Raw genomic sequence first — 70,225 nt, forward strand, 5'->3', positions numbered from 1 at the left:
ACTGTTTTGTGGAGGAGTTTTGAAGATGACCCAGAGATGCACCTTGAGTTATAGGCTACAAAAGGAAGTGGTGGTCCTCAATGGGATTTATTTTTATTTTTTTAAATGTTTTGAACCTTTTCAGTTAAGAACAAATTATTTTTTACAATGACGGCCTAGGAACAGCCTTGTTCAGGGGCAGGACAGATTTTTACCTTGTCAGCTCTGGGATTCGATCCAGCAACCTTTCGGTTACTGGCCCAACGCTCTAACCACTAGGTTACCTGCCTCCCCAAGATAAGATGGTACTATATTTATCTGGTTGCACAGACAGACTTTTGCTGTGCCTCTCAAGCCTGCTTGAAGCACTGGCCATGCTTGAAACCATATTGCACATCTGCCAAATAGACAAATCTACCATGAAATGACTCTAGGCATCCTCCAACCACCATCAGCACTTCACAGATCCGGGCAAGTTGCACACTGGGACTGTGTCTGAAATGGCACCCTATGGTCCCTGGTCAAAACTAGTGCACAATATAGGGAATAGGGTGCCATTTGGGATGCACCCAAGCTGTCAGTCTTGCAGGTGTAAAATGAACCTTCCAGTGAAGAACTGTGGGGTTTCTCAGTCGTCTCTAGTGTGCGAGGAGAAGCATACTAATAATACACTATGTGAAGTAGAGTGTCTGAGGTCTCTCTCCATGACACCTTATCAGAGACTACCATCTCAGCCACACTTCTGATGCTATGTGGAGATGGTGACAGCTCTCGTGGGTTAGATTTACTTTCTTCGTTGAATTTTCTGTTGGGCCTAGATTTGAAAAACTAACCCTAACCTTAACCTAATTCCAATTGCATAATTTGAATGATAAAGGAATCCGAACAGCTGCCGCCTATATTATCTTTGATTATTGCATGGTTCATGAACCTGGTCAGGACACATGGCAGTGTTCCAATGGTACCCTATTCCTTTTACGGGGCACTACTTCTACCAGGGCCCATATAGGGAATAGGGTGCCATTTGGGAAGCAGACTATGAGATGGTTATGTCTGCTGTTTAAATTAGGTTTCCTGTCAGAACTTAAGAGATGTTTTCATTTGCACTAGATCCACTCACACATCTCCTCCATGAGTCTGACTGTATCTCATATGAAGAGTACACACTGAAGTTGATACTACATCTACATTTCCTGTACTTTAAATCATATGCATGTACTGTATGTGTCCATTAGTATGCTCTAATAAATGACATGTTTTATTCATTATTTTTTCCATTACAAATGATGATTAAATGCTCCCCTCTCCCAGCCTTCCATCTCTAGCTGTTACCAGCCAGTTGTTCTGTGTTCATGTGTTTCTGTTGTGATGTGTTAACGCCAATTTCATTTGCCCTCAGAGTTGCTATATAATTGCTTATCACTCATGCATGCCCAGGCCCATAACCAAGTCTAGAATGATTACATTAATTCACTAATATGTCCGTGTAGTGGTAGTGGGTTCAAATATTATTCTAAATAACTAAAATAGTAAGGAGCGTTTGCCCTGGCCTGCCTAGAATGCCAGATGGGAGGGGTTTAGGTAAGCGTTGCAGTATTGGGGCTCCTCTATCAGTCCATTGAGCCAGGCAAGATCAATCAAGCACAGATAAAATATATTAAATTATACTAATACTATTTAAACCCAGGTCTGCCTTCTATGGAGGCATGAAGTAGGCCTACAGTAACTATATAGCCTGGCTCTAAGCCAGAGATGTGGGTTGTGTCCCAAATGGGTGTTGGTCAAATGTAGTGCACTATATAGGGAATAGGGTGCAATTTCTGATGCATCACTGTGCCACCATGTTCATTCTCACAGCACAGCAGAAATAGCACAGCCGCTCTCCTCAATTGAGGATGTCTGGCATTGGCTAAAGGTGACATCATAGTTTCATTGGTATTGTCAATCCACAGATATCATCATCATCAGTGAAGTAGGAGATAACACAGCAGAGTAGAAAGGCCCATAGAGCTGTCAGTCACTGTGATTAGGCTAGCTGTGGTGACTATCTTTTCTCTGGGTGAAATAACGAGATCCTTCGAATTGCAGATAAGAGACTAGGGTGGAGAGGCCCAGACAGGTCTGAGTCACTGTGGTTACCAGTGAAAGTCTACATAGATTTACATGGTCACCTTGAGAGGAAAATAAAGGTCCTATGGGTAAACCACAGCGATAGAAAGATATTAAAGGTCATACAGACAATATGGGTATGACATCGGGGGTAAGAGGGCTTCCCCATCCTTGGTAGTGTTTTTTAATAGATTTTTTAATAGAATTTTAAAACAAACAATCCACCTGCATTGAAGCCAGTCAACATTTACATGACATTTTAGTCATTCATCAGATGCTCTCATCAGGTCAAGTGCACCGCTCAAGGGCACATCGACAGGTCCTTCACCCAGTTGACTCGGGGGACCCGAACTAGCGATCTCTCAGGCCACTGGCCCAAAGCTCAACCATCCAAGACCCCCCCCCATACTTTCACTTTCATTCATACTTATTCTATTTTTTATTCCCCTGGCATTTTTTATCCTTAATATTGGTCAGAAAGAGCAGTATTCTAACTCCTCCCACTGCCACTTGCCTCCAAAAATATTCTAGTGTGCTGCTGTAATCAATTGGTTGTACTCTTGGATTGAGCAGACCTTCCCACACATTTCCGATAACTCCATGAAAGACATAACTCTACCGTTCCAATGTACAATAATATATATATAAAATAAAATAAAACTTTTCTTTTCCAAAAATACAGGTCTTTTATCAACCAGTAAATTTGAGTTCAACCATCATTTTTGTTGTAATATTTGCTCTATTGTAACCAGCTCTGTATTTCCTGTTTGAAAAAGAGATACTTTGAACAAGGTTTCATTTTTAATTGAGAAGCGGCTATTTTTAATCAAAGGATGAGCTTTTCTTAATTTTTATTTAACTAGGAAAATCAGTTAAGAACCTATTCTTATTTACAATGAGGGCCTACCAGGGAACAGTGGGTGAACTGCCTTGTTCAGGGGAACAGTGGGTTAACTGCCTTGTTCAGGGGAACAGTGGGTTAACTGCCTTGTTCAGGGGAACAGTGGGTGAACTGCCTTGTTCAGGGGAACAGTGGGTGAACTGCCTTGTTCAGGGGCAGAACAACAGATCTTTACTGTTTTGTCAGCTCAGGGATTTGATCCCTCAGTTACTGGCCCAACACTAACCACCTGCCGTCCCCAATAACCTACTTGAGAACCATTTTGGGTTTAAGTAAAACTTTTGTAAACTGAAGCTTTGAGTGAGAGATTGAATGCTTTAATAATCTCAGCCCTCCCAGTTCAAATGCAATATACAGATAGGCAAGCTTTATCTTGTCTGGTTCAGCGTCACAGATAGAGCAAAATATTTTCTCCTCATATGATTTGAAAAACAAGCCATCAGGAGTAAGCAGCACCATAAGTAAGAGAGTAAACTGAGATATGACTAACGAGTTTGTCAGTGTCATTGTTGACCTAAATAGACAGGTATTTACCTCTCCATGGTTGCAGGAGCTTGTAAATTTTTACACATTTTCTATTGAAATTCATGGAGGAGAGCTCATTTACATATATTGTGATGTGAACACCAAGCATATCTACATCACCATCAGCCGATGTTGTGTTAAAGGTCAACTGCAGGTTAACGTAAAAGTTGTCTTTTAAAGATCCAATACATAATATGGTACACTTATCATAATTGGGTTTTAGTCCAGACAGGCCAGGAAAGTTATCTAGATCTTCAATGAGACATTGCAGGGATCTAACTTGTGGACTCAATATAAAACTTGAGTCATACATGGACACCTTTGTTTCTAAGCCTTGGATTTCTAATCGCCTAAAGTTCTTATTTGATCTGATTGTAATAGATATGGCCATTTCAAATGGCCATAACAAATAGATATAATAACGGACACTCTCCTTTAATTATTCTTGACAGTTCAAAACTCCCTGAGAAGTAGCCATTATTTACTATTTTACACCTGGGGTTGCTATACATTACCTTGGATAAGAGACTCACCCAAATGTAAAAAAAAAAAAATATCCAAGCATTTATATATAAATTCCAGTCACACTTTATCAAATGCCTTTTCTAAATCCACTATGGTAGTGTTGTAGTTTGTTCAGGGATTGCCTCACCCCTAGAGAGAACTCTCACCCTCCCTCAAACCAAAAGGCCATTCTCTAGCTAGGGGTCATAAAAAGAAAATAGATTCATTACAATACAATTTATCTGAATACCAATATGTTGGTATGTTCACCACATGATTTCTGTGACAATGAGTGACATCATTGAATTCATTCATCATTGAATGTTTAACATCAAATTTAAGTAGCTGATTTGGATCTTCTGGGTGCTGAGATGATGTTGAGTTTAAAGCCAGATGTCTAAACGTGTCATTATTCCTATTACGTCTGATGACTTGGTGATAAAAGTTGTTGGAATTGGAAAGGTGCCAAAAGTTCCAGTCAACAAACAGTTACCTATGTCTCCACACCTACAGTGTGAGGGCAGAGAGGTACAGAATATGGGGGAGGTGGAGGAGGGGGTATTTCTGATGTCAGATAGTGTGATGATTGGAAGCCATCTTTAGTTTTCTCATGACTCAGACAGGAGAGTTGTGAGTATGTCTCATCCTGTCCATCTCGTCTCTACTACAGAACTTTTCCACCAAACATCTTTGCTTGCATACTAATGTGTGTGTGTGTGTGTGTGGGGGGGGGGGGTGTACCTGTGTGTGTGTGTGTGTGTGTGTGTGTGTGTGTGTGTGTGTGTGTGTGTGTGTGTGCGCGCATCTGTAAGAAACGTGAAATATGTCAGATCGTGTGATGATATGAGTCCTGCAACAGATTTCCGCTCACAACCCATGCATTTCTTGAACCCATCACGTAATTATGTCTATCACACAGACCTCACCATGAGATATATCCACTGATAGAGAAGATAGAGCCATGAGACGTGGATGGATAATACCACATCCCAGTGTGTGAAATTCCCAACCAATAGAAGGAGCTCAGTCAGATTATACGCAATGCAGGACACGCTAGATAATATCTAGTAATATCATCAACCATGTGTAGTTAACTAGTGATTATGATTGATTGATTGATTGTTTTTTATAAGATCATTTTAATGCTAGCTAGCAACTTATTCACCTTGTCAGCTCGGGGGATCCAATCTTGCAACCTTACAGTAAACTAGCAACGCAATAACGACCTGCCTCTTGTTGCACTCCACAAGGAGACTGTCTGTTACGCGAATGCAGTAATACAGTGCATTCAAAAAGTATTCAGGCCCCTTGACATTTTCCACATTTTCTTACATTACAGCCTTATTCTAAAATGTATTATATTGTTTGTTTTTCCCCCTCATTAATCTATCACCATACTCCATAATGACAAAGCAAAAACAGGTTTTTAGAAATTTTTGCAAATGTATTAAAAAATAAACTGAAATATCTCATTTACATAACTATTCAGACCTTTTACTCAGTACTTTGTTGAAGCACCTTTGGCAGCGATTACAGCCTCGAGGCTTCTTGGGTATGACGCTTCCAACTTGCACACCTGTATTTGGGGAGTTTCTCCCATTCTTCTCTGCAGATCCTCTCCAGCTCTGTCAGGTTGGATGGGGAGCATCGCTGCACAGCTATTTTCAGGTCTCTCCTGAAATGTTAGATTGGGTTCAAGTCCAGGCTCTGGCTGGGGCACTCAAGGACATTCAGAGACTTGTCCCGAAGCCACTCATGTGTTGTCTTGGCTGTGTGCTTAGGGTTGTTGTCCTGCTGGAAGGTGAACCATCACCCCAGTCTGAGGTTCTGAGCGCTCTGGAGCAGATTTTCATCAAGAATCTCTGTACTTTGCTCCGTTTATCTTTCCCTCGATCCTGACCAGTCTCCCAGACCCTGCTGTTGAAAAACTTATCAACAGCATGATGCTGCACCACGCTTCACCGTAGGGATGGTGCCAGATTTCCTCCAGACGTGGTGCTTGGCATTCAGGACAAAGAGTTAAATCTTGGTTTCATCAGACCAGAGAATCTTGTTTCTTATGGTCTGAGAGTCTTTAGATGCCTTTTGGCATACTCCAAGCGGGCTGTCATGTGTCTTTTACTGAAGAGTGGCTTCCGTCTGGCCACTCGACCATAAAGGCCTGATTGGTGGAGTGCTGCAGAGATGGTTGATCTTCTGGAAGGTTATCCCATTTCCACAGAGGAACTCTGGAGCTCTGTAAGAGTGACCATCGGACCCTCCTCCCCTGATTGTTCAGTTTGGCCAGGCGGTCAGCTCTAGGAAGAGTCTTGGTGGTTCCAAACTTCTTCCATTTAAGAATAACGGAGGCCACTGTGTTCTTTGGGACCTTCAATGCTGCAGACATTTTTTGGTAACCTTCCCCAGATCTGTGCCTCGACAAAATCCTGTCTCGAAAATCTGAGGACAATTCCATCGTCCTCATGGCTGTGAAACCTTTTTTTAACAGGTGTGCCTTTCCAAATTCTGTCCAATCAATGAATTTACCACAGGTCCTCCAATCAAGGATGATCAATGGAATCAGGATGCACCTCAGCTCAATTTTGAGATTCATAGCAAAAGGTCTACTTCACCATCAGACCATGTTATTGGTAAACTGCAGGTTAACGTAAAAGTTGTGTCTTTTAAAGATCCAATACATAATATGGTACACTTATCATAATTGGGTTTTAGTCCAGACAGGCCAGAAAAGTTATCTAGATCTTCAATGAGACATTGCAGGGATCTAGCTTGTGGACTTAATATAAAACTTGAGTCATACATGGACACCTTTGTTTGAGAAGTAGCCATTATTTACAATTTTACACCTGGGGTTGCTATACATTACTTTAACCTATTGACTAAGAGACTCACAGAAATGTTTAACAAATCCAAGCATTTATATATAAATCCCAGTTGTACTTTATCAAATGCCTTTTCTAAATCCACTATGGTAGTGTTGTAGTTTGTTCAGGGTTTGCCTCACCCCTAGAGAGAACTCTCACCCTCCCTCAAACCAAAAGGCCATTCTCTAGCTAGGGGTCATAAAAAGAAAATAGATTCATTACAATACAATTTATCTGAATACCAATATGTTGGTATGTTCACCACATGATTTCTGTGACAATGAGTGACATCATTGAATTCATTCATCATTGAATGTTTAACATCAAATTTAAGTAGCTGATTTGGATCTTCTGGGTGCTGAGATGATGTTGAGTTTAAAGCCAGATGTCTAAACGTGTCATTATTCCTATTACGTCTGATGACTTGGTGATAAAAGTTGTTGGAATTGGAAAGGTGCCATAAGTTCCAATCAACAAAGTTACCTATGTCTCCACACCTACAGTGTGAGGGCAGAGAGGTACAGAATATGGGGGAGGTGGAGGAGGGGGTATTTCTGATGTCAGATAGTGTGATGATTGGAAGCCATCTTTAGTTTTCTCATGACTCAGACAGGAGAGTTGTGAGTATGTCTCATCCTGTCCATCTCGTCTCTACTACAGAACTTTTCCACCAAACACCTTTGCTTGCATGCTAGTGTGTGTGTGGGGGGGGTGTACCTGTGTGTGTGTGTGTGTGTGTGTGTACCTACGTGTGTGTATCTGTAAGAAACGTGAAAGATGTCAGATCGTGTGATGATATGAGTCCTGCAACAGATTTCCGCTTACAACCCATATTTCTTGAACCCATCACGTAATTATGTCTATCACACAGACCTCACCATGAGATATATCCACTGATAGAGAAGATAGAGCCATGAGACGTGGATGGATAATACTGTAGGATCTGGGATCTACATCTGTTTATATTAGTTACTGTGCTGTTACTAAGCAGTAATGCATTACGGCAGTGTTACGTTACTACACCTAATAGGAAATGCACATGCGCACTGGAATGCCGGGAACTGTAGAGCACGAGGGGTTTTAACTAAAGGAAAACTAACTGTACTCCCGTCTCCTGCCTGGTCATTTCTCCACAGCACCAATATTATAAATACCACATCCCAGTGTGTGAAATATTACAGTGGCGACGAGGTGATTAAACTACATAAACGGACATTGCTTGAAGGGAAGAATGTTGCGTGAGTAATGAAACTCAAAATAATTATGTAATTTGTTATTTTTTATTTTCTTTGCCAGTAGAGAAGGCTAAGCACTGCTAGCACTGCTAGTACAGTATTCAGGAGCTGCCAAGTAGCAAGACTATTGGAGTCCAGAATAGCGACACTGCCCTCTGGTGGTTAAATAAAAAAAAACTGTAATTGAACCCATTGAAATTAGGCGATCTCAGTGGAGAAATATTGTCAAGGGGAAAAAAAGGAAGAAGGGACATAACACGGTGTGCACATTAATACAAATGAGTGCAGTGAATGAAGTAATTGCAGAAACTTCTGAAGTGAAGAAGTAGATGAATATTCAGAAAATTAAGGAATATAAGGAAACTGAACAATTAACTGTGAAAATGGCAACCATTGGTCGAGTACCAGAGTTTGAGGCTACAAAAGAGGATTTTGATTCCTATTTGGAGCGTTTTGAGCGTTGGCTGGCTGCAAATGAAATCAAAGATGGAAAGAAAGCAGACGTATTTCTCAGTGTTTTGGGTCCAACTGAGTATGGATTGCTGAAAGGTCTCATTGAACCAATGAAAGCAGTGGAGTTGAACTATGCAGAACTGACTGAAACTCTTTCAAGGTATTTCAAGCCTAAGCCAATTCTCATTGCAGAACGTTTCAGATTTTACCATCGTCACCAGAGTCAAGGGGAAACCGTGGCTGACTACATCCTTGCTTTGAAAAGGCTGGCAAGTACATGTGAGTTTGCACAATTTCTTGATGATGCTCTCCGAGACAAGTGTGTATGTGGTCTCACAGGTGAAGCATATCACAGAAGGCTCCTGTCAGAGAAGGACCTGACCTTTAAGAAAGCCTGTGATATAGCACTTGGACTCGAGCTTGCCCACAGGGATACTATTGAGCTATCGGGACATGCAGAACGTCAGAAAGGTGTTCACAAGGTCAGTGATGCACGTGGTGAAAAAAGCTCACAAAAGTTACACTTTTTTCAGTCCCGTCCTCAAGGTTACACAAGAACAAAGCAGCCCACATCTCAAAGGTCTAAGCCAAGTTGCTACAGATGTGGGGGAGATAATCATCAGCACAGTGAATGTCGATTCCAAAAGGAAAAGTGCCACAATTGTGGAAAGGTTGGACATTTACAGAGTGTGTAAAGCCTCGAAACGCACAGCAAGAGCGCACAAAGTGTCAGACGCAGCACAAGACGAGGAAGGTACAACTGAAACAGTATTGGAACTGTTCACAGTGTACACAGCTCAACAACTAAACGATGGAATCTATCTCAACATGGAGTTAGCTGGAAAACCAGTAAAAATGCAGCTGGACACCGGAGCGTCTGTATCCCTGGTTCCAGAGAGACTCTACAAAGAAAAACTGAAAGAGTGCCCTCTTCAGCCCGCGTCCATTCGCCTTTCTTCATACACTGGTGACACTATTCCTGTGTTAGGGCAGATCCAGGTCCCAGTCCGGTATGAGGGGAAGGAGTGGACGCCTTGCTAGGCAGAAACTGGCTACAAAAGATCAAGTTGAACTGGGGAGAAATCTTCAGTCTGAGAAATGACAAACCAGTGAGTCAGGCTACACTCACTAACATGCTGGAGAAGCACAAAGAACTTTTCAAAGATGGCTACGGTGAAATACAAGACTTCACAGCAAAAGTCAGAGTGCAAGAAGGAACCAAGCCTATCTTTCACAAACCACGTCCAGTTCCCTATGCTCTTAAGGAAGCAGTAGAGAAGGAACAGGACCGCCTACAGAAGAATAACAATCACGAAAGTAGCGAGGAGCGACTAGGCCGCTCCGATTGTTGTAGTCCCAAAGAAAGACAAGACCGTCAGAATGTGCGGTGACTACAAGGTCACAGTAAATCGCTGCATACTACCAGAGGAATATCCACTACCAAACGCTGAAGATCTGTTTGCCACTCTAGCTGGTGGGAAGGTTTTCAGTAAGCTGGACCTGGCATTCGCTTATCAGCAACTGAAGCTGGATCCGGAGTCAGAACAGTATCTGACCATCAATACACACAAGGGGCTATTCAGATTCAATCGCTTGGCCTATGGATTCTCGACAGCTCCAGCGATATTCCAACAAATGGATCAGATCTTGGACGGTATAGACCATGTTGTGTGCTTCATGGACGACATCCTCGTGTCAGCACCAACCATTGGAGAGCACCTTGTAGTGCTGGACAAAGTGATGTCAAGATTGGAGAAATATGGAGTGAGAATGAAACGCAGCAAGTGTGAGTTCCTCCAGGACTCAGTGGAATATCTTGGATGCAAGATTGATGCACAAGGCCTGCACCCAACCAACAGCAAGGTGGAAGCAATCGTAAACGCACCAGCACCCACAAATATCAGCAGAAGAAAGCTCATGACAGACACTCAAAGACTGTCAGAGAATTCAAAGAGGAAGAGAGGGTGATGGTACGTGATTTCAGACACCCCAAGCGCCTGTGGAACTCAGGTGTGATCTTGCAACGCAGAGAACCTTTGACTTACCAAGTTCAAATTGGTCAGCGCCAGGTCAACGTTCATGTGGATCATCTGCTACGATCCAACGCCCCAGCAGAGACATCCCGAGAGAACAAGAACAACAACGACCCCCAGGACTATTCTCCTGACTGTGGACGTACGGGAGAGACAGAGCCTGACCTTCCACCCGAACCTGGCCCACCACAGGAAGCCCAGGAGGAGCGGAGATATCCTATTCGACAGCGAAGGGCACCTCAAAAGCTTGACCTGTGAGTTGAGCTGGTTAAGGAGGTAACGGACAGTAAAACAAACACTTTAATATGTCCTAGATAAAAGGGGAAAAAAAGGACATTACCTGGGTTAGTTATTAGGACACAAACTCCATCTTCGGGGCAGAATAATCCCCTGGATTTGTGCTGGGCTCTGAAAAGTCTGCTTCAACCCAGTAGTTGAAAAATGTTTAAGAATGCATTGTTCAGATATTGCATTAGTAGTTACCTAACATATTTACCTTGTTCTCTGGGAGTTAAACACTATGGGGGAGGAGTGTAGTATCTGGGATCTACATCTGTTTATATTAGTTACTGTGCTGTTACTAAGCAGTAATGCATTACGGCAGTGTTACGTTACTACACCTAATAGGAAATGCACATGTGCACTGGAATGCCGGGAACTGTAGAGCACGAGGGGTTTTGACTAAAGGAAAACTAACTGTACTCCCGTCTCCTGCCTGGTCATTTCTCCACAGCACCAATATTATAAATACCACATCCCAGTGTGTGAAATTCCCAACCAATAGAAGGAGTTCACTTTGTTCACTTCTTGGATCAATCCATCATTAGATATATCATTATTCCAAATACATGGGAGATCAAAATGTTAGCTGGAAACGCCGTCCCCTCCCCCATATACCCACCTGTTTTCCCCCTTCCCATGATGAGCAAGCAGAGACAGAGGATACCTCCCAAATGACGCCCTATTCCATATACAGTGCACTAGTTTAGACCAGAGCGCTATGGCTCCTGGTCAGAAGTAGTGTACTATATAGGGAATAGGGTGCCATTAGAGATGTTTCAGACTTTACTGGTGACCTCTCACCTATATGTGCGTGCATGTGCGTAGGAGGAATGAGTGATGCTAAATGTTTAGCAACTCCAGTGGTGTGGTCACACCTGAGCTAAATAAAGTGTGAAGGACATCTTAGGGGATTTTCAAACCAAAATGGTCACAGACCGAGTTTTAACCACAATGTAGTGCAATCCATTGATTGCGTACACTTCCTATGATGCACAACCTCCAACAGTTGAAAAGCTAATTTCCTCTGTGGCCAGTAGAGGGCAGGACAGAATGTTGTTCCCTTCACTGCTGTATTAAATGTTGATCATTATTATTATGTGCAATGTATTTGTGTCTGTGTGGATGTTTGTCCTCATTGAGATGTGCAAAGGGAAGGGGGATCACTGTTTTTGCTTCGATTTCCAACCAAGGTGCATGAATTGAGGAGTAAACTTAAGAATCAGCAACACTTGGAAGTCAATGGAATTAATTTTTTTACAACGTCTTTATTACTAAAAGTAGAACCAGCGCGTTTTGGCTTTAAAAAAAAACATGATAAAGGCCAAGAGCCGAAACGTGCTGGTTCTACTTTTAGCAATAAATACGCTTTTTATGTAATTCCATTGTTCCATTGATACTTAAGTATATTTAAAACCAAATACTTTTAGAATTTCACTGAAGTAGTATTTTACTGGGTGACTTTCACTTTTACTTGAGTCATTTTCTATTAAGGTATCTTTACTTTTACTCCAGTAGGAGATTTGAGTACTTTTTCCACCACTACTATGTGTAACCAGCTCTATACCGGTACCTTTCTGCGTTGTGTTCTGGTAAGTTGTAGGTGGAAGACAAGGTTCTGGACACAATTATGCCGGTTGTCTCACTTTGAATGACTGCATGGAATGGATACAAATACAAGGCAGAAGTTAATGCTGCCGTCTAGACTCCCATACAAGTATATTTGCCTGATAAAAGACAGCGCAGAATGCCCATGAGAAAATCATCATCAAACTCACGATGTCGGTTCCTGAAAGATACCCTCTCCCGCAACAAGGCAAACGGTAGCCTTGCAAAGTTGCACTCGAACCTTATCCCCATTCACATGAATATATATATTCCTATAAACAGTAATGCAACACTAATCAGTGACGATATAACCTTCGCTTGTCTTTTCTAGCGCATTTGTGAACATGGCAATTCAAAAGACCAGAGCACACATAACACATAGCTCCCCTCAGCACGCTCTGAGCAAACTGAGGAGGAAAAGCATGGCTCCCGTTGATGACGTCACAGCATTAACACAATTTAGAAAATAAATACAATAAAATAGTTCACTCTTGATAGTAATGTAAAACATCTAAAAAATAACCTTAAAATATGAGGGATTTGTTTCTGCTTGTATTCTTTTCACTGCATGCAAACTGGCTGCGCGCGTGCGCTATCGTGCATACATTTATTTTGTCCCCTCACAACAAACGCGATCACGACACGCAGGTTAAAATATCAAAACAAATTCTGAACCAATGATATTAATTTGGGGACAAGTCGAAAAGCATTAAACATGTATGGCAATTTAGCTAGTTAGCTTGCACTTGCTAGCTAATTTGTCCTATTTAGCTAGCTTGCTGTTGCTAGCTCATTTGTTCTGGGATATAAACAGTGAGTTATAATTTTACCTGAACTGCACAAGGTCCTCTACTCCGACGATTAATGCACACATAAAACGGAATCGTTTCTGGTCATCTCTCCTCCTTCCAGGCCTTTTCGTTGTTGAATTTATATGGTGATCGGCATCTAAACGTTAATACTATTACCACGACAACCGGCAAAACAGTTTGTCTTTCAATCACACACGTGGGTAGAACCAACGAGGAGATGGAACGTGGGTACTTTTGGAGCAAAAGCATTAAATATAAATAGGTCTAGTTGCCAGGCTCAAGTAGCAATGACATGCACATTAAGAGAAGATGACACCCAGGCCATATGACACCCAGGCTATACTCTATTTTTGAAATAGTACATTAACCAAGACCATACTTACATTTATGACAGCTGGATGTACTATGGTCAGAAGGATACAGGAAGAAGGATGGAAGCAAGATAACTGATGACAAACATGTGAAACATAAGCATGCAATGCATACATTATTTTTAGGGCGTGAAAAGGGTTCTATCATCATTATAACCTAACCAAAAGCATATGAGTGTTAGTGGACGTGAATCAGCAAGCTCTGAGATAAGAAGAAAATAATGGAGAAAGGTCAAGGGAAACTATTTTCATATAGAGAGAGGGGACTCTATACGTTATGCAAAGACAGAATCCTATAAAAGACAGGACTCTGTAATATGAGAATTTAGTCTCTTTCCATGGAGGGGCTCAGCTCTGTTACATTAGTGATAGGGTCCTTCCATGGAGGGGCTCAGCTCTGTTACATTAGTGATAGGGTCTTTCCATGGAGGGTCTCAGCTCTGTTACATTAGTGATAGGGTCCTTCCATGGAGGGGCTCAGCTCTGTTACATTAGTGATAGGGTCCTTCCATGGAGGGGCTCAGCTCTGTTACATTAGTGATAGGGTCTTTCCATGGAGGGGCTCAGCTCTGTTACATTAGTGATAGGGTCTTTCCATGGAGAGGCTCAGCTCTGTTACATTAGTGATAGGGTCCTTCCATGGAGGGGCTCAGCTCTGTTACATTAGTGATAGGGTCCTTCCATGGAGGGGCTCAGCTCTGTTACATTAGTGATAGGGTCCTTCCATGGAGGGGCTCAGCTCTGTTACATTAGTGATAGGGTCTTTCCATGGAGGGGCTCAGCTCTGTTACATTAGTGATAGGGTCCTTCCATGGAGGGGCTCAGCTCTGTTACATTAGTGATAGGGTCTTTCCATGGAGGGGCTCAGCTCTGTTACATTAGTGATAGGGTCTTTCCATGGAGGGGCTCAGCTCTGTTACATTAGTGATAGGGTCTTTCCATGGAGGGGCTCAGCTCTGTTACATTAGTGATAGGGTCTTTCCATGGAGGGGCTCAGCTCTGTTACATTAGTGATAGGGTCTTTCCATGGAGGGGCTCAGCTCTGTTACATTAGTGATAGGGTCTTTCCATGGAGGGGCTCAGCTCTGTTACATTAGTGATAGGGTCTTTCCGTGGAGGGGCTCAGCTCTGTTACATTAGTGATAGGGTCTTTCCATGGAGGGGCTCAGCTCTGTTACATTAGTGATAGGGTCTTTCCATGGAGGGGCTCAGCTCTGTTACATTAGTGATAGGGTCTTTCCGTGGAGGGGCTCAGCTCTGTTACATTAGTGATAGGGTCTTTCCATGGAGGGGCTCAGCTCTGTTACATTAGTGATAGGGTCTTTCCATGGAAGCGCTCAGTTTTGCTACTTTGTATTAAAGTCTATATTGAATTCACCAGTTCTTGTAAGAGTATTATATTTCTGAGACAATTCTCCATGACATATTTGGCGAGCTTAGACAGGAGCTACAGGGACCTTGGACAGTGGCGTTCCTGGCTGATGACGGTTTCTCCGGACAATCTCGCAAACAGCTGGCCACCCAACTATAGCAGGTAAGCTCGTGCTTGCATAGTTGAAATGTTTGTGTAAATTGCTTCGGGGATTCTGTCTCAGCGGGGGAAAGGTCTCTCTTTAAATTCCTAAAAACCCAGTAATACTAAGAGCTTTTGAATTCAGTAAATTGCATGCATGCTTGACTTTTGGGGGTTGTTAAATGTAAGTATATATGTGCATTTGTAAGGACTAAGTATGAAGAGGCAGGTAGACCTTGCTGGTGTCGGGTGTTTAGCGGGGGGCGCTTGCATTTGCTCTGGTCGGACCGTTCGAACGGACCCACGTGTGGGGCCCGATTGGTGCGTTTGTTTGCTCTCTCTGTCTGAACTGCCTGGCCTGGTGTGGGGCTGCTGCTGTCTGCCCATATGGTCAAAACAAATCAACAAGTCGTTTAAAAATCCTGTAATACCGCATCAATAAAATTAGAAAAGGTCTGCTTGGGTGACATTCATGGTTACCGCCCGAATAAAGAGGGGGTCTGCTCGGATGAATAGATAGAATGCAGAAAAACAAATCCCGTGGATAAAACGCTCCGTCTAGCTAAACGGGTGTCTGTAAATCGGTAGGTCACGCCACGATATTGCTCTGAAACAGAACAGAGGGCAGAATTGGGTGGGTAAATAGGGTATGAGGAAAGACTGACCCGATTAGGCAGAATTTCCCATCATACCATGAAAATCCTGTAGAATAAAGCCGGTTTATGTTGAGAAAGTGAATTAAGTCAGGACTAGAAAAACTATAGGTTGTCTTAGGTAAGACAGAGGGTGTGAATGGACAAATGTGAATAAAGAGATGAATGAGTGCAAATAAACTTGTAAATTAATAAACGTTTCTCTGTGTTGAAGAAGCATGCCAAAGTAGGCCAGACATATGGAGCAAGGAGGAAGAATAAACTGTGTGTGTCACTAATCCAGAGGAGGGACTGCCCGGCCTCTCTGTGACAGGCAAGGTCATAAAGTTGAGGAGAGTGCATTTACTTCTCACTGGGAAGAGGGGATAAAATCAATAGATGATTGGGCAAAACAAGCTATGAAAAGATAGAACATTGACATAATAAATGTGTTAATAACCATTCTGGAATGTATAGAACTTGTTAAAGTATTTAAAAAGGCACATATAGTATATAACAGTGTGTGAGAGATCAAATATACAGATAAACACAAATTATACTATGTGGTTCAAATAAACCTAGGCTGTCTAGAATAAATAGTGAAAACAAATACATAAAAAGAGTAAGGTGGTATAGTCTAGAGTATATACTAGAGACATTACAGCACCGTGAAGGACGGTAGGAGGAAACAGCGGGCAACTGAAGAGCTCTGTAGCAGCAGAGCCCTCTAGGATAATTATAGCCTGAAGGAAAGGCAGAGGTGTAACATTTCAGAAACTAGGACAGAGAGTGAGTCTGAAGAGACTCTACAAAGTAAAGAAAGGATCAATTTTAGAAATAAAAATAATACGATAAGATAGTCTAGAGATAGGATATAGTAAGTAAATAAATAAAGAGATAAGAAAGTGTAGATGTTATAAATAGCTGAATTAGAAAACATGTATTAAATAGGATTTAATACACTGAATAAAGTACTAGAATAACTAAACTGATAAAATGAATAGAACGCCAGTATAACCCCTATGCAGAGTATAAATAATAATGATATCTCTGAATGGGATAAACACACAGTGATATTTGAGGTACTGTACTAGAATAACTAAACTGATAAAATGAATAGAACACCAGTATAACCCCTATGCAGAGTATAAATAATAATGATATCTCTGAATGGGATAAACGCAGTGATATTTGAGGTACTGTACTAGAATAAGGCATTACGTCGTCTGTAGTATTCAGTAATACAGTTGCAGACATTATAGAGTAGGCTTTAATAGGAGGTATTAAGTGCCGTGACTAATTAATTATTCTCTGGGAAAGGGGGTAGGACTGTTTCTCCCTGGAATATAGAGATAGTGGAATTTAATAAAGCCATGAAGTCGCTGAAAGAAGTGCACGTTAATTCTAACAAATGCGGCTTGAATATGAAAGAGCAAATTGGATAATGTTGGGCAACATTACCCGGTAAACGGGGTAAATAAAATAAACGATTCAGGGAGGCAATTATGGATTGGAACAATCACACAAAACCATAATAAGAAGCTCATCTTACCAGCGTTTTGATGTCAACGTTCTATCATCAGAAAATACATTACGATGGGGGACAGATATGATTCTGCTCGCCCTCGCAGACGTGCGTAAGGAGATGTGGAGCTAACGGGTATGGAAAGTGTAATGTCTTAACACTTAGTACTTATTTATACGCTGCTCAAAAAAATAAAGGGAACACTAAAATAACACATCCTAGATCTGAATGAATTAAATATTCTTATTAAAGACAACAAAATCACACAAAAATTATCAATGGAAATCAAATTTATCAAAATTAAAGTGGAAAACCACACTACAGGCTGATCCAACTTTGATGTGTGGCCTCTGTGTACCTGTATGACCTCCCTACAACGCCTGGGCATGCTCCTGATGAGGTGGCGGATTGTCTCCTATGGGATCTCCTCCCAGACCTGGACTAAAGCATCTGCCAACTCCTGGACAGTCTGTTGTGCAACGTGGCGTTGGTGGATGGAGCGAGACATGATGTCCCAGATGTGCTCAATTGGATTCAGGTCTGGGGAACGGGCGGGTCAGTCTATAGCATCAATGCCTTCCTCTTGCAGGAACTGCTGACACACTCCAGCCACATGAGGTCTAGCATTGTCTTGCATTAGGAGGAACCCAGGGCCAACCGCACCAGCATATGGTCTCACAAGGGGTCTGAGGATCTCATCTCGGTACCTCATGGCAGTCAGGCTACCTCTGGCGAGCACATGGAGGGCTGTGCGGCCCCACAAAGAAATGCCACCCCACACCATGACTGACCCACCTCCAAACCTGTCATGCTGGAGGATGTTGCAGGCAGCAGAACGTTCTCCACGGCATCTCCAGACTGTCACGTCTGTCACATGTGCTCAGTGTGAACCTGCTTTAATCTGTGAAGAGCACAGTGCGTCAGTGGCGAATTTGCCAATCTTGGTGTTCTCTGGCAAATGCCAAACGTCCTGCACGGTGTTGGGCTGTAAGCACAACCCCCACCTGTGGACGCCGGCCCTCATACCACCCTCATGGAGTCTGTTTCTGACCGTTTGAGCAGACACATGCACATTTGTGGCTTGCTGGAGGTCTGGCAGTGCTCCTCCTGCTCCTCCTTGCACAAAGGCGAAGGTAGCGGTCCTGCTGCTGGGTTGTTGGCCTCCAACGGCCTCCTCCACGTCTCCTGATGTACTGGCCTGTCTCCTGGTAGCGCCTCATTGCTCTGGACACTACGCTGACAGACACAGCAAACCTTCTTGCCACATCTCGCATTGATGTGCCATCCTGGATGAGCTGCACTACCTGAGCCACTTGTGTGGGTTGTAGACTCCGTCTCATGCTACCACTAGAGTGTCAATCAGCGTTGCTTCCTAAGTGGACAGTTTGATTTCACAGAAGTGTGATTGACTTGGAGTTACATTGTGTTGTTTAAGTGTCCCCTTTATTTTTTGGAGCAGTGTACAATAAGAAAGACTGAATACAAGCAATTGAACTGGAGCTTCACATTTACTCAAACGAGTTAGTACCAGAATAACATAGACCAACACTGCACATGACCAAGGTTGCTCCATCCTTATAGGGGACATCAGTAATTAACAGAGCATAACAGGAAGAATGAGTGTAAGGTGACACTGGAACTTAGTGCGGTAGCAGGAAATGCCGCTATACAAGAGTTTGCATCTTTTTCAAAAGAGCAACAACTAATGGTTTCTGAGGTTAGTAAGAATGAACTTTTCACCTGGCGGTGTATAGTCTCTGATCGATCAATAAGTGGTTCATAGAAATTACAGTTTATATGTGATGAAAGACGTATTAGATCACGTTTTACCTAACTTCTAGTAAAGTACCAATGGGATTTATAAATAGTCCCACTTGGAATCATTTTGTATTAAAACAATAGTTTCAGTGGTGATAAAATACGTGGATGATTTGTTATTAGCGTCGAAAGAAAGTGGAAAATAAACGTATATGAGAAATCACCGCCTTGGTAAAATTAGTTGGAGGAAAAGATAAATGTAACATATTTGGTATTTTCGATTTCTAAACGCAGGATACAGATAACCTGGGATCAGGAAGAAACTGCGTTCTGTGGCATGGCTAAACTTTCCTCGCATGCTCAGGAAAACGTTAAGTTTTTAGTTTTGTTAGACATTCTATACCGTAATTCTCTGAAACTGCTAAGACGCTTATAGAATGAAATCAATATATAAGTAATATTATTGGCTTGCTGATTAAAAGGTAACATTGTGAATGCTAACGAAATGTATACTTTCTTTTCCAGAAGAAGGGGTTTCATTTTCTCTGGTCAAAATGTCCTTGGAGACTGCGATACTGGGGAAAGCAGTTAGTGATAGTCGGCCGCTTTAAAAGTAAAAGTATCTGGATAAGGCTATAAATGGAGTTCCGGATAAGTGTGGCCAGTTCCTATGTGTTCTTGACCTATGGTTCACTAGTAGGTACACACCATATGAATATGCGTTAGTTAGGGAATGAATATGCGTTAGTGGATTTATTTTGGAAGGGGTCTTTTCAATTCAGTTTCAAATTGGGTATGCAGAAAGATGGAACTGTTTTTAAAAATGTATTTAAGTTGTTTCTAAAGAAAAGGGAGTGGAAACATTTTAATGGTGTCAAATGCCCTGAATAATAAGAATTGCCAGTAGGGAGTTATCGTTGAAGGTGACGTAAGAATGCTTAAATGCATGGGAGAGATATTTTTACCACAACAAGTGTGTGTGAAGCTCAACCCACCCTAACCGGCTGAAGAGTGAGGGACAACTGTGTCTGATGACCTGTGAACGATATCTGAAATAGACATGTTGGAATGATGTGTGTTGAATTGAGAAGGTCAAATTTGAGTTAAAGTAAGCACTAAGGACTGTTATCCTGAATTTGGGTTGGACAATTTATAAAACGTTTTAGTTATGATTTGGATATAGAACTGTTTAAATTTACTAGGCCTAGGGAAGCTCTGGAAACTAATCCTGAGACAGGGAGGTTGACTGAATTTACAGAATATTAGATTAAAAGTTTTGTTTCTTAGGTTTTATTATGTCATTAGAATTTGAATGTTAAATTGTATTGATATAACAAATTGAATAAAAGGTTTATAGTCTGTTTTGCAATAACACCCAAGGATGGAGAAGAAAGAGACCAACATAATATGGGCATAGATGTAACGAATCTCCTTTTCGTCTGAGGAAGAGTAAGAAGGATCGAACCAATATGCAGTGTGGTAAGTGTCCGTCATAATTTATTGACTGAACACACAAAACAAAATAACAAAGTGAAATGGAAGAAACGAAACAGTTCTGTAAGGTGACAAACACTAAACAGAAAACAACCACCCACAAACAAGAGTGGGAAAACAGGCTGCCTAAGTATGGTTCTCAATCAGAGACAACGATTGACAGCTGCCTCTGATTGGGAACCATACCAGGCCAAACACATAGAAATACCAAACATAGAACAAAAACATCGAATGCCCACCCCAACTCACGCCCTGACCAACCTAAAATAGAAACATACAAAAGGAACTAAGGTCAGGACGTGACAATAGAACTAAACGGATGGACGTTTTCCCCAGGTTTAGTTACATTACAAGTAGTGGTAATTTATTGCAAATATGCAGTTATTATAAATGTATTTTTCTCTTTTCTTGTTTGGTAAATTAATTTTTGTTTTGAGGAACATAAGTGTGTATATTGTTCCTGAGGAGTGACTGTTATAAATTGACTAAACTTGATTTGAGAATGTTTTAGTATGTATCAAACTATGGAAGGAAATTAGGAGTAGTGACTTATGTATTATGGGAACTGCATTGGGGATCTGAGGGGGCTCATAAATTAAGGTTATGGTAGTGGAGGGATGTTATTTCTAGAGACTATGTATATTATTAGAGGAGATAACTCACAGAAAAGGAAGGACAGCTGGCTGTGTAAATTATAGAAATATAAAATATAGGGACAATTCCAAAGTAAATTGAACATTACACATACCTAGATTATGGTAAAAGTGATAGGTGGTGGCATTTTGAACACTATAGTAAAAGTTTAAGAAACTTATGACTTAGAGTTTTGTTAAGATTGGATATTCTTCCAACTGGAAGACACTTGACTGATTACATGTTATTCTTACGGCAGTTGCTGTAGGGACCATCATTTGGCTATCATTGTGTATAAATGTATCTGTGGCAGGAGGCGAGGTATTTGAGACAGAATGTTTACATAGGACTGTTATTTAAATATGACAAATTAGTGATCTTGCTATAAGAAGAACGTCTGTTGTCAGGAAATAAGCCATGTGTTAGTTTGTATGTCCTCAGGAAAAAAGCAGCACATAAGAAGCCAGAAATAACCAAGGGTATGGGCTGACTTCTGGAGATTGAGTGTACATCAAGATACACCAGGCTGGAGGTATACTTCTTACAGCACCTGCAGTGGTAAAGATCGTCATGTCTCTCTTCGGTGGGTGAATAATTCTCACAAGAAGTAAGGTCCAGCTGAATAATGGGTGAGCTTGAAAACACCATGACAGAGGATGCGGAACCAGAGAGAGAGAGAGAGAGAGAGAGAGAGAGAGAAAGGCTAGATTCCACTGTAGACATACTGGGTTGGGTTTGGGAGCTACTTGTTCTATTTGTTAATGCAACATGTGAAAAAGGATAGATTTTAGGGTATTTGTACTCTAAACAACATGTTGAAGGCATTGATGAGAAAGCATATACAGTGTTGAATTACTTCAAGACGAGATTATGTTGATTAAGGATATGCACATGCTTATCAGTTGAAATGAATTGAGCAGATGGGGAAACAAAGTGAAAATGACATGATTTGGGAACACCTCTCAGAACCTGGGGCCAAAAGGGGAAGACTGGGTGGAAGCGTGAGGAAGTCCAGCAGAAAAGTATCCTGGAGGCACAGAGTCAGGTGAAGAGAGAGTAGGAATTGTCATGATCTCAGATTTTGGTATTCATGAAAATATTTATGCATAACATATCACATTGTCAATAGTGTTATGTTTTGTTTTTGCTTTCCAAGTCTGATGCTAATGTAACGGATGTGAAACGGCTAGCTTAGTTAGCAGTGGTGCGCACTAAATAGCGTTTCAATCGGTGACGTCACTTGCTCTGAGACCTTGAAGTAGTAGTTCCCCTTGCTCTGCAAGGGCCGCGGCTTTTGTGGAGCGATGGGTAATGATGCTTGACTGTTGTTGATGTGTGCAGAGGGTCCCTGGTTCGCGCCCGGGTATGGCCGAGGGGACGGTCTAAAGTTACACTAACATATCTCTCTTCGGGACCAGAAGGAGAGGGGGTCACCAGCTTCAGCTGGAATGTCAGTTTGTTGTGTGATGAGTGATGGAAGTAAGAGGGTGTATGGTGTAATTATAGAACAGAGGCCATAAGTCTCTAAGTTTGAATGCCTCACAGAAAGAAGACAGAAACATGAACCATGACCAGAGGTTCCACGTCTGGTGATCCAAGGTGACCAGGTCCTAGTGTTCCGGAAGAATGGAATGAGCCAAGGAGGGAGGGTCCCTACAAGGTGGCTCGAACAACGTCGACTGCTGTCCAGGTGAAAGGAAGCAACACATGGTACTATCTAAACCCCTGTACCAAAGTCCTGTCGGAAAGGAAGAGACATCCACTAGGTCATGAAAACGCAGAGAATTCTGATACATCAGGTGGGTGTCCAAAGGGAACGGGAACAGAGGAGAACGATGCACCAGGCAGGAGCCAGGCAGGAGCCAGGCAGGGGCCAGCCAGGAGCCAGGCAGGGGCCAGCCAGGAGCCAGGCAGGAGCCAGGCAGGGGCCAGGCAGGAGCCAGGAAGAAACCAAAGGAGAAGTGGATCTTGGAGCATCTTCCAACAGCTAACAGACAATCTCTCCTGAATATCCAGAGAGTCCAGGGTTGGGGGAGAGTGACATGCCTGCTACTCCTAATGACATACCTGGTGTGGCAGACCTCCCTGACGGAAGCCCTCTGCAGTGGGACCCCGAAGTACCACCTACAGAATGGGAACGACTCTTCCCTGAAATCAATGCCTTTCCAGATGGAAGCCCAGTCCGGTCAGAGGAGGGAACCTCGGAGGGAAGGAACAGAAGGGGAGACCCCACAAGGAGGAGGAGAAGGAGAAGTCTCACAGGCTGAAGAAGAGGGGGATTTCCCCACAATTGACTTTTCAGCTCTCTTAGAGACTAGTACACCAACTAAGACAATAACAAGACCACAAGAAAATGGGTTGATGCAGAAAATCTGGACATCTGTTAACTGGGGTAGCCATAATAAAGAAACTACCCCAGAATCAAACATTGACCCAAAATGTAGAAAAGCAGTAAAGAATGACTTGTATAAGTGGGCTAAGTACACAACAGCTAAACATAGGATGGACAATTGCATTTTGTGTAGTAAATCACCTTTGTCTGATCTTTTAATAGTACCTGAACGTGCATCATTTGAAGAATGTGTTAAATGTTCAATGTATTCAGAGAAAATACTACATTCCTTGGTGTAACAGAATGCAGGTTGGCATTAGGTAACACTAAAGGCAGAAGTGAATTAAATAAAAATGTGTTGGGAGAACATGAATTTGCAATATATGACATAAGAACTGAATTGAATTGTCCTCCTCATAATGATAAGTTTGCTATTGTAAAAAGTAAATATGAATGTTTCTACAGCTATGGGGATAATGGGATAGATGTGGGAAACACTATAGTTAATTGTTCAACTATTTGGGTGTTAGAAACTGCAGGAGTTAGTAAATTTGATGAAGGAATGATTGTGAATCACAAAGGTAAATGTGGTAATATAACTCAAGTAACATTATCTCTTGAAATGTTAAAGAATCAGGATTAAGGTTTAGCTGATCGTTTCTGGATGCTCATTGCTTCTTCACAGTAAGAGTTTTCTTTTAGTTTCTGACTGGATCTTTTACTCCTATCTGTGTTATTGATGGGTGATGTGTGGTTCAGTTGGGTTGTGTGCCTTATTCATTTTATCTTCTATTTGTATGTCTATAGTTGATGTTCATTTTGCCTCCATCCTCTTGGTGTTTTTTAAAGTGTTTTTGTGTGAGACTGTTTAGTCTCAGAGTCACCATACCTACAGGCAACAGTAGCTGACGTATAGTCAAAATGTGAAATATGTGCGCAAAATAACATATGCAAAGAATTATTGGGTCAACCTACAGCGACATTGGGTCTCATCCTTCGAAAGGAATTTTGCCGGCATGCTGGGAACATGAGTGAAGACAAAACGCAAGCTTTGGGTGGGAGGGTAATACCCAGGCGAAGGAGACGGCACTGTGTGGAAGGGAGTTTAGTCCAACGGTAGCTATTCCTGTAAATCCTCCATGGCTACTCCCGGCTCCTGTAGTTGATCTAGAAGTATTGGAGAGGCTACAGAAAGATAGGGAGGGTGTTGATCCATCTGATTTGTTAATAGACGTCTGGATATTGTGTATCAGGATTTTGTGGCCATTTACACAGATGGTTCAAAAGATCCAAGGATGTACTGGGTCAGCATTTGTAGTGAAGGAATGTGGGGTGGCAGTCAGGAAACGTGTTACAGATCATCTGGCTGTATAGATGGCGGAGCTGATGGTCATACTGTTGGCCTTCCAGTGGGTGGAGGAAGTCAAGCCTGACAGAGTAGTTATTTGATCTGATTCATGTGCAGTGTTGATGAGTCTCCAGTCCTTTAGGTCCTGTAGCAGAGACTTGCATTATGAGGTGTTACAAACCCATGGCAGGATTAGACAGATGGGTTACAGATAAGATTTACTTGGGTCCCAGCCCATGTTGGGGTGGAGGGGAATGAGGCAGTTGATGTACTGGCTAAACAAGTGTAACGGATGTGAAACGGCTAGCTTAGTTAGCGGTGTGCGCTAAATAGCGTTTCAATCAGTGACGTCACTTGCTCTGAGACCTTGAAGTAGTGAAGTAGTAGTTCCCCTTGCTCTGCAAGGGCCGCGGCTTTTGTGGAGCGATGGGTAACGATGCTTCGAGGGTGACTGTTGATGTGTGCAGAAGGTCCCTGGTTCGCGCCCGGGTATGGGCGAGGGGACGGTTTAAATTTATACTGTTACATTGATGCTGTTGACCCGGATTACTGGTTGCTGCGGAAAAAGGAGGAAGGTCAAAAGGGGGGATGTGAAACGGCTAGCTTAGTTAGCGGTGTGCGCTAAATAGCGTTTCAATCAGTGACGTCACTTGCTCTGAGACCTTGAAGTAGTAGTTCCCCTTGCTCTGCAAGGGCCGCGCGGCTGTTGTGGAGCGATGGGTAATGATGCTTCGAGGGTAACTGTTGATGTGTGCAGAAGGTCCCTGGTTCGCGCCCGGGTATGGGCGAGGGAGGGTACGGTTTAAAATTATACTGTTGGGCATGTTGATGTTGTAGTTTCAATGAGCAAGGCAGAGGCAAAAAGCCTGACATGGACACTGATGGTGCAGAGATGGCAGGAGCAGTGGAACAGGCATTTATTTCAAGTACAGAGGAAAGTCGGGGAGGGCGGCAGGAAGGGACAGGAGGCTATTTTTTACTATATTAAGGATGGGACACATCTGGTTGAATAAGACCTTAAATGTGATAGGAACGCATCCAACAGGAAAGTGTGATTGTTGCCAGGAAAGAGAGACAGTGGCGCATGTATTGCTACAGTGTGGGCAGTATCAGAGATCTGGTATGAGGGAGAAGGGGATACAGGAAATTAGTTTACAGAGTATATTGAGTAGAACACACTTTTTTTTCCTTATTTGTAAAAAAATATATATATATCTATTGATTATTAAAACTTGCAGTGAAGCTGCTCAACATCTACATCACATTTGTCATCTAACAGTCTCCCATCCAGAGAGACCCACTGAAGCACACTTTCCTATTTATGCTATTTGTATTCCTCCACAAGTTTTGATCCTATATATCAGGCAGACAGACCAGATCCCTACCTCCTCCCACTGCCACCTGCCTCCTCTATGTTTGTGTTAATGCTGTAGTCATTTGGTTGTAATCTTGGATTGAGCAGACTTTCCGTCATTAGATATAGTCTAAAATATTGTATCTTTTTTAAGAGCAACCGGGCTGGCAGGTAGAAGTTAGCATATCCGTGTCTCTGGCCCACACTCCAGTACAGTAGGTGGCGGTAATGCTCTATATCGTTGGATGTCAACCGCCGATAATCCCCACCGAAGAAGAAGACAAGCTTTCCTTGTGGTAGCTGGCAGATCTCTTTCCTGTTGTCCAATTCATTTTCAGTTAAGGGTATTTTCAAGAATGCCACCTAAGGGGAAAGGTGGCAAGGAGGCAGGGAAAGGTGGCAAGGAGGCAGGGAAAGGTGGCAAGGGAGGGAAAGGTCTGTTTATTCTTCATTAAATCGACAAAGCATGTTGGATTGAGAACATGCTAACTAGCTAGCCAACTGAAATACACAGCCTGTGTGCAGTTCAGTGGCAGTTAGTTAGCAGCTAGGAAACGTTAGTTGTCTCCATGTAAGTCATGTTATTATGTTGAATGTTATCATTCAGGTGGAGCTGCTGCGGGGGCTGGTGACAAAGAAAAAAAGGAAGAGAAGACGATTAAAGGAGGCACTTCTGTTAAGGTGGATAGCTATGTTAGTTACTCTATGCAATGCTACATTCTAGCTACACCATATAGTCTTTAGCTACACTGTATATGTTCTTATGTAAATATAGACAGCTAGCTAAAATGACTGACTATGCTGTTTTAACGTATTCCCCAGGTCAGACATATCCTGTGTGAAAAACATGGTAAATGTATGGAGGCAATGGAGAAACTGAAGGCTGGGGTTCGCTTCAGTGAAGTGGCCTCACAGTACAGTGAAGACAAAGCCAGACAAGGGGTAAGAGAGCAGTTCCCATGCACCAACTAACATACATGAACCTATTGGTTTATCATAGGGTGCTGTCTGCTAGTACCTAAAAGGTCCACTGGATGGCATCCTCTTTGTCTTGCTGTCTAGTTTTTCAATATTGTTGTTAGGGTGAGAGAACTGGGGGGAATATTAATTTGTCACAGACTGTTGGAACATTTTGGTCTGTTTGCAACGGAAACCGTTTACTCTGGGAACAAGACAGACATAAAAGCAATGAAATGGGAGAGACCTACCCGAATCTGTCCAATAGAACCGAATTTCCCATTTTGGAGTGAATCGTTTCCATTGCAAAACATTTTGCAACAGTGTCTGACTTATGAATACACCCGTTTTAGCCTTGTGTGACTGTGGCAATATTGACTGTAGTGTTATCCTGGTGGTGACAGGGTGATCTGGGCTGGATGATAAGAGGGTCTATGACCGGACCCTTCCAGGACGCTGCCTTCGCCCTACCCAACAGCACCATGGACAAACCCATTTACACAGACCCCCCCGTCAAGACCAAGTTTGGCTACCACATCATCATGGTGGAAGGGAAGAAATGACCCGAAGGCTGGTGGCGGTAATGCCCCATTAACAACTGCCGCTAAACCCCATCGAAGAAGAAGAATGACCCGAAGGAAATATCCACTACTCTTCACGTTGACATTGGGACACTCTGCTTTCTCTCAGAGGAGATGGCACAATCAACTTTTTTATTTTATTTTTTTCTTGCTAAATGTTTTTCATGTCCTGGTAATGGCACAACAAAAGCTAAAAATTAAATGCTCTGTAAAGAGACACAGGCTATTTAGATGTATGTACTCCTGTCTGTAGCTAATAAAAAGTGGTGTAATTTTTTACACTTGTGGTCAATTAAACAAACATTGTCAAATGTATGTGAATGAATGCCCATTGAGTTTGTTGCAGAAACATACTTCGGATACAAAGTTGTCCACTGCTTTCAGAACAAACATGATACAATTCATGTTTGATATTACCTTGCTTTTCAATCATGCAATCAACGGTATACCACTTACATCCCAAGTAATTGAATGACCTAAAGTTAGATACATTCTATAATGAACCTAAAAGTAGGAATCCGGCTTCGACAGCTCATTGGCCCAGAAATATGGAATCAGATGACGTATTGTTTCCGGGTTCCCTTTCTGGCGGAGATCACAAAAGGTAACTTTCGGTCAATTCGTTCCGGCAAGAGGGATCGACTGATCGGGTTTGGCTGCTGAAGGTAAGAATGTTGTAAGCTTGCCAGGTAAATGGGTGTCAATTGCTAGCTGGCTGCTGTAATCTTATCAACAATGTAATCCGTATGTAGATAATTGAGGCTAATTTAAATGGCTAATATAAATATCTGTCTGAATTCATCTCTAACACAGTCGACTGCTAAAATGAAAGCACGTAGAATGTCTATTTTGAAGATCAAAATATGTTTACTTGTAACGTCAGTGAACTGAAACTAGTTATTGTAATGCGTGTGGCCCTCTGGGCTGTCTGTCAAATTGGGAAATTTGAAGAACACTAAACGGTGTCACTTTCAGTCGTTTGAAGTGTTTTCGGTTTACCAACAGCCTGGCCTACTCGCAGTAAGCAGCGTTGAATTGCACCTGGGTGTAGAGCAAAGTTGTGTTCTCTGTTGATGTGCAAATTTGACTGCAATCAGCTGGCAAATTTTTTTTAAACAAAATTATGTTTGTGGGTGGGTATACTTTGTGGAACGTTCCAACAGGAAACTGTTCCATAAACATAAGGTTGCCATCAAACAACGCACACAAAGTTGTATAGCAGCAGAATAAGATACCGGGTAGGGAGTGGGCTTATTTTAATTACATTTTTCACTCGCCACGTTTATTCCTGAAAAATGTCTGTCCTCACTCTGGTAGCCAATGGACAAACATTAAGAATAAGCTACGCGGTGATTTGATGCCTATTCGGCAGCTAGTTAGTTAGGTCAATTGATCATGCTATTGTGTATGCGTTGTTTGTTGGCAAAATTGTTCTTAAGTTTTTGGAACAGATTCCTGTTCGAACGTTACACACATTTTACCCCCGTTGCCTGCTGTATGATGGATGCGTCACATGATATAATCACGAGCCATATAAATAGATCGCCTAGTCTCATGCTTAGTCTGGATTCATAAAATGAAATAAAATAATCTTGTCCACATTTAGATCATGCCTTCTGTGTATGGCAACAACACGGTGACTTCAGCTCTGTGTCTCTCCGGTCCACTTGTCAGTGTGTCGTCCAATCAAAGGATGCTATCCAGGTTTGATGTTTAAGCCAGTTATGATGGCTTAAAGAGCAGTCAGCGTGACCAGGAGTACCCCAGTACTCTGACCCTGATCAGCTCATCATGGGGTGAGCTGGGAAGATATCATTGGTTGTGACTGGCTCCATCTTCAGTTGGCTGAGCTGTGGACATTGGTCAGTGAGTCAACTGGCTACTGGGGCTGGGTCTCAACACTGTGTGGTGGCTTCTTCTCCTCATCTCCTTCAGGAGAGTATACTGGGTGTGTTCCCACAACTTTGCTACCACCTTTCCTGCCCCACTCTGCCAGATCCGTGATCGTGGAGAGGACCCAAGGAAAGGAAGCTAGTTAATAAGACACAGCCGGAGTAGCCTATATGAGGACCCAGAGCACAGTAGACGGGGTTGGTTGTTGTTCACAGGGAGAGGTAATTCAGGCATTGAAGGAGTGAAGGCAAAGTTAATTTCCACACTCTGGCTGCACCCTGTCCTCAGATTTTAGGGAGCAAGAGGCCAGCACTGGGAGAGAGGTGTCGTGTGTCTATACACATTTGACCGTACTTGTGAGTACCAAAAGTCAGCTCAAAACCGTAAGTCATCCAACATTGAGACATTTAGCTAGTGCTCACTTGTAAAAAGGCAATTTTAGGCTTAAGAGTTAGGGTTAGAGTTAGAGTAAGGGGTTCAGGGAAAATATGATGTTGACTGGGAATCCATTCCCTTGTTAATGACGCCTCAGGCATGTGACATACTGTACTCTAAACTACCATTCAGTGTAGAAAACCTCTTGTCAAAATAACAAGCGGTCTAGAACAGATAGACAAGAGAATCCTAACCTAATGATGTTATTGATAGATCCAACCTGACCATCACTGCTCTGTCTGTTTTCACTTACCCTTTTCTCACATATATTAATACCTTTTATTTTGTGTTCCAACAATAGGCTTACTCTGTTTGGATTGAGTGGACTTAAAACCAGACGGCATCAGCCTAAAATAAGCCCCTACTTGTCTCTGGATCCTTGGCATCGATAAGGCTCATCTCCTCTCGGGTTTTACCTGACACCCTGACATTTAAACCCCCCCCCATCCAATATGGGTCTCCACCAATCAGAGCTCCACTCCCTGCTCCTCCTCCCCCTCCACCTCGTGGTGTGGCTGTACTCCCTCCTTTCCTTCCTGCCCTGGTACTACTTCACCAGGGCTGGGGAGAAGAGAACCCGGGCCACGCGGGTCAAGGCTCGCTCCACCTCCGGGTGCTCCGAGGGGCCGTACCGCTGTGTAGACCGCTTCCAGAGCTTGGCCACGGAAGACTTCCCTGGGAAAGACACGCTGGACAAACTGTTCCAGCAAGCCGTACAGCGCTTTGGGGACTCTGACTGTCTAGGGACAAGAGAGGTACTGAGTGAGGAGAATGAGCCCCAGCCCAGCGGAAAGGTCTTTAAGAAGGTAACCTACATGAATACGCCTGTTATAGTGTTACGTACGCCGGCCATAGTGCTCCTGTAAGTTGCTCTGGATAAGAGCATCTGCTAAATGACTAAAATGTAAAGGTCGTAATGCTACATACGCCTGTCGTAATGCTACATACGCCTGTCGTAATGCTACATACGCCTGTCGTAATGCTACATACGCCTGTCGTAATGCTACATACGCCTGTCGTAATGCTACATATGGCTGTCGTAATGCCGCGTTTACGGGTTCGTCTGAACTCTGAAATGTTCCGATGTGCTAACTGGTTGAACGTGGCACGTGTATAACTACAACCAGTTAGAAATGTCAGTTTCTTAGTTCCGACTAGCACTTGAACGAGGCGTTAATGCTACACACGTTTTAATGCCATGCGCCCGGCAGTGCTGCACAGTGCCACAAATGCCTATTGTTGTGCTCAGTTCAAATTAAGCTGCATATGTCTCCGTAAAGCTGTCTCTCTTCGCCACATTATCTTCGCCCAGCTCTAGCAGACCCAAAATTAACAAGGAAGCACACTCTTCCTCTATTCAAATAGGAGAAGAGCGCCTGCCTAATTACAAAAATTCAAATTGACTAACAGGTGACAGTCTCCTCTCTTGCAGCTGATTCTGGGGGAGTACTGCTGGCTGTCCTACCAGCAGGTAGACTCTGTAGTGAGTTACATGGGCAGCGGGTTGGCAGCACTGGGCCAGCAGTCTAAGAGTATGGTTGCCATCTTCTGTGAGACGAGAGCTGAGTGGATGATCTCTGCTCAGGCCTGCTTCAGATACAACTTCCCATGTGAGTACTGTACCCTGGGGCTTCTTCCCAAATGGCACTCTATTCCCTACCTACGTAGTGCACTACATAAGGAATAAGGTGCGTTCTGGGAGGAGATGGAAGGCTCAACATGATTAGATGTAGCCAACTAAACAACAACAGGGCTTTTCTTTCCAGAAAGTTTGATTAATCATAGTCATGTTGGCCTGGTGTTGGGATATCGATAACATATAAAGATATCTTTAAATAGAGGTACATTGTATTAGATTAGAATGCCTTTTGTACCCTAACATTGGAATACATTTTGTTCAGGTCCGCACATAACAAATACATTCATACCCTGTCACGTACCCTGTCACGTACCCTGTCACGTACCCTGTCAGATCAGTACCCGGCCAGATCAGTACCCGGCCATGTACCCGGTCAGTTCAAAACTCTGTCATGTACCCGGCCAGATCAGTACTCTGTCATGTACCCGGCCAGATCAGTACTCTGTCATGTACCCGGTCAGTTCAGTACTCTGTCATGTACCCAATTAACAGAATTAGGATGTACATAATTCAAGAATGTGCCTTTATTCCCAATCAGTCCGGGAAGTATTGTGCAAGAATAAGAGGTAGAAAATGACCCTAACACAATGTCCAAAGTGCATTGACATTGCTCTGTGTTTACACAGTGGTGACATTCTATGCGACACTGGGAGAGGAGGCGGTGGCATTTGGACTGAACGAGACAGGAGTCACACACCTCATCACCAGCACAGAACTACTGGAGACCAAACTGAAGGTGAGCTAGAATCACCTGACCTAGAACATAGAACCCCAGAATGGCTCAGTTGGGTTGAAACATGGTAGTGCAGCAGAGTTGCGGGTTTGACTGAATGGACAGTATATACACTGAGTTTACAAAACATGTTTTTTCCATGACATAGACTGACCAGGTGAATCCTGGTGAAAGCTATGATCCCTTATTGATGTCACTTGTTTAATCCACTTCAGTAAGTGTAGATGAAAGGGAGGAGACTGGTTAAAGAAGGATTTTTAAGCCTTGAGACAATTGAGACATGGATTGTGTGTGTGCCATTCAAAGGGTGAAGGGGCAAGACAAAAGATTTAAGTTCCTTTGAACGGGGTATGGCAGTAGGTGTCAGGCGCACCGGTTTGTGTAAAGAACTGCAACGCTGCTGGGTTTTTCACACAACAGTTTCTCGTGTGTGTCAAGAATGGTCCACCACCCAAAGGACATCCAGCCAACTTGACACAACTGTGGGAAGCAGTGGAGTCAACATGGGCCAGGATCCCTGCGGAACACTTTCAACACCTTGTAGAGTCCATTGTCTTGCTGAATTAAGGCTGTTCTGAGGGCAAACGGGAGGATGCAACTCAACATTAGGAAAGTGTTCCAAATGTTTGTACACTCCGTAGTAAACGTATGTGCCAACTAGCTTCAATTTTCAGTCTTTCACGTGTTGCAATTGTCTGAGACTATTTGCCAACCGTTGCTAAGTCCCGTGTCTGAATTGGAAATAGTTTTTTTTTTTTTTTTTTTGCATATCCAAACTTTCCCAGAGACGCCCTTGGAGAGTGGGGTCACGGACAGGGATGCATTTCTACTAGCTAATTGAACTTTTCTCCTCCCTCTATTCTTCATAGGGTGTTCTCTCTCAGATCCCCAAGCTGAAACACATCATCTCTGTAGACCAGAGGAGGGTCAGTACAGAGGGATACCCACCTGGTCTCGCCATCCACAGCATGGCATCAGTACAGGAGCTGGGGTCACAGCCTGACAACTGTGAGTAACACCAGAGTACTGCATGAGAAACGCTATGAAAATGACACAAGTAATGTTAGAGCATGGTTTTGGTCCATACCAGCACTAAAACACTTGATTCAACTAATTATCAAATCAAATGTATTTTTCACATACACATGGTTAGCAGATGTTAATGCGAGTGTAGCGAAATGCTTGTGCTTCTAGTTCTGACAATGCAGTAATAACCAACGATTAATCTAACCTAACAATTTCACAATAGCTACCTTATACACACAGGTGTAAAGGAATGAAGAATAGGTACATAAAGATATATGAATGAGTGATGGTACAGAACGGCATAGGCAAGATGCCTTAGATGGTATCGAGTACAGTATATACATATGAGATGAGTAATGTAGGGTATGTAAACATTATATTAAGTGGCATTGTTTAAAGTGACTAGTGATACATTTTTTACATGTATGGCAGCAGCCACTCAATGTTAGTGATGGCTGTTTAACAGTCTGATGGCCTTGAGATAGAAGCTGTTTTTCAGTCTCTCGGTCCCTGCTTTGATGCACCTGTACTGACCTCGCCTTCTGGATGATAGCGGGGTGAACAGGCAGTGGCTCGGGTGGTTGTTGTCCTTGATGATCTTTATTGTCTTCCTGTGACATCGGGTGGTGTAGGTGTCCTGGAGGGCAGGTAGTTTGCCCCCGGTGATGCGGTGTACAGACCTTACTACCCTCTGGAGAGCCTTACGGTTGTGGGCGGAGCAGTTGCCGTACCAGGTGGTGATACAGCCCGACAGTATGCTCTCGATTGTGCATCTGTAAAAGTTTGAGTGCTTTTGGTGATGAGCCGAATTTCTTCAGCCTCCTGAGGTTGAAGAGGCGCTGTTGCTCCTTCTTCACCACGCTGTCTGTGTGGGTGGACCAATTCAGTTTGTCCGTGATGTGTACGCCGAGGAGCTTAACTTTCTACCCTCTCCACTACTGTCCCGTCAATGTGGATAGGGGGGTGCTCCCTCTGCTGTTTCCTGAAGTCCACAATCATCTACTTTGTTTTGTTGATGTTGCGTGTGAGGTTATTTTCCTGACACCACACTCCGAGAGCCCTCACCTCCTCCCTGTAGGCTGTCAAGTTGTTGGTAATCAAGCTTGATGATTGAGTTGGGGGTGTGCATGACCATGCAGTCATGGGTGAACAGGGAGTACAGGAGAGGGCTCAGAACGCACCCTTGTGGGGCCCCAGTGTTGAGGATCAGCGGGGTGGGGATGTTGTTACCTACCCTCACAACCTGGTGGCGGCCCGTCAGAAAGTCCAATTATCAATATCTTAATTGGCCAAATCGGGTGTGTAAGAACGGTTGAACCAATGGCTGTCTGTTACAGTGAAGTGAGACCTGTTAAACCAACCAATGTCTCTGTTACAGTGGCTAGGCCGGTGGTGAGTCCTCAGCCATCAGACCTGGCTGTAGTGATGTACACCAGTGGTTCTACAGGCAGACCCAAAGGAGTCATGGTCGTCCACAGCAACCTCACCGCTGGAATGACCGGACAGTGTGAACGCATCCCTGGCCTGGGGTGAGTGACAGTTGGGTTTAGTAGTTTTACATGGGGGAGAATAGGCTCTCTCCCTCCCTGCCTCCCGAGGCACCCCCTTAACCCATACCCATAACTCAGGGGTTCTCAAACTTTTTTGATAGCATATTTATCAGGGACCCCCCTCATAATCACAACACAACTCAAGCGAGATGAAAAAATAGCATACAAGGAGTTTTACTATGATATCGGCAGTGCATGGCCGAACAAACCAAGTATCGGGCCCTGGGAAGGAACATATTTAAGGTGCGCCTCTTGGAATTGGAGAGAACATTTAGCCGTTTTCAAGCGTATTTCCTCTAATTCTATAGATTTTGTCATGGGACGGAGATATTGTGTTGCAGCTTTAAAGCTAATATCCTGCAATTCTACACATATTTGTCATGAGGCATGAGGATTCCAGGTGACTTACCTCGTGAAGCTGGTTGAGAGAATGCCAAGTGTGCAAAGCTGTCAAGGCAAAGGGTGGCTACTTTCAAGAATCTCAAATATAAAATATTTTGCTTTGTTTAAAAAAAAATGTTTTGGGTTACTACATGATTCCATATGTTATTTCATAGTTTTGATGTCTTCACTATTATTCTACAATGTAGAAAATAGTAAAAATAAAGAAAAACCCTTGAATGAGTTAGGACACCAACATTTGACTGGTACTGTGTACCTGTCTGCAGACCCCACTTTGAGAACCCCTGCTCTAACTCTATTCCTAACCCTGTTCTTTGCCCCTGAACTAACTTCACATAGGTTATGTACCTTACTCTGACCTCTGACCTAACTTCACATAGGTTACTTACCTTACTCTAACCTCTGACCTAACTTCACATAGGCCAGAGGTTAGAATAAGGTTTTTAGAGAGCAGGTAGGTTACGTACCTTACGCATGTGAAGTTAGGTCAGAGGTTAGAGTAAGGTACGTAACTTAACTTCACGTGCGTAACATACCTGCTCTCTAAAAACCTTACTCTAACCTCTGACCCCATGCAGTATTCTAATGTATCTGTTCTCTGTCCATAAGACTCTGTCTAAATAGCCTACCTGCCCTTAAACCTCTGACCCTAATGCTAACCATGTTCTCTCTCTCAGGCCTAAAGACACCTACATAGCCTACCTGCCCTTAAACCTCTGACCCTAATGCTAACCATGTTTTCTCTCTCAGGCCTAAAGACACCTACATAGCCTACCTGCCTCTGGCCCATGTTTTGGAAATGACAGCAGAAATCTCTTGCATGGCGTATGGCTGTCCCATCGGTTACTCCTCCCCTCAGACACTCTCTGACCAGGTAATGAACACTTGTTCATTCTGTCTGCATACTGACATTGAAGATAACTAAGGCCTCTTCATCCAGTCCTACGTTGATGCCCTCTCTTCTCCTCTCTCTCTCCAGTCCACTAAGATAAAGAGAGGAAGTAGAGGAGACAGCTCTGTGCTGAAACCAACTCTAATGGCTGCTGTACCGGTAAGACAACTGTTGTGGAAATTCAGTACTGAGAGACTTGGTCATTTTTATTTAATATCGATTTAATTATTGCAATAATGAAACCGTCAGCCCAACAGTCTTGACTGTTAGACTGAAAGCCTAACTAATAATGAAAAAAATGAATGAAAAAAACATACATAAAATGCTTAGTCATGCTGATCAAGGGGCTCATCCTGTCTTTATCTGCACCTGGTGGTATCTTTTTTTTATTTTACCTTTATTTAACCAGGCAAGTCAGTTAAGAACAAATTCTTATTTTCAATGACAGATTTGTACCTTGTCAGCTCGGGGATTTGAACTTGCAACCTTCCGGTTATTAGTCCAACGCTCTAACCACTAGGCTACCTCGCCGCCCCCATCTTAACCCCCGACCCTGGCCTAATTTCCCAGATGCCAGGATGTCTAAGAACCATTGTGGCCTTTGTTCTACTCCTCTCTCTCCCAGTTACAACCACTCCACATCCTGTCTGGAATGCCAGCTGTAGGTTTTTATCACCCAGTCAATCAATTGTCAGCTCAAATCCCACAGGCCCAACTCAAACCACAGACACAGATTTGAGGGTACTCATCAACTCTAATTTGATGCATAAACTGTATTATAACAATCTTGTCATTTTTTTTCTGTCACACAACACATCTGTCTGGTCTTCTGCACCGGTGTGACAACATATTGCTCTGTGGTCTACTGTACCATTTATTTGTTTGAACAGGAAATCCTGGACCGCATCAATAAGAATGTGATGAGGAAGGTTGGGGAGATGAGTTACATTCAGAGGACGCTGTTCAACCTGGGATACAACTACAAACTGGAGCAGGTCAAGAGGGGTTACGATGCTCCTCTCTGCAATGTGTAACAACTCTTTATACCTTGCTAACATGTGATATATCTAGTAGTAGTAAAATGTGTTTTCTGACGATCCCATTAACCCAGAGAATAAGTATTATTCGCATGTTAAATGATTCAGTGTAAATCACCTACAATAACAACACATGTATCCAGATGGGGAATCGTACATTAAACAAAGTACTTTAAATTAGTGTTCAAGTGTATTAGTGTGTGTTCACAGTTCTGTGTGTGTGTGTCTAGGCTGCTGTTCAGTAAGGTGCGCAAGTTGCTGGGCGGCAGGGTGAGGCTGATGTTGTCTGGAGGGGCTCCTCTTTCCTCTGCCACACAGAGGTTTATGAACATATGTTTCTGCTGTCCTGTGGGCCAGGGGTACGGACTGACGGAAACCTGTGGCGCTGGCACCATCACCGAGGGTAAGGGAAAGGGATACCTTGTCAGTTGTCCAACTGAAATCTGTCTTCCGCATTTAACCCAACCCCTCTGAATCAGAGAGGTGCAGGGGGCTTCCTTAATCAACATCCACGTCTTCGGTACCCCGGGGGGGTATGGAGTGAGGAGGGCAGGTAGTATGGAAAGCCTTTGCTTTACCTGTATAACTAAAGGTTGTGTTTCCTCTATTCCCCCTGTCTAGTGGCAGACAACAGCACGGGTAGAGTTGGAGCTCCTGTCATCTGCTGTGAGATCCGACTCAGGGACTGGCTGGAGGGAGGCTACACCAATCAGGACAAACCTCACCCCCGAGGGGAGATTCTGATTGGAGGGCCTAACATCACTATGGGTTACTATAGGAACGAGAGTAACGGCCAGGACTACTTTGTGGACGAGAAGGGTCAGAGGTGGTTCTGTACAGGAGACATAGGAGAGATCCACCCTGACGGATGTCTGCAGATAGTGGGTGTGTAACGTATGTGTGTATCGTGGAACGGGTGTGTGTTGGAGGATTTTCTCATTGTCCATCATAGGCATATACATTCTAATCTAGTGGCCAAATATTAAACATTTAAAAGCAACTGTAAATGAATTTAAAGCAATATCTTGCATTGTGGCGTGTGTTATTGCTCGTTAGATCGTAAGAAGGACCTAGTGAAGCTCCAGGCTGGGGAATACGTCTCTCTGGGGAAAGTAGAAGCTGCTCTGAAGAACTGCTCCCTCATCGACAACATCTGTGCTTACGCTAACAGGTGAGCCCTAGCCCAGTGTTATCTCTCAGCCCCTAGTGGTAGAGGTTTACATTTGCAGAGTGTGAACTGGTCTTAGATCTGTGCTTACTGGCAACATGTAACTCCAGTTATCCCAGCCTATATGGGTGCTTCTAACCCATGAACTCTGACATTGGATCCATTCTTACCTCTAACCCCTGCAGTGAGCAGAACTATGTGATCAGTGTTGTGGTACCCAACCAGAAGATGTTGACTGAGCTGGCTAGACAGAGGGGAGTGAAAGGGAGCTGGGAGGAGGTGTGCACCCACCCTGCCATGGAGAAGGAGGTGCTGAAGGAGATCAAAGAGGTGGCCACTTCAAGTAAGAACCCCTGGGTCCTATTCATTAGAGCATACCTTACGTAGGAAAATGTTTGGCAACATAAACAAGGGTTTCTTATTGGGAAAGGTTTCAATCTGTTTTGTTACGTTTGGTCTAGTGAATACAACCCTGATGTCCATTAGATTGATTTAGATGTTTGAATTGAGTTCATCTCACTGGGCAGGTTTCCGTCGACCCAGGTTCATGCGACAATGTCAAAAAATGATTGCGGCATATAATGTAAATGGAAAACGTAGGATACATTTTCTAAAGAACTAATACATTTTTATGTTTTACAGGCAGATTTTTCTATTGTCGAACTTGTTTTATTGCGAGAAATAAACTGTTTTTCTAATAAATTATGATGGCCAGATATTATTGAACATATGCCATTCGAGGCTGCTCAGAGGAGGAAGGGGAGGACCATCCTCAGTGAATTTCATAAAAATGAAAATTGTAAAACATTTAAAGTTACCCTTTTTTAGATAAAACTATACTAAATATAATCACGTCACCAAACAATTGATTAAAACACATTTGGCAATGAAGGTATACAAGTAGCATCAACAGCTCTCTGTAGGGTAGCACCATGGTGTAGCTGGAGGACAGCTAGCTTCCGTCCTCCTCTGGGTATATTGACTTCAATACAAAACCTGGGAGTCTCATGGTTCTCTCCCCATTCCATAGACTTACACATTATGACAGGCTGGAGGACATCCTCCGGAAGTTATCAGAGCACTGGCAGCATGAACTGACATGTTGTCCACCCAATCAAAGGATCAGAGAATGAAGTACTGAAAGCATAAGCTTCTTCCACTTAGCTAGCAAATGCAGCCTACTGAAACACCCTGCTCAAACAGAGGGATGATATGTTAGCTAGCTGGCTATGACTAACGAACACAACACTGGAACTCTTCCAAGTCGAGGTAAGCTTCCAGTAATACCAATCTATTGGCCCCGGTGTAACCGCTTACTGACTATACACTAACGTTACTGCATGATTGTAGTGGGTTTACTAACGTGTTAGTTCTATTAGCTGACTATGATGTTACTTTAGCTAAATGTTTTATTTTACCAGGTAAGTTGACTGAGAACACATTCTCATTAACAGCAATTACCTGGGGAATAGTTACAGGGGAGAGGAAGGGGATGAATGAGCCAATTGTAAACTAGGGAAGATTAGATGACCGTGATGGTATGAGGGCCAGATTGGGAATTCAGTCAGGACAGCAGGGTTAACACCCCTACTCCTCTTACGATAAATGCCATGGCATCTTTAGTGACCACAGAGGCAGGACACCCGGTTAAAGTCCCACCCGAAAGACGGCACACTACACAGGGCAATGCCCCCAATCACTGCCCTGGTGCATTGGGATATACTTTTTTTTTGGCCAGAGGAAAGGGTGCCTCCAACTCCACTTCAGCAGCATGCACGTTGTCAACAATACTATGGTGACAACGATGTAGGTTGTGTGTAGCGGTTTGGCTTGGAAAGTTAAAAAAAAAACAATTTATCTCGCTTGGTCACATACAGCTGCTGTGCATTGAAGTCAAGTGAAGGGGTAGAAGGAGAGCGCATAGAAGGAATACAACGTGCCTGCTATGAAAGTGAACTGCATTTGAGTGATCAAGGGTGTATTCATTCCGCCGATTTTTATTTTTATATTAAGACTTTTCATAAAGGGAAGCAAAACGGGAATAAACATGACCTGAATTTGTCTAACTCTCGTTTGCAACTGCTGGACTAATGATTACATCCTAGATCAGATAGATGCAGGCAAGCGTGTGTAATGTGATATTGAATGTCACTGTCTGTTGCCTCAAATTTCTCTTGACCTGTGTGCAGGGTGGTTATAGGGAAAATAAGAGTATCATGTAGTAGCCTAAACCTATCACTGTTACATTGAACTGGGTGAATGGAATATGAATGAGTCATCCTCTCATGCTGTAATAGAAATAAGGCCATGCTCATGAAAGTGTCCTCCATCATCATAAATGACTGTTTAAAGCACAACTCATTTCATTCTAAATGCCTACTGCTTGAGAAATCCATTTATTCAACAATGTGTTTCTTGACTTTCAAGAATGCCTGAATTGCTTCACATTGCAATTTCACCATCAAATTGTTTCAGACCAGCTAGGCCAAGTTATCGCCATGGTGTAAGTAGGCACATGAGAATTACTGTATTAGTCCATTCTTGCATTCTATCCATACTGGTTTTTTTCAGGGTCCCTGAGATGTTAAAGAGAGATAGGTGGGCAAGGCATCAAGTACCACAGTATGAGTCATAATACCCATAAAACCTAGCGGTCAAACAGGGAAATGGTTCCAATCGTTTTTCCACTTCTTTTTTTTCCCCCATAGGGGATTTTAGAAACAGTTCAAGCAAGGGCTGTGTTTTGTGTAGGCTTACCCTGGGAGGACATTTTGAGAACTGAATATCTCTAGGACATGGTGACTTGGCAATATAGTAGCCTGTATTTATCCCCCCCAAAATGATAATGCTAATGTGGCTATCATAAAGAATATAGTCACCTTGTCCTGGTGTGATGTTTCAATAACCGTGTAAGTCTACACAACACAGCTCTGAAGTGTTTCTGACATCCCCTTTGGGAAAAATGAAGGGTTGAAAAACAATTGGTACCATTTCACTGTTTGACTGCTAGGTTTGGTGGGGGCTCTACCCAGGATGTTGCCACTTTATGAATGGCAATTTGCCTAATAATATAATAATTCTAACACTTTAACCACTTTTATTCGACAAGTGTTTATATAGGTGTGATGTTCAAGAGATGCATCATGGCAATTTTTGCAACATTTCTATGCAAACTTCAAAAACGTCAACAAAAAAATAAATGGAACAAAGATTTTGTCATGACCTTCCACTCTCTTTACTCTGTATCTCACCTTCCTTCTCCCTTCTAGTTAAACTCCAGAGGTTTGAGATCCCAGTCAAGGTCCACCTCAGCCCAGAGCCCTGGACCCCTGAGACAGGACTGGTGACTGATGCCTTCAAGCTGAAGAGAAAAGAGTTAAAGAACCACTATCTCCAACACATAGAGAGGATGTATGGGAGACCATAATGTAATGATCTAGAACTTCACCTAATGCCCATAGGCCTCTGGTCAAAAGTAGTGCACTATATTGGGAATAGGGTTCCAGGCCTTGAGAGGTCCATGGTGTGCAGGCTTTTGGTGTTTGAGTAGGGCTAGAACAAAAGCAGGCATCCACACTGTAGCTGTTCAGGAGTAGGGTTGGCTACTCCTAACCTAAGCCAAAGTCGCCAACAGTCTGCTGTTAGTTAATGTAGCCTCAGTCGGTGCCAGTCACGTTTCTGCTTCAGCTGACTTTGTCTTGTGGCACCCTATTCCCTAAGTCGTACACTGCTTCTGACCAAAAGTAGAGCACTCAAGGGTATAGGGTGTAATTTGGGATTCAGCTGTAGTGTTGTTCAATAGAAACGGTTTGATACCCAGGCTACTGTTCTTAGTGTGTGTGTGTAAAGAATATCCCAATTAGACAATTATTTGTGCTAATAATGTACTTGTAAAAAAAAAAAAAAACATTGCACTCAAGCACGTCCAGTTCTGCCCTCAATTGTCATTAGAAAAGAGTCTGAACTGTAGATGGTAAATTTATTTATTTGGAAATCAAACTTGAAGCTGATCCAGCATTTATAGAAATGTATGTTTATAGAAAAGTCCTACTTTCACCAACAAACAAATGGAGCATTGAGGAAAGGGAAACATTCCAGTCAACGCTTACCTGCCATTCCAGCCTAAACTCTTTACCCGTTTTGTAGTGTGTGTGTGTGTGTTCTGTAAATACTTGATTCCTCATGTTATGTAGTTCTGCTGCCCTCTAATGGTAAGATAGCAGTATCGACATTTACTATGCCTTCCCCTGCATCTGTTAAATTTGGTTATTTATTTAGAAGTATGTTAAAATATACCTTGGCTTTTCTAAAGCAATGGATGGCTAAGACTAAATAAGCATTGACTAACCATTCGGTTTATTCAATTTTGTATTATTTTGCTTTTGTTGCACCAAACGTCACTCAGGAAACTTAATAGCAGCTATTTAATACTTGGCTAGGAGGATAGACTGCATGGGCTTTATGTTTTTACCTGAATACTCAAAGCAATGTTATAACAATGTCTAATTAACATTTAAGAGTCCATTTCTTTCTCCAACTACTGTGTGAAAAATGGTTACTTCAGTTCTGGGGGTCACATGCTTTAAAGGACATTGGTGAATAGAAATGTTTTGTATGACTACTTTGCCTTGTCTTTTGTAATAAAAGTACCTTCATTTACATACACAGTAACTTAAAAGGGCTGTAGCAGATTTACCAACTATAAAAAAGTACATAACTGGTATACTCTTAAAGCAGGGTTGTCATTGTGAGCCCAAATGAATATGACCCTGAAAGCAGATTAAAGCAGCCCTCAGCTACTCCAGTCCTGGAAGCGGAAACAGTCACTGGCAATCTTCCAGACAGGCTGGTCACTGGTGGGGGAGGCCTGGGCTGTGAGGAGGAAGTTCTGATTGAAGTAGCGCTGCTTCTGACCGTCAAACTTCACCTGTCCTGCCGTCACCACCAGCAGCGTGGTCTGGCCCTGGGTTGCCTGCTCTGGATGGGAATATAAGGATGGGAAAATGGTGTTGGCCTCTTTCCACAAACCTGATCACATTCTGTTTCTCTTGTGTGATCAGGATGGTGGAACGAGGCAAAAGTTGGACTGTATATTTTGGGTTGCAAATGTCAGTATTATACATTTTTACCATCAAAAAACAGGATTACAGGTTAATTGCCAAATGGTGGCAGAGTCAGAAGCATTTCTAAATGAGGATAACCTATAGAGAAGTGCATGCTGTTTAGTGTCAACAATATAATTGACTTTATATTTTGGCTCTATATATTTCTCCCCCCATGTTTTAATTGAATGTGCAATATGAGTCAATCATTGTTTACTTTGAAAATGATAATTGTGGGAAAGAATCACCATGCACTGGCTGACAGTCCAGAGTCTGGATACTGAACTCGCTGGAGGGAAGTGACTCAAAGAAGTCTCCAAGAGCAGCCTGCCCTGACACAGCATTCCCGTTCCAAACCAGGGTCGCTTTGTCCAGGTAGAGCCGCATCAAGTTCTGGGGAAAGATCAACAGTAGGGAGTTGGCCATCTACAGATTTTAAGGAACTCAAAGAAGTGTTTTCCAAAGTAGGGATACCAAGGGAGGTGTTTAGACCTGTGTAACTAGTACGGTTCAGTGCCTTCACACAGCCCAGTACGGTTCAGTGCCTTCACACAGCCCGGTACGGTTCAGTGCCTTCACACAGCCCGGTACGGTTCAGTGCCTTCACACAGCCCGGTACGGTTCAGTGCCTTCACACAGCCCGGTACGGTTCAGTGCCTTCACACAGCCCGGTACGGTTCAGTGCATTCACACAGCCCGGTACGGTTCAGTGCATTCACACAGCCCGGTACGGTTCAGTGCATTCACACAGCCCGGTACGGTTCAGTGCATTCACACAGCCCGGTACGGTTCAGTGCATTCACACAGCCCGGTACGGTTCAGTGCATTCACACAGCCCGGTACGGTTCAGTGCATTCACACAGCCCGGTACGGTTCAGTGCATTCACACAGCCCGGTACGGTTCAGTGCATTCACACAGCCCGGTACGGTTCAGTGCATTCACACAGCCCAGTACGGTTCAGTGCATTCACACAGCCCAGTACGGTTCAGTGCATTCACACAGCCCAGTACGGTTCAGTGCATTCACACAGCCCAGTACGGTTCAGTGCATTCACACAGCCCAGTACGGTTCAGTGCATTCACACAGCCCAGTACGGTTCAGTGCATTCACACAGCCCAGTATGGTTCAGTGCATTCACACAGCCCAGTATGATTCAGTGCATTCACACAGCCCAGTATGATTCAGTGCATTCACACAGCCCAGGATGATTCAGTGCATTCACACAGCCCAGGATGATTCAGTGCATTCACACAGCCCAGTATGGTTCAGTACATTCACACAGCCCAGTATGGTTTAGTACATTCACACAGCCCAGTACGGTTCAGTACATTCACACAGCCCAGTACGGTTCAGTACATTCACACAGCCCAGTACGGTTCAGTGCATTCACACAGCCCAGTACGGTTCAGTGCATTCACACAGCCAGTACGGTTCAGTGCATTCACACAGCCCAGTACGGTTCAGTGCATTCACACAGCCCAGTACGGTTCAGTACATTCACACAGCCCAGTACGGTTCAGTGCCTACCCTTCTTTTCTTGTCCATGCAGTCATAATATATGTTGGTAAACTCCTCTGAATACCTGCATGACGCGTCAACGTGGGTCCTGAAATCCTAGAGAAGGGACAAGAGGTGTGATTGAATGACAGCCATTGACAACTTGGTCAACATAGAGATGTGCCTTAGATTTTTTTTGGGGGGGGAATAGTCAGAATAACATTTTAGAAATAATTTACTTCAATAGAATCTGAGTCAAACCACAGTGATCCTGCCGCTGTGTTACAACAAGGGCGGGCAAAATACAGCCAGTGAGCCCATTGAATGTCAGCGGGGGGGGGGGGGGGGGTTAGGTCAACAACACTCCAGGCCACTCTTGAATGTCTAAAACTAGATAGACAGTATAGAAGTTACAATGGGACTTTTTTTGGCCCACAAATTGATTGACTCCGCTGAATTGTGAAATCACTTGATGGTTGTCCACCCCTAAGTTACAGGGAGACCAGTCGTCCTCAGGTCTAATTAAAATGGCACAGGTGGTAATCGTGCGCTTGCGCTGTAAGGCTGTCACTGGGTGTCAGTTCATGATGAAGGTCTGTAGGTAGGTGGGTGTCAATTCATGATGAAGGTCTGTAGGTAGGTGGGTGTCAGTTCATGATGAAGGTCTGTCGGTAGGTGGGTGTCAGTTCATGATGAAGGTCTGTAGGTAGGAGGGTGTCAGTTCAAGATGAAGGTCTGTAGGTAGGTGGGTGTCAGTTCATGATGAAGGCCTGTAGGTAGGTGGGTGTCAATTCATGATGAAGGTAGGTGGGTGTCAGTTCATGATGAAGGTCTGTAGGTAGGAGGGTGTCAGTTCAAGATGAAGGTCTGTAGGTAGGAGGGTGTCAGTTCATGATGAAGGCCTGTAGGTAGGAGGGTGTCAGTTCATGATGAAGGCCTGTAGGTAGGTGGGTGTCAATTCATGATGAAGGTAGGTGGGTGGCAGTTCACCATGATGAAGGCCTGAAGGTAGGTGGCAGTTCACCATGATGAAGGCCTGTAGGTAGTTAGGTAGCAGTTCACCATGATGAAGGCCTGTAGGTAGTTAGCAGTTCACCATGATGAAGGCCTGTAGGTAGTTAGCAGTTCACCATGATGAAGGCATGTAGGTAGTTAGCAGTTCACCATGATGAAGGCATGAAGGTAGGTGGGTGGCAGTTCACCATGATGAAGGCCTGTAGGTAGTTAGGTAGCAGTTCACCATGATGAAGGCCTGAAGGTAGGTGGCAGTTCACCATGATGAAGGCGTGTAGGTAGTTAGGTAGCAGTTCACCATGATGAAGGCCTGTAGGTAGTTAGCAGTTCACCATGATGAAGGCCTGTAGGTAGTTAGCAGTTCACCATGATGAAGGCCTGTAGGTAGTTAGCAGTTCACCATGATGAAGGCCTGTAGGTAGTTAGCAGTTCACCATGATGAAGGCAGGTGGGTGGCAGTTCACCATGATGAAAGCCTGTAGGTAGTTAGGTAGCAGTTCACCATGATGAAGGCCTGAAGGTAGGTGGCAGTTCCAGTGCCTGTAGGTCTTCACCACGTGAAACTGCAGCCATGCCTGGCATGAATGTATTAACTGTAGTGCGGGGAGGGAGGGGGTGTACGCTGTGTCAATTGATTCTATGATTTTATGTGGAAGCAGCAACACTCTATTATCCAAGTAAAATGACCCCCCAGGGACAATAAAGTATATCATAACTGACAGTATTGCTGGTTCTAACCAATGGTGTATTATTAAATCATTGGTTCAAACCCAGCTTCACTGTCCAATCTCGTTGGCTGCATTGGCGGCCCGGGTGGCTTTGGTGAACAATACACCGCTGTTCACATGTAGGGTTTGTAGTGTAGCTAGGTGTCTACACATAACGTTATATAACCCAACAACTAAAAACGTAACTACAATAAAGAACACATGAGGTTAGCTTATTGTAGTTAGATAGCTAGAAGATAAACTTACAACTGTTGCAGCCATCGCTGAAGACTTTTTGTTGTCTTTCCTCGTCGTCAAACGGACAGGCAATTTCTACATTTGAGGGATATCAAAATACCACAGCATTCAAATTCAAAAGCACGATGAAAATGCGTGACTCAAAATCATTTTCTTGTCGACGAGCGTGTGATGTAATTACTTCCGCTGGTCATAGATAATGTTTCTTCAAAATAAAAGTTATTTGCGATTAACGTTACTTTAATTTAACGCTTGCTGGGGAGGGAGGTTCTTCTTCTTCTTTGGGATTGGGTTGGAAGATCGCGCCCAAAGTGTAAACAGCGCCACTTACTGTATTGGAGTGTGAGGCCAGACACAGCCTACCTTCATTAAATTCTCTTCATTAGTCCTGTTCCTCTTAAGTGAAATAGAGCCCTGAAATCCACTTCCCTCCCTCCACTACACCACCCAAACCCCATGCAGCTGTTCTAACCCTTTCACACAATCTCTCCCTATCTACTTCATACAGTTCACATGCTCCACTCATCACACAGACCTGTTTCATGTCTCCCTATCATCCACAACCTAGCTTTCGAATCTGCGTGCCCAAACCGTAATCTACTACACCCAACTTCCTCTCTCCTACTTCCCATATTCCCCACTTCTTCCTTTACTGATTGGTGCACGCAATATAATTCCCTCCCCTTACTGCTAGCATCCCACTTCCTTGGCCAAAGATCAAGCCTTTTTTCCTGGATCAAGGACCTGAATATCTACCCCCCCCCCCCCCCCCGGCACTCTTAGCCACCACATCGGCCTTCTCATTACCCTCCACACCCACATGGGTGGGAACCCAACAAAAGCTTACCACCACTCCCATCCTCTCCAATCCCATTAACAACACCATCATCTCCACAAACAAGTCTCCCCTATCTGACCTACCTGTCTTCACACTACTCAACACTGCAGCCAAATCAGAGCAGACCTCCACTCTGAGTGGTTTCACCTCCTCCAACCATCTCAAACCTAGGATCATGGCCATCAACTCGGGCGGCATACACTGACACATAATCAGTCAACCGCTTACACGCTCTAACATTGAAATCTGGGATATACATCCCTGTCCCCACCCTACCACTGACTGGATCCTTTCAACCATCTGTATATATAAAAAATTATGATTATCTATATATCTCTCACGTCCTCACCCCCATTATTTCCTGCCCTCAATCATGTCCAGGTCTACACTTGGTTTCGGAAAAAGCAACAGAGGAACGTTCCCCAATGCTATTGCCGACCCTATCTCTCTCTCCCCCAGTCCATATTCAACCATCTTCTGCCCAATTGTCCACCCGTACGCCCTCTGCTTACCCCCACTCCTCACTCCCAGCATTCCCCAGTTGCCATGAACTCCATTTCAACCTCACCCAGTACACTAAACCAAGTTAGTCCCACCTTATTCTCAGTGGCAGTTCCCCACTATCCACCTGTAATGCCACAACGGGTGTCGTCCTGAAGACACCCACACACAATCTCAGGGCCCTTGACTGTATCTATCCAGGAACTGTAGTATCCTTTTGACTGCCGATCCATATACAAAACACCCATAATTCAAAAATGACCTGATCAATGCCTGGTACATATTCAACAGTGTTTGTCTATCCGACCCCCAATCATATCCTGCCACTGCCCTCATAAGGTTCAGCACCTTCCTACACTTCATTTCAATATGCTCAACATGTCTCTTCCACGTAAGCCTCTTATCAAACCAAATACCTTTATACTTCAACTCAAACTTACTACCTATATCCTGACCGTATATCTGCAGCCCAAAATCTGCAACCTCCCTCCTAGAATACACCATAAAGCAGGACTTGGCCACATACATCCTAAACCCCCATGTTAGACCAATCTTCCACAACTCCGACAGCTTCTTGCATCTTCCTCTTCACATATTTGACATCTCCACCTCTCCATACAGCCAGGTCATCGGATTACAAGGCCACACCCACTTCCTGTCCCACCTCCTTAAATATGTAATCTGTCATCAGGGTGAACAACACCGGACCAACTACACTTTCCTGAATACCATTGTCCACTTCAAACTCCATTTACAGTTCTGAGTCCACCCGTATGACTCGATCGAACAGGAAGTCCATGATCCAGTTATACAGACGTCCCCCAATGCGCTCAATTTGACCAACAACCCTTCCTTACACTTGGCATCTTAAGCTTTCTCAATGTCAAAATACACAACACTCATCACCTCTTTTATTGTCAGGGCCTTGGTTATCTCTGTACTGTAATCCATGGCAGACCTCCGTCTCCTGAACCCACTCTGTGCTACGCTCATCACCTCTTTTATTGTCAGGGCCTTGGTTATCTCTGTACTAACTGTCACCAGGGAATCCATGGCAGACCTCCGTCTCCTGAACCCACTCTGTGCTACGCTCATCACCTCTTTTATTGTCAGGGCCTTGGTTATCTCTGTACTAACTGTCACCAGGGAATCCATGGCAGACCTCCGTCTCCTGAACCCACTCTGTGCTACGCTCATCACCTCTTTTATTGTCAGGGCCTTGGTTATCTCTGTACTAACTGTAACCAGGGAATCCATGGCAGACCTCCGTCTCCTGAACCCACTCTGTGCTACGCTCATCACCTCTTTTATTGTCAGGGCCTTGGTTATCTCTGTACTAACTGTCACCAGGGAATCCATGGCAGACCACCCTCTCCTGAACCCACTCTGTGCTACGCTCATCACCTCTTTTATTGTCAGGGCCTTGGTTATCTCTGTACTAACTGTCACCAGGGAATCCATGGCAGACCTCCGTCTCCTGAACCCACTCTGTGCTACGCTCATCACCTCTTTTATTGTCAGGGCCTTGGTTATCTCTGTACTAACTGTCACCAGGGAATCCATGGCAGACCTCCGTCTCCTGAACCCACTCTGTGCTACGCTCATCACCTCTTTTATTGTCAGGGCCTTGGTTATCTCTGTACTAACTGTCACCAGGGAATCCATGGCAGACCACCCTCTCCTGAACCCACTCTGTGCTACGCTCATCACCTCTTTTATTGTCAGGGCCTTGGTTATCTCTGTACTAACTGTCACCAGGGAATCCATGGCAGACCTCCGTCTCCTGAACCCACTCTGTGCTACGCTCATCACCTCTTTTATTGTCAGGGCCTTGGTTATCTCTGTACTAACTGTCACCAGGGAATCCATGGCAGACCTCCGTCTCCTGAACCCACTCTGTGCTACGCTCATCACCTCTTTTATTGTCAGGGCCTTGGTTATCTCTGTACTAACTGTAACCAGGGAATCCATGGCAGACCTCCGTCTCCTGAACCCACTCTGTGCTACGCTCATCACCTCTTTTATTGTCAGGGCCTTGGTTATCTCTGTACTAACTGTCACCAGGGAATCCATGGCAGACCTCCGTCTCCTGAACCCACTCTGTGCTACGCTCATCACCTCTTTTATTGTCAGGGCCTTGGTTATCTCTGTACTAACTGTCACCAGGGAATCCATGGCAGACCTCCGTCTCCTGAACCCACTCTGTGCTACGCTCATCAAGCCCCTAACTTCCAAGAGATACATCATTCTACTCACTATCACCTTTTCCATCAATTAACACATGTTGGATGTCAGAGCGATAGGCCTATAACTGCCCGCCCTAGCAGGATCTTTACCTGGTTTTACCAGCGGTAACACAACCACACGTGTCCACCCAGCAGGAGTCATCCCAGTCCTCCACAGCACCTTTTGGGGCAGCAGGTAGCCTAGTGGTTAGAGCATTGGACTAGTAACTGAAAGGTTGCAAGATCAAATCCCCGAGCTGTCAAGGTAAAAATATGTTGTTCTGCCCCCGAACAAGGCAGTTAACCCACTGTTCCTAGGCCATCATTGAAAATAAGAATTTGTTCTTAACTGACCTGCCTAATTAAATAATAAAAAAAAAATACAACCCTAACACTGCTTCCAACACGCTGTCTGGTGTGTGCTTAAACATCACAGAACACACACTATCTTCTCCAGGGGTAGTCTGCCCGCAGCCCTCCAACGCCCTTGTCATCTCAAACATAAAGAACTATACATCCATAGCTTCTCTGGACTTTCCATACTCATTTAACTTTTCCCTGTCTCCTCTTACTCTGATCACACAGGTGTCTACATCTATGAACCACTGTAAATGCACCACCTAGGACATTTGCCTTTTCTTTACTTGATACAGCTGTGACGTTTCTTTTAAACAATTAACAATCCCTCTACCAATAATGGAGCAAAATTCCCGCCATGCTGCTGTGGGAGCTTTTATTCTGAAAGCTCAATTTACGCGCACTTACACCGGAACTAGAACCTAGGTAAATTTCCTGAGTCATGTTGATGTTTATTTCAGTCCAATTTACCGCTTAGTGAGTTGAGCTAGCTATCGTTCATGATGGAGCAAACTGTTTCAAATGTGGAAGTCTGTAATTTAGCCTTCACTGGTGAATTTGACAAATTAAAGAAATGTATTTTAACGGATAAATCGCTCGTTTGCAAAACGGACCAGGTAAATTATCATCACTTGAAATACATTACCAGAGCTAGCTGCTTCAGGCACCAGTCACTTAGTCAGTCAATTAGCTAGCTATCTACATTTGCTGATACATCCACATGTCCCTTCCTTATTCATCTGGTCTCCTGTGCTCTTCCCCTCTCCCAGGACCAAAGGACCGCTCTCCACTGGGCCTGCTCGGCTGGACACGTCAAGATCGTTGAGTTTCTGTTGGATTTGGGGGTGGAAGTCAACCTACAAGATGATGTAAATATTGAGAAGCCATTGTCTGCAACATTGTACAGTTATATTGACTTGCTGTGTTGCAATAATCTGATCTTAAATCGATCTTGTAAGTACTGTAGATGTTTCAGCTATTGATGTCACTATAGTGTATTTGTACAGATGAACAGGGGAATTGGTTATAAGTGTCTTTGGTAGTAGTTTCCCCAACATTTATTTCTACGGGCTCTGTCAAGAGGTCTGGAGACACTGGACCTGTATGTTACAGGAGACACACGTACTCTAACCACTGAGCCTCTGGTTCATACCTGCTCAGTTACTCCCTCTATCACTACATGACTATCCTAGAAGAAGAAGAAGTTACTGTCCATCTGAGAGTGATGTCTCATCTCTTGTCCTTGTCCCCAGGCCGGTTGGACTCCCCTCCACATCGCAGCATCTGCAGGCAGGGAGGAGATAGTGAAGTCACTGATTAACAAAGGAGCCCAGCTGAACTCAGTCAACCAGAATGGCTGCACCCCTCTGCACTATGCTGCCTCCAAGGACAGATATGAGGTACACCAACACTGGGTCCACAATGTTAGACAGCTACTGTTCTGAAGTAATCTGGTTTACTCAATAACAAAGTGGGTTAGTTAGTTGGCACAGGGGCTATTCGCTCCATCTGGGGATTGAGTGTTGCTAGTTCAATCCCTGCCAGAACCAACTATGTTCCCCTGGCTTTGCTACAATAGTTCTGCAGCTATTAAAAGCAGAAAATAAGAACTGTATAACGTTATATTGATTGATCATGCAAATGGTTGTTCTTCTTCACAGATCGCCCTCCTGTTGCTGGAGAGTGGAGCGAACCCTAATGTCACAGATAAACTGGAGTCTACTCCCCTACACAGAGCTTCAACCAAGGGCAACTGCCGTCTGATCCAGCTGCTGCTCAAACAGCGCGCTTCTACCAACATACAGGACTCTGAGGGAAACACTGCACTGTAAGTACTGGAGTGTGTGTATTGAAGTTGTGTTCTAGATGCTGTGTGTTTTACTGTGCTTAATGTTTGTGTCTGTGTGATGATGCTGTTTTCTACACTTTTTACACCATGCTAAATATTTGTCTCCCCCAGCCACCTGGCGTGTGACGAGGAGCGTGTGGAGGCAGCTAAACTCCTGGTGGAGAACGGAGCCAGCATCTACATAGAGAACAAAGAGGAGAAGACGCCATTACAGATCTCTAAAGGTGGTCTGGCCACTCTGCTGCGGAGGATCGTAGGAGGAAACGTCTGATCCATCTGACTACACACTGAAGCAGCGAGAAGATCCAGTCGACGTGGTCTAAATGGTCTTCCTCATCTCAACTCTCCATCCTTTTTCCTCATCTCACCTCTCCATCCTTTCTCCTCATCTCAACTCTCCATCCTTTTTCCTCATCTCACCTCTCCATCCTTTCTCCTCATCTCAACTCTCCATCCTTTTTCCTCATCTCAACTCTCCATCCTTTTTCCTCATCTCACCTCTCCATCCTTTCTCCTCATCTCAACTCTCCATCCTTTCTCCTCATCTCACCTCTCCATCCTTTCTCCTCATCTCACCTCTCCATCCTTTCTCCTCATCTCACCTCTCCATCCTTTCTCCTCATCTCACCTCTCCATCCTTTCTCCTCATCTCACCTCTCCATCCTTTCTCCTCATCTCACCTCTCCATCCTTTCTCCTCATCTCAACTCTCCATCCTTTCTCCTCATCTCAACTCTCCATCCTTTCTCCTCATCTCACCTCTCCATCCTTTCTCCTCATCTCACCTCTCCATCCTTTCTCCTCATCTCACCTCTCCATCCTTTCTCCTCATCTCACCTCTCCATCCTTTCTCCTCATCCATCCTTTCTCCTCATCTCAACTCTCCATCCTTTCTCCTCATCTCACCTCTCCATCCTTTCTCCTCATCTCACCTCTCCATCCTTTCTCCTCATCTCACCTCTCCATCCTTTCTCCTCATCCATCCTTTCTCCTCATCTCAACTCTCCATCCTTTTTCCTCATCTCACCTCTCCATCCTTTCTCCTCATCTCACCTCTCCATCCTTTCTCCTCATCTCAACTCTCCATCCTTTTTCCTCATCTCACCTCTCCATCCTTTCTCCTCATCTCAACTCTCCATCCTTTTTCCTCATCTCACCTCTCCATCCTTTCTCCTCACCCATCCTTTCTCCTCATCTCAACTCTCCATCCTTTCTCCTCATCTCACCTCTCCATCCTTTCTCCTCATCTCAACTCTCCATCCTTTCTCCTCATCTCACCTCTCCATCCTTTCTCCTCATCTCACCTCTCCATCCTTTCTCCTCTCCATCCTTTCTCCTCATCTCACCTCTCCATCCTTTCTCCTCATCTCACCTCTCCATCCTTTCTCCTCATCCATCCTTTCTCCTCATCTCTCCTTTATCTGCACTGATTTGAGGAAACAGGATGAACTCTTCCATATTGTGTTGACCTATCTTCTATATTCCAGTCCGGGGGGAGGGTACTTCCACCAGGCCAGTAACAGTTCAGTGGAGATGAGGGAGAGGCGATGAGGAGGCCACTGGACTATTGAGATGCAGTCTGTATGGCAGCATTTTTGTTGGAGGAAAGAGATTTTCTGCCTGGACTGGATGTATCTCAGAGACTGACCATGATAATACCCTACAGCTACTTACCAGAGAAACCTATGTTGTAAGTTTGGAACTGTTCTAGAAATTCAGCTTCTTAAAACTTGTTTAAAAAAAAGATGTAATAAGTTGGTGTCTTAACAACTTGATTAAATGAATCACCTCAACTACATATGTTAATATCCAGGCTTATTTAAAACATGTTTCACTGTCTGGATGTGTAATGTGATTTGGTAGTAAGTTCATTGCATTCATTTGATTCCAATTAAATTGATCATCTGTAACAAGTTACATTAAATTCCTATTTTGGTTGTGAATCTGAATGTGTCAGTGTTTGATAATGAACAGTAGTGATTGAGGAGGAGCAGGAACCGTGCTTGAACCAATAACCGTGCAGTATGGGGTGAGTGCACTATCCTGTGCCATAAAGGTTCAGACCTCTTGGCAGAGGCCATAGCACTAACCTCACATACAGCACATACTTTTTTTTCCCATGTCAGCCTAGTGGTTAGAGTGTTGGGAAGGTGGTTGGATTGAATCCCCGAGCTGACAAGGTAAAAATCTGTCCTCCCCCTGAGGAAGGCAGTTCCCCAGATGTCGATTAAGGCAGCCCCCCGCACCTCTCTGATTCAGAAGGGTTGGGTTAAATGCGAACCTCTACGTTGTCAGTGTCCCCCTAATGCTCTACCCAGCACCAATTGTATTGTGGACTTGGCTGAACTGGTACTAACCTCCATCTATTTTCTCTTCAGAGGAGACTTCTTCCTCCAGACGAAAGGGACAGCGATGGGGAACACTATGGCTCCTAATCATGCTAACCTATATCTAGGAATGTTTGAAAAACAGGTGCTGCTGAATCCAGACCTTAACCCTTTTCTCTCCAATATTCTCCTAATTCGGAGATATTTGGTGATATTTTCGTGATCTATACAGACACACAGGAAGAACTTTTGGAATGCCATGCTTATCTAAACTCTATGAATGAACACCTTCATTTCAGCATTAACTATGACCTAAAACAAATCAGTTTTTTTGTTGATGTGATGGTTATTAAGGACAAACCTCCCTCTCTACAGATCTCTATAGGAAACCTACGGACAGGAATACCCTCCTTAGAGGTGACGGCTTTCATCCATGTCCACTTATTAAAAGTCTCCTTATAAGTCAATTCAGTCGTGTCAGAAGAATATGCAGCTCTGATGCTGCTTATCTGAAACAGACCACGGACCTCACACAAAGATTTTTAAGGAAAGGGGGTACAAAGATAATTGGGTAAAATGCTAATGATCGTTTTGAAGGACTAACACAGCTGGAAAGCCTAAAACCAAAAGAAAAAGCAGAACATGTCCCATCATGCTTTACCCAATACTCACCATTGGGGAAGGCATTGAAGGACAATATCAGGAAGCACTGGTACATTATTGATACTGGCCCACAACTGAAACCCATATTTAAATATTCCCCACGTATGGCTATTAAAAGACCTCCAAAAGTAAGTGATATTGTGGTTAAATCTGATTACCCACCAGAGAAAAGGGACACTTCCGAAGGGTAATTACAAATGTGGTCAACGTGCTCAATGCATCTTCACATACAAATGCAACTCATTTACCCCCAGTACTGCCTCTTTATATAGGACCTTCCACCCCCACCTGGGATATGGATGCCTGATGAAGACCTACGGGTCATAACGTTGTAAATAAATGTCACCTGAGAGAATGAGAAGCACTGTGCTGCGTTTTCCTTTCTGTTTTCCATGAGTTTGCCTACAACTCCAGCACTTGCAGAAAGTGCCTGGATGTGCGGATGTTCTTGAGCTTTTGAGCTAATGTAGGCTAATGTGATTAGTATGAGGTTGTAAGTAACAAAAAAAAATCCCAGGACATAGATGTATCTGATATGGGCAGAACGCTTAATTTCTTGTTAATCTAACTGCACTGTCCAATTTACAGTAGCTATTACAGTGAAACAATACCATGCTATTGTTTGAGGAGAGTGCACAAGTATGAACTTGAAAATGTATTAATAAACCAATTAGGCACATTTTGGCAGTCTTGATACATTTTGAACAGAAATAAAATGGTTAATTGGATCAGTTAAAAAATGTGCACATGCACTACTGCCATCTAGTGGCCTAAATCTAGAATAATACATTATGGTCTTACATTTTAAAGATGGTACCAAAAAAAAAACGTTTTTTTTTCCTTTATATTATCTTTTACCAGATCTAATGTGTTATCTCCTACATTAATTTCAAATTTCCACAAACTTGTGAAACAAAGTGTTTCCTTTAAAATGGTGTCAAGAAATGGATATCCTTGCTTCAGGTCCTGAGCTACAGGCAGTTAGATTTGGTATGTCAATTTAGAAAAGGTTCAGATCCTTGAGGTTTAAATGCGGAAGACACATTTCAGTTGAAGGCTTTCAGTTGTACAACTGACTAAATATCAGTTTTCTGGCACACAGAGCTGCTGAGGCGTCACCCAAGTGGCTGATACACAGAGTGGAAGAGGAGAAATTCAGTGGCTATAAGAGCAGTGCTTTCTTGGGCAGGAGCTTATTGGAGCTGAGTAACTGGAGATGAGTAACTACACCGCAAATGTTCTACTGCTTGAGCTCCTGTTCCTCTTGTAGAATATTAGCTCAAACGTATTGTTGAGTTCCTGCACCTAAACTGTAAACTGTACCGACACCCAAAATGAGTACCGGCACCTATTTCAGACCAAGTCGAGCGTTGTATAAGAGTCAGGCTGGTTCCCAGACTTGCTCTCTACAAGATCATCAGCAGACTCCATCATCTACCATCCTCTGACCAGCTGTCTCCACTCAAGCCATAAATAAACTGAGCCTCCCTTCTGAGGATGCAGCTTTCAAAGACTTGGCCTCTATTGGTTGACCTGTCATGATATATTGCTTGTTTGTTTTTTGCTCTTGAAGTGCTTTGAGATTCTATGAAAATCACAGTGGAAATGTAATAAATTATTATTATTATTATAGGCTATTTGTTCATTGAATCGGTCATAAAAATACATTTTGGGTAGGAGGATGTTTGGATTAATGAACAACTCCAAATATGGAAATAAATGCATCACATTTCCGATGTCACATAGGCCTAATGTGTAAACTTCACAGAAAGTCTGGGGTGGTTTTAGAAAGAAGGATCTGTGCTGTTTCACCTTTAAAACCATGGAAATGCCCATATTCTTCCCATATCACTTTTGTTTTGGTCAGGGTTTACAAGATCTCTCTCTCGCTTTGTGTGTGTAGACTTGGGAGAATCAAATGGTGGATAATTGGTTTGAACATATAACATAAAAAGCAGGCCCTTTGCCTCCCTTGTTGAAAGTCAATGTATAGCCAAAGAGTATCTATTATGTTGACAAGATGGTCGAGTGACTGCTCTAACAATGGAAATACATGTCCTCAAACATGGAAGGGAGGCAAGGTGTGACCATTCTAGCCCATGAGAGGGCAAATAGGTGGGAACAACAGGCACAACTCCAATAATATATATATGTATATTTTTTTTCAAAGTTTCCCGAGATGCCACGAACATCCACTTATATCTGTGCAGTCATAACAACCTAGCCATTACGAAACGTATATTCTATCAAATAAGCCTCACCTAGCAAATTAGCAATTACATTTTTTTGTTGACCAAATTCGACACTCATTGATCTTCATACAAAAGTTCCTCACTTTGTGGCATTATTTTCGTGGACAGGTTTTGGTTAGAGTAAACCCTATCGCTTCGCCTCTTCCTCTCTGGTATAGCCTACATCTCTGTCCATATATCCACTTTCGTCAAAACAGCCTATTACTAATTTCTCATTTATAATTTTTATTTTATTTATTTCACCTTTATTTAACAAGGTAGGCCAGTTGAGAACAAGTTCTTATTTCCAACTGCGACCTGGCCAAGATAAGGCAAAGCAGTGTGACAAAAACAACAGAGTTACACATAAACAAACATACAGTCAATAACACAATAGAAAAATATATGTACAATGTGTGCAAATGTAGAAGAGTAGGGAGGAAAGGCAATAAATAGGCCACAGAGGCAAAATAACTACAATTTAGCATGAACACTGGAGTGATAGATGTGCAGATGATGATGTGCAAGTAGAGATACTGTGGTGCAAAAGAGAAAGCGGGTAAGTAATAATATGGGGATGAGGTAGTTGGGGTTTGCTATTTACAGATTGGCTGTGTACAGGTATAGTGATCGGTAAGCTGCTCTGACAGCTGATGCTTAAAGTTAGAGGGAGATATAAGACTCCAGCTTCAGAGATTTTTGCAATTGTTCCAGTTATTGGCAGCAGAGAACTGGAAGGAAAGGCGGCCAAAGGTCAATGAGCCAATGGGAGCATACAGATCACAGTGGTGGGTTTCGACCCCAATGTAATGTAAATGCCGCGTTGAAATACTAGTCGGAACTAGGACTTGCCTATTCAGGGGTGTCAAACTCATTCCATGGAGGACCAAGTGTCTGCAGGTTTTTTATTTCAATTAAGCTCTAGACAACCAGGTGTGGGGAGTTCCTTGCTAATTAGTGACCTTAATTCATCAATCAAGTACAAGGGAGGAGCAAAACCCTGCAGACACTGTCCTCTGTGGAATAAGTTTGACAGTTACGTTTGGTTGTAGTTATAAGTTTGGTTGTAGTTATAGACGTGCTCCGTTCAACCATTTAGCAAGTCAGAAATGTCAGTTTCCTAGTTCTGATTTGAACTTGAACACAGCAAAACTACGCACTAATCCCCCCATACTTCCCCCCTTTCCGTCCTACGTCATAAACTATCTATTTCCACAATGGTGGTCAGGTGGCCTGCGCCTTTACTGGTGCGCAGAACAACACCAACGCTGAATTTACTTCCCCAAACCATGGTTAAATAGTCTGGTCAAAAAATACTGGCCATCTATCTTATTTGGAAAGGAGACAGTCAGCATTCAATACCCCAGAGGCACTAGGTGACATCCAAGCTTTTCCAAGGTATGTGTATTGGGTATGTCTTTGCATGCATTTTCAATTGTTACGGTTGACAGCTCGTCGGTCGTGCTACGTTACTGTCTATGGCGAAACAGCTTAATATCGACTGATCAAAGTGCATTTAACGTTGGTTTGTTTGTTTTCGTTATTAGACAACGTTGTTTTATTTAACTATGTCCTAAATATCATTGGAAGAGAGCTTAATCCCTGACAGCGCGCATCCATGCCCAGCAGAGTACTCAACTGTCAAACAGGACAATCGGCAGCACATTGCGATCCGCGTCAACCTATATTTATGTTTGGCGCTTTTGTCTGACTATAGACACAAACAAGAGCCTGTGAACTTTCCAGAATGTACGTGGCCGTCCATCTGATTGAGTGGGAACAGTGAGTCGGAGTGGAGTTTGAACCAATGACACGGCGATAGTGTGCGGAAAAGGTCACCCAGACCCCTTGGCATGCACTTTGCACCCATATGGTCAGCCTATTGCTGTCATTCGACCAAGTGGCGCCACATCCATCCATTCATCCATATCTATCCTTCCTGTGCGTTGAGATTAAGGTTCAGCTCTGGTCAGTAACAGACGGGCCACACATAAAAGTACTAAGCTGTAGTTATAGTTATACAATCATGAAAAGCTAGCCAGTTCATAGTCAAGAATATGTTATGCTCAGGGCCCTGTTTATGATGATGCCATCCACATGATTCATTTTGGAGCTGTCAGGGAGAGCATGGGATGAGTGGATACAGCACATTTTCCTAGGATATCATCACATATTTACTCATCTGTTTTCACAGCAATGTGGCAGGTTCATATTAGTGTGATAGTGCTGCCTGCCAAACCATGACAACCTCCAGTCTAACTGCGTTTTTAAGTCTGAAGCTTGCCTTGCTTGCTGCGATGGGGATGGCAGGTATACAAAAGATTAAAACCAGCATGACCAATATTGATTGGTAGCATTGACAGTAGCCAATTTATATTCTAGAAATTATTGTTCTATGTTTGGTAGCCTGGGTGCCAGTCTGTTGCTGCTTTAACAAACTTATCTAACCTAACACAAGGCAGCGATGTGCTATATGTAATTGATTGCATTACTGTTGATAGCAGGAACAGTGATGGGATAGGATCATATTTGATTGGTGAATACAGCCTGAGGGGAAATATCTGACTGTTCTAACTGACAATGGTTCCTGATCCTCCCTGTTGGAGGTGTGTTAGGTGTGAAAGTAGCATAACGCCTAGCCTACAGTAGCCCAACATTGATAAGGCTGGGTATTAATTGTGTTGCAACACACTACTCAAAGAGGGCTGATTGATTCACTTCAAAGTAAGCGTTATGTAACTCCTTTCCTACGAAATGCTGAGCTTTGTTGATCATAGGAACGAATGGAAAACTGAGGCCAGTGCTCACTTAAAATAATAGTTACATTTGTTACATTTGGCTGTGTGTGTTATGGTCTATGTATTCCTGTGGTGAGCAGGGCGGCCTAGTAGTGTGAGAACATATCCTAGAGCCTGTTCCTGCCTCCCCACCCCTCACATGTAACAGCCAACGCCTCCATGTGACCATAGCAATGTGCACATTGCCATCTAGTGGTACTCTAGCAAATACAATGCTCTCTCTTGTCAAACTTATGCATTTACATGGTGTCTGTCCAGATTCCTGATAGCTTGTTCACTAGCGCCTCTAGAAATGACTTTATATATATATATATATTTTTTTTTTTTTTTCAGCTCATTCATCCTAGGCAGCCCAGCCCTGTGTCTTGATGTCAGGCCCCGGGAGAGACGGTGATATGGAGTCAGACCACGCAGTAGACTGGTCCATGATGGACATGCGGCTGGACTCATTCCGGGGTTCCCTCCTGGCCCAGCAGGTGTCAGCGGAGAGGCTGGCCCGCGCAGGGTTCTACTTCACGGGACAGGCCGACAAGGTGCGCTGCTTCAGTTGCCACAAGACTGTAGAGAACTGGTGTGGAGGTGACGCACCCGTGGAGAGGCACGCGGAGGTGAGGGTGAAAATGGGATGACGATGATGTGCAAAACTTTTTTGTATTTATTTTTTATTTTTCCATTATCTCATGTTTCTGCCAAATTATCATACTAATGTTGCAATGTTTCAGGTCTCCCCCAGCTGTAAGTTCCTGAGCTGCACCCATCGATCCAGGGTTAACTCTCTTCAAGGTGCCATGCTGACCAATGAAACCTCCTACAACGAAGACGCTGAGGACATGGAGTTCCGCCTGAGGACGGGAGAGGTGGTAGACGATACCACCTACCCCATGGCCCCACACATGGCCAGCGAAGACTCCCGGTTCAACACCTTCGGCCCGTGGCCCTCCACATCCCCGGTCCGACCTAGAGAGCTGGCCCAGGCGGGGCTCTTCTATCTGGGGGAGGGAGACCAGGTGCAGTGTTTCTGCTGTGGAAGGATGCTGAAGGGCTGGGAGGCTGGGGACACGGCGTGGGGAGAGCACTCCAAACACTACCCCTACTGCTTCTTCATCCTGGGGCATGATGTGGGGAACCTCCCCTCTCAGAGGGGGAGGGAGGTGGAGGAGACCAGGCCATGCCCGGGTCCTCGGGTCCCCATGCAGAGCTTTGAGGAGAGGCTAGGCAGCTTTGCAGGAATCCAGCACCACCCTATTGACCACGAGAGGCTGGCCAGAGCAGGCTTCTACAACATAGGTGAGACCTGGGAGTGGGGTAGACAAGAGCTTTGGCTGTGAGAAAAGTAATTAACAAATGCAATTCCTGCTTACCATTACTTGCTACGGTAAAAGGGCCAGGGAGGAGTTGACATAGAAAGTACTGGGTTTATTTTCTAATGTGTGTTGGTGCAGGTGCACCAGACCATGTGCAGTGTTTCCACTGTGGTGGAGGTCTGAAGGGCTGGCAGCAGGATGAGGATCCCTGGGAGGAGCACGCCAAACACTATCCTGGGTAACACACACACTCACAAGTAGAAAGTAAACAATCATATGCATGCTTCTTCTCCCTGTCACTAACATTGCGTGTCATGTTTTAATCCAGGTGCAGTTTTCTACTGGCAGAGAAAGGACAGGAGTTCGTCAGCAGCGTTCAGCTACAAGGTCCTGGCCGGAACAATGCTGTAAGTCTCCAAGACTTCATCCTCCTAACCCTGACCTCTAACCCCTAAACCTGTGGTCAAACATATTAAACTGCACCCATCCTTGCATGACTCCTACCATATCAAATTCATTCCTTCTATTGATTTCCCAGGCTTCAAGTCACCTAAATGGATGTTCAAGTCATGAGACGGGTAAAAAACATTTTTTGAAGTAACATAAACATTTTTGTAAAGTTGTACCCCTTTCACTTTTGTTTTGGAACTTTAGCTAAAGGTATTGTTAGATTATATATATGCAGTACCTGTCAAAAGTTGGCACACCTACTCATTCAAGGGTTTTTCTTCACTTTTACTATTTTCTACATTGTAAAATAATTGTGAAGACATAAAAATGAAGAAATAACACATGGAATCTTGTAGTAACCAAAAAAGTATTAAACAAATCAAAATATATTTGAGATACTTGATGACAGCTTTGCACAATCTTGGCATTCTCTCAACCAGCTTCACCTGGAATGCTTTTCCAAAAGTCTTGAAGGAGTTCCCACATATACTGAGCACTTGTTGGCTGCTTTTCCTTCACTCTGCGGTCCAACTCATCTCAAACCATCTCAATTGGGTTGAGGTTGACTGATTTGTCAAATAGCCCTTACACAGCCTGGAGGTGTGTTTTGGGTCATTGTCCTGTTGAAAAACAAATTATAGTCCCACTAAGTGCAAATCAGATGAGATGGCGTATTGCTGCAGAATGATGTGGTAGCCAGGCTGGTTAAGTGTGCCTTGAATTCTAAATTAATCACTAACAGTTTCACCAGCAAAGCACATCACACCTCCTACTCTATGCGTAATGGTGGGAACCACACTTGCGGTCATCAGTTCACCTACCCTGCGTCTCACAAAGACACTGCGGTTGGAACCAAAAATCTCAAATTTGGACAGATTTCCACTGGTCTAATGTCCATTGCTCATGTTTCTTGGCCAAAGCAAGTCTCTTCTTATTATTGGTGTCCTTTAGTAGTGGTTTCTTTGCAGCAATAGACCATGAAGGCCTGGTTCACGCAGTCTCTTCTGAACAGTTGATGTATCTGTTACTTGAACTCTGTTAAGCATTTATTTAGGCTGCAATTTCTGAGACTGGTAACTCTAATGAACTTATCCTCTGCAGCAGAGGTATCTCTGGGTCTTTCCTGTGGTGGTCCTCATGAGAGCCAGTTTCATCATAGCGCTTGATGGCTTTTGCGACTGCACTTGAAGAAACCTTCAAAGTTCCTGATTGACTGACCTTCATATTTTAAAGTAATGATGGACTGTCGTTTCTCTTTGCTTATTTGAGCTGTTCCTGCCATAATATGGACTTGGTCTTTTACCAAATAGGGCGATCTTCTGTATACCACCCCTACCTTGTCAAAACACAACTGATTGGCTCAAACGCATAATAAGGAAAGAAATTCCACAAAGGAACTTTTAACAAGGCACACCTGTTAATTGAAATGCATTCCAGGTGACTACCTAATGAAGCTGGTTAAGAGACTGCTAAGAGTGTGCAAAGCTGTTATCAAGGCAAAGGGTGGCTTCTTTCAAGAATCTCAAATATAAAATATATTTTGATTTAACACTTTTTGTTGTTGGATACTACATGATTCCATATGTTATGTCATAGTTTTGATGTCTTCACTATTCTACAATGTAGAAAATAGCAAAAATAAAGAAAAACCCTTGAATGAGTTGGTGTGTCTATATCTCTCTCTCACACAGGGTGCTATTTCCAACGCCTACTAGTACATGCTCAGTCTCCTCCCTCTCTCTACAGAGGTGCTGCAGTCAGCCAATGCCCAGAAGGCGGTGGAGATGGGTCTGGAGCCTGCCTTGGTAGAGAGGACTATACAGGAGAGGCTACGCAGGGATGGGACAGGCTACTCCACCCTGGAAACTCTGCTGCAGGACTGCTTTAACAGAGACCCTGACAGCGACGCAGAGAACCATGGTATGTGTCTCATAAGGGGGAACACTGTTAACATTGCTTGGTAGTATCATTAAATCCGGGCACTGTTCTATTAAAACTGGTATTGAGGTTTACAGTACAAGTCAAATAAATTCCTGAAATAATTCCACAGGATTTTGCAGTTTGACTTAGTTTATCCAGGAACAGTGCTATTCACACTGTAGGCCTACATGAGGCTTGGCTATAGAAAGAACATTAAAAAATATATATTATAATAATATTTAACCTTCATTTAGGCAAGTCAGTTAACAAATTCTTATTTACAATGACAACCTTGGAACAGGGGGATAACTGCCTTGTTCAGGGGATTCGATCTAGCAACCTTTCGGGTTACTGGCCCAACGCTAATAACCACTAGGCTACCTGCCGCCCCCCAAAACATGATCGAGTTGTGTTGGTCAGTATTCTAACTACTTTATTGTGCTCGGTTACCAACTGCTGTTTCTCCCCTATTTCAGACGAGGGTCCCCTTGAGAAGTTACGGAAGCTGCAGAGGGAGAAACAGTGCAAAGTGTGTATGGACAGAGACATCTGCATCGTCTTCATCCCCTGTGGGCACCTGGTCGTCTGCAAGGAGTGTTCCGAGGCCCTCGACAAGTGTCCCATCTGCTGTTGTGCCATCACACAAAAGATCAAGACATACATCTCCTAACATGCAACCTGGTGCCAGGGATTGTCGTCTCCAGAGTAGGAGTGCTGACCTAGGGCCAGGTCCCGTCTCTTACTCATTATGTTTTAAAAGGCAAAAGTGATCCTAGATCAGCACCTAATATGAGATGTTTAAATAATGTGGGCCCAAGAGGATGAGACTCTTTTTAAATTGCAATGCTGCTTTACCTTCTCAATTATTTTATTAACACATGCTTTCCTACTACAAATGTACATAAAGATATATTATATTTGAGGAGGACCACTGTAAATATGAATAAGAGAACCATGAGTAGTGTGGGGATTTTGTTTTTCAATTATTGTTTTAAAGATAATGACAGACACTTCCTTGTTATGTGATGTAGTGTTCGCTCACTGATACAATACCCAAGAGGCAATGGGCCTCAATCTTCAAACCAAGATGAGAAACTAAGGTTGAGACTAGATGGAGTACAGCTACAGACAGAAGGGACTTTACGTAGCAGGTTAGCAGAACTAATGAAGGTGAGTCAAACAGGCAACTTCTTGTCCATGGCTGTACTCCATATACCCACAGTTTTGATACTTCTGCTGTACAGAACCATGATCTACCATTGCAGTTATCAACAGTGCCTTTTCAAATAGTTTAATTGACTTATTGTGTGTATATTTTCTTTATTCTATTATGCCATTTCCATGTTTTTGTCATATTTCTCTTAATATTATGAAGTTGTTGACTGGGCTTTCCTTATTGGTTTGCAAATGACAGGTTTCTGAAATAGAAGTCCTGAGGGTTCCCAAACATATGTTCCTTAGGCCAACTAGTATGCTTTCACTTGTATGATTCATTGTGTGCTCTGTGAATAAATGGATGAATTGTATACTTGGATCAATTTCCAATATTTAGGTATAATGGCATAACTGATATCATGTTATTCTGAAATGAATCTTTCCTTTGCACTTCAGTGCAACTCCTGTTTGACCAAAGTGGAAAATAAATGTTTTCAAAATATCTGCACTTTCATGTATGCTGCTAACACGAATGCTACTAACATTGCTTACGCTGCTATTACTAACACTACCTACGCTGCTATTACTGACACTACCTACGCTGCTATTACTAATGCTACAAATATTACTAACGCTGCTATTACTAATGCTACTAACATTAATAGCTCTGCTATTACTAATGCTACTAACATTGCTTACGCTGCTATTACTAACACCTACGCTGCTATTACTAACACTACCTACGCTGCTATTACTAATGCTACAAATATTACTAACGCTGCTATTACTAACACTACCTACGCTGCTATTACTAACACTACCTACGCTGCTATTACTAATGCTACAAATATTACTAACGCTGCTATTACTAATGCTACTAACATTAATAGCTCTGCTATTACTAACATTAATAGCGCTGCTATTACTAACACTACTAACATTAATGTTGCTAACACTGCTATTACTAACGCTGCTAACATTACTAACACGGCTAACAATGACACTAACGCTACTAACACTGCTAGCATTACTAACGCTACTAACACTGCTAGCATTACTAACGCTACTAACACTGCTAGCACTACTAACACTGCTAGCATTACTAACGCTACTAACACTGCTAGCATTACTAACGCTACTAACACTGCTAACAATAACACTAACATTATTGTAACCCTGGACAAGCACACCTGATTCAATTTATCATCAAGCCCTCAATGAGTTGAATGGGGTGTGTTTGTCAAAAACTACAACGAAACTGTACTGTTGGGTGTACTCATGGACCAGGGTTGGGAAACACTGTCTTACACTATATGAGTCTTCAGAATCTGAAACAGTTCTAATAAAGGAGAGAAGGAAGGAGGAAGATTATTCCTCCCACAATGGGATAATCTCAATTAGATTTCCTTGATTCCAGATGTCCTCCCCTCTGACCTTCTCCTCCAATGGATTTTGAGGAGGTGAGAAGAGAGGACATGGGGAGTCAAGGAAATGCAATTGAGATTCACTTGGTATTGAGATGCGGCCACTCCATTGACTGCAGGGCCAAAGATAGTACAGTATGAAGATAGTCAAACTGCTTCTCCAATAGAAATCCGTATGTATAGATTATGTCATGGCGACATTGGTAAACTAAACTGATGCACAAAAACCCGTCATCGGATCTAACGTTCGTCTCGCGCCTAACTGCGTAAGTGCAGGCCGTCAAATCAAAGGCATTCCTCCGATGTAACTTTTTTTTTTTTAACGAAAATTAAAACGTGTCAGTTTGTCACTTTCACGAGATTGGAGAAATAACATGTTCCTCTACTCAAAACATTGGCTCAAGTCTAGGTTGTGGCTTTAGATTTCGAGAAAATGAACAACTAAGGAAGAATTGTTCACTTCTCTCATTGACTTCTCAAACCAAGGGCGCCACTTTGGTTTTAGAAGTGGAGGGGGCATATCCTGGTGTGGGTTCTGAGGGTCCTCCCCCAGAATTTTTTGGGGGCATCGAAAGTTTATTTCCTGAATTTTTACACAATCCAACTCTATGTCTCTATGTAGAGCAAAAAGTAAGCAAAAATGCCCAAAGTCATCAAGCTAGGTAAGAGATCATTATTAAATAAAGACTAAACTAGATCAAAGATAATTCAATAATAAATATTGTGTTGCACCTTTAACCAATAGCCTAAAAAAACAACAATTCTTGAAAAAATACAGACTTTTGATTGTCTTTATTAAGACATCCTCTATATCAAATTTCGGCCAGACCGACCAGCCAGCCCGAGCTGCCTGCACGCCCAACCCCCACCAGTCTAGTCAATAACTCAACTCTCTCCCAACACAATTTCCTTCCCAGTTCACACCTTTAATTGTTTTAATTCCCAAGGAAATGGTTTAGAAACAAAAAAAACAACAAAAAACACATACACCTCAAATATACATTAACACACAGAAACAGCAAATCCTCCATATAATTAATCTCATAGGCCTAATAGTACTGTAGAGGTCTTTTTACTTGCACACAATTTAGCTGGGTCACCCAGTCCTGTCCCTAGGGGTCCACCACCCTGCCCCAACCCAACACACCCCACTCAGCTTTAGGATCTCAGTGAAACATTCACTATTGGTTTTAGGTGTGTTAGGCCCAGGCCAGAGTGACAACCCACAGGACGGCAGACCCCCAGGGCCAAGACTGAGCACCCCAGCAGCTAGGTATTGCCTAAATAGGTATTTCCCCTGACGTGGCCATGTTTTCAATACAGAGTCCTTTACTTCTACTGTATTCCATATAAGGCATCCTTATGAAAGCTGCCCAGTTACCCTTAATCTTGTAAAAATGTCAATCTAATGATACATAAATTGACATTGTGGAAGGATAACCAACCTTCCAATTAATGGCAATGCATTACTTAGCCGCTATAAATGCTTGGTTACAGTTTCTTCCGTATCAACATTTTCAAGCAAACAAAACAGGGAGAAGGGAGAATCTGTAGACATGATGAGATAAAAGAATATACTCTTTGACAGAATTCAGCCAGCCTTCACCAGACTATATGCAAATATGTCTCATTTTGTGTTTTACACCTTTATTTGAGGAATGACATTTCTGAGTGCATGTAATTCAGTTTCACTGACTACGCAGACGCTCATTGACTGGAGCGAGCAGTTTGGATGAAATGATTGAAAAACATGTGTACCTTTATTTTGCAACACTCACACACGTAACGAGAGCGGTGTGGTCAGCATGCTGTGACCCCACCACAATACGAGCGTTGCAAAATAAATGTGCACATACATGTTATTCAATCGTTTTTATCTAAACTACTCGAGTGCGTCAACGACCGTCTGCGTAGGCAGGTGCTAAAATAGAACTTGAGGTCCACACTCCAATCTAGTTGGTGGTGGTAATGCAACTTAAAAGTTGGTTGCCAACTGACATATAAAGTCCACAGAAGAAGAAAAAGACTACCACCACAGATAGAACAATGAGACAGATATTAAACTCCCCGGGTGTATAAATGTGAAGCATCCGTTTGGCGTTTCCACTCACTACCATATTTGGTAGTGAGAGGAAGCCCAGTGGCCGGCAGTGGGGAGAAGATGGAAAAAGATGGATTTTGGCCATCGTTCTGCTAATTTTCTCATCGATGAAACATTTCATCTCAATACCGTTTTCTGTTCCCAAAACTAGAATCTGTTACGAACAGAGTGGACTAAGTTTTGTATACTTTACCCTTTGCTAAAATTTTTAAAAATTGGGTTGTTTAGGAGGTGTGCAAAGGAGAATTGAGTTATTGCACACACGCTTAACAGAGAAGTCATTCCCTAACTGAAATATGCAAATGTATGCTAGAACGCACCAATAAGATCTCGCTAGCTTGTGCTTGGCTCTGCCCACCTCCTTGCTTGTTCTGCTCACTATGACTCATTGGTTCCCATTTAAAACAACGGGCTGTGGTCTATCTTGGTTTAGTTATAAAAATCTTTGCTACTACTACTGAAGGAGGAGATTTTACTAGAAACTATTAGATTCCCTTTTTATATCTGTGGATTAAATGTCTGAGTAGAGAACACACTAATTTGTGTGACTCAAAATGCGTCCAAATTCTAAAAAGACACAGAAAAAAAGAACCTTGTGCATTTCAGGTAAAATAACATCCCAATGTTTATATCCCAGGACAAATTAGCTAGCAACAGAAGGTCGAGCTAGCTTAAATGTCCATTAATATTAAATTTGTTTCGACCTGTCCCCAAATTAATATAGTTGGGACAGAGTTTGTTTTGATATTTCAACCTGTGTGTCTGGATCGCGTCTGGTGTGGATGTACAAAATCAACATGCGCACGATGGCGCACACGGATGCATCTTTGTGCCTGGTCTAGACATCATGTAAAAAATTATATTGCGGGACTACTGTTGTTTTTGGGACCAGTTCTTGCAGTAGCTGGTAGGAGTCAGACCCGAAAGCC

The 70,225-nt window shown here is 43.3% G+C and overlaps 5 protein-coding genes and 1 long non-coding RNA gene across 13 annotated transcripts in view; 4 read left to right on the plus strand and 2 right to left on the minus strand.

The window, feature by feature from the left end:
- The first annotated feature begins 21,698 nt into the window (after positions 1-21,698).
- Positions 21,699-28,115, plus strand: pin4 (protein (peptidylprolyl cis/trans isomerase) NIMA-interacting, 4 (parvulin)). 3 transcript variants are annotated; one of them, XM_021561703.2, is made up of 4 exons: positions 21,699-21,857; positions 26,870-26,943; positions 27,085-27,204; positions 27,624-28,115. In XM_021561703.2, the coding sequence occupies exons 1-4, from the start codon at positions 21,854-21,856 to the stop codon at positions 27,780-27,782; spliced, it is 357 nt and encodes a 118-aa protein (XP_021417378.1). In that variant the 5' UTR covers positions 21,699-21,853; the 3' UTR covers positions 27,783-28,115. The 3 variants fall into 3 exon arrangements, with proteins under 3 accessions (XP_021417378.1, XP_021417377.2, XP_021417376.2); XM_021561702.2 differs by lacking the exon at positions 21,699-21,857 and adding an exon at positions 25,860-26,679; XM_021561701.2 differs by lacking the exon at positions 21,699-21,857 and adding an exon at positions 25,865-26,697.
- A 245-nt stretch (positions 28,116-28,360) lies between these two features.
- On the plus strand, positions 28,361-42,482 carry acsl4a (acyl-CoA synthetase long chain family member 4a). 5 transcript variants are annotated; one of them, XM_021561706.2, is made up of 14 exons: positions 28,361-28,465; positions 30,430-30,934; positions 31,546-31,738; positions 32,394-32,503; positions 33,370-33,508; positions 34,905-35,055; positions 36,229-36,352; positions 36,458-36,529; positions 37,261-37,400; positions 37,638-37,810; positions 38,029-38,292; positions 38,464-38,578; positions 38,761-38,918; positions 41,845-42,482. In XM_021561706.2, exons 2-14 carry the CDS (start codon positions 30,581-30,583, stop codon positions 42,000-42,002), a joined length of 2,151 nt encoding a protein of 716 aa, XP_021417381.1. In that variant the 5' UTR covers positions 28,361-28,465; positions 30,430-30,580; the 3' UTR covers positions 42,003-42,482. The 5 variants fall into 5 exon arrangements, with proteins under 5 accessions (XP_021417381.1, XP_036799204.1, XP_021417379.1 ...); XM_036943309.1 differs by lacking the exon at positions 28,361-28,465 and adding an exon at positions 29,730-29,748; XM_021561704.2 differs by lacking the exon at positions 28,361-28,465 and adding an exon at positions 29,766-30,076.
- A 62-nt stretch (positions 42,483-42,544) lies between these two features.
- Positions 42,545-47,289, minus strand: nxt2 (nuclear transport factor 2-like export factor 2). Its single transcript, NM_001160583.1, is given in 4 exon segments — positions 42,545-43,552; positions 43,926-44,070; positions 45,206-45,292; positions 47,164-47,289. Coding segments are annotated over 4 exon segments (432 nt in total). The 5' UTR covers positions 47,179-47,289; the 3' UTR covers positions 42,545-43,367.
- A 4,187-nt stretch (positions 47,290-51,476) lies between these two features.
- Positions 51,477-54,866, plus strand: psmd10 (proteasome 26S subunit, non-ATPase 10). The gene is made up of 5 exons (XM_021561711.2): positions 51,477-51,692; positions 51,846-51,944; positions 52,329-52,475; positions 52,737-52,903; positions 53,036-54,866. Exons 1-5 carry the CDS (start codon positions 51,576-51,578, stop codon positions 53,193-53,195), a joined length of 690 nt encoding a protein of 229 aa, XP_021417386.1. The 5' UTR covers positions 51,477-51,575; the 3' UTR covers positions 53,196-54,866.
- A 4,480-nt stretch (positions 54,867-59,346) lies between these two features.
- On the plus strand, positions 59,347-66,273 carry LOC110489126 (E3 ubiquitin-protein ligase XIAP). Of its 2 annotated transcripts, none has more exons than XM_021561710.2 (8): positions 59,347-59,542; positions 61,276-61,550; positions 61,665-62,229; positions 62,385-62,484; positions 62,575-62,653; positions 62,785-62,824; positions 64,388-64,616; positions 65,093-66,273. In XM_021561710.2, exons 2-7 carry the CDS (start codon positions 61,311-61,313, stop codon positions 64,582-64,584), a joined length of 1,221 nt encoding a protein of 406 aa, XP_021417385.1. In that variant the 5' UTR covers positions 59,347-59,542; positions 61,276-61,310; the 3' UTR covers positions 64,585-64,616; positions 65,093-66,273. The 2 variants fall into 2 exon arrangements, with proteins under 2 accessions (XP_021417385.1, XP_021417384.2); XM_021561709.2 differs by having other exon boundaries at positions 59,353-59,542; positions 64,443-64,616.
- Positions 66,274-67,763: 1,490 nt separating this feature from the next.
- Positions 67,764-70,225, minus strand: part of LOC118938719 — a 3,176-nt gene continuing 714 nt past the window's right edge. The window contains exon 3 of the long non-coding RNA XR_005035979.1: positions 67,764-70,225. This exon is cut by the window's right edge and continues 73 nt beyond it. This is a non-coding gene — a long non-coding RNA (uncharacterized LOC118938719).

The sequence above is a fragment of the Oncorhynchus mykiss genome, chromosome 14 (genome assembly GCF_013265735.2).
Source record: "Oncorhynchus mykiss isolate Arlee chromosome 14, USDA_OmykA_1.1, whole genome shotgun sequence".
Taxonomy (NCBI): Eukaryota; Metazoa; Chordata; class Actinopteri; order Salmoniformes; family Salmonidae; genus Oncorhynchus; species Oncorhynchus mykiss.

What these genes read in the sequence shown, in the direction of transcription:
- pin4 (XM_021561701.2), top strand. Translation starts at nt 26,508, where the DNA reads ATGTCAACCGCCGATAATCCCCACCGAAGAAGAAGACAAGCTTTCCTT. An exon ending in AAGGAGGCACTTCTGTTAAG is followed by an intron (nt 26,944 to 27,084) that starts GTGGATAGCTAT and finishes CGTATTCCCCAG; the next exon opens with GTCAGACATATCCTGTGTGA. An exon ending in AAGACAAAGCCAGACAAGGG is followed by an intron (nt 27,205 to 27,623) that starts GTAAGAGAGCAG and finishes TGGTGGTGACAG; the next exon opens with GGTGATCTGGGCTGGATGAT.
- acsl4a (XM_021561706.2), top strand. Translation starts at nt 30,581, where the DNA reads ATGGGTCTCCACCAATCAGAGCTCCACTCCCTGCTCCTCCTCCCCCTC. An exon ending in CTCTAATGGCTGCTGTACCG is followed by an intron (nt 36,530 to 37,260) that starts GTAAGACAACTG and finishes TTGTTTGAACAG; the next exon opens with GAAATCCTGGACCGCATCAA. An exon ending in CGCTGGCACCATCACCGAGG is followed by an intron (nt 37,811 to 38,028) that starts GTAAGGGAAAGG and finishes CCCCCTGTCTAG; the next exon opens with TGGCAGACAACAGCACGGGT.
- psmd10 (XM_021561711.2), top strand. Translation starts at nt 51,576, where the DNA reads ATGATGGAGCAAACTGTTTCAAATGTGGAAGTCTGTAATTTAGCCTTC. An exon ending in TCGTTTGCAAAACGGACCAG is followed by an intron (nt 51,693 to 51,845) that starts GTAAATTATCAT and finishes CCCCTCTCCCAG; the next exon opens with GACCAAAGGACCGCTCTCCA. An exon ending in CCTCCAAGGACAGATATGAG is followed by an intron (nt 52,476 to 52,736) that starts GTACACCAACAC and finishes TCTTCTTCACAG; the next exon opens with ATCGCCCTCCTGTTGCTGGA.
- LOC110489126 (XM_021561709.2), top strand. Translation starts at nt 61,311, where the DNA reads ATGTCAGGCCCCGGGAGAGACGGTGATATGGAGTCAGACCACGCAGTA. An exon ending in AGCAGGCTTCTACAACATAG is followed by an intron (nt 62,230 to 62,384) that starts GTGAGACCTGGG and finishes GTGTTGGTGCAG; the next exon opens with GTGCACCAGACCATGTGCAG. An exon ending in GTCCTGGCCGGAACAATGCT is followed by an intron (nt 62,654 to 62,784) that starts GTAAGTCTCCAA and finishes TTGATTTCCCAG; the next exon opens with GCTTCAAGTCACCTAAATGG.